Raw genomic sequence first — 62827 nt, forward strand, 5'->3', positions numbered from 1 at the left:
CGGGCATTGTATTTATCAACCTAAAATCGATCACGATCCAAAAGCTTTACTGTCCGTAATAGTCGATTTCTGTGCATATCGGCTTTTAGGTCGATTTTCTCGTTTGGCTGCTCCCGAAGCGGCACACTTAGAACTGTCTAGGCAAAGACCGGCATGTTCCACCTTAAATTAGTGATAAACTTTCTCTCCTTGTCAATTACATGTCAAATTGACTGGCACACCTCGAGAGGAATTCACAGGATCGGTTAACCCTACGTTGAAGCCAAGCAGATCTCCAGGCTCATCCTAAGCAGATCCTTCCGGCTTGTTGTGTGCTGACACATTTTCGTGCTGACACTATGTGAACAAAATATACTAGCAGATAGATCAAAATTTTAGGAACCTAACAAAATTAGTATCACAATTTTTATCAACTACACAAATTTTCATTGAATTTACAAGTTTGCCTTAGAAATTAAATTAGAAAATGCTTACGGAAAAGGGAAAAAACAGCGGCAGCCAATTCAGCCCAGCAGCTCCCTGGCCCAGCGCGAGTGCGGCTGCGCGTGCAGCAGGCCAGCCCAACAAGCGGCCCACGGCGAAAGCGCTTCGCGTGCGCGGCGTTTATGCGAAAGAGACCCTGTATTTCTAGTAAATCCACCTGAAGTCCAAACCCTATTTATACCTCTCTCTGACATTCGCGCTTAACTCACTGGGTTTATCCTAATTCGAGCGTGTGTGCCCCTAGCGGCCGAACGCACGACGCGCGCGACGTCTGCTGGCACGCGATGACCACGTCGACACTGGGAGCCCCTGATGACTCCACAAAGAAGCCGACCGCCACCTAGGGTTCCCATGGCCACACTAGGAGATGGTTGGGAACTCAGAGAGGATCTAAGCCCAACCAACCACAGCGGTGCCGGGGCAACACGTTTTGTGACTACGACGTGGCCATTCTAGTGATCTAGCGCGGCTAACGGACTAAAGGGCGGGCAAATGGGCAATAGTAACTTACAGGGATCATGGTTGACACAGTGGTTTCATCTAGGATGGCCCAATCAGAGCTGGCCACGTACGAGCCGATGGGGCGGCGGTGCTTCGAGACGGACACCGACACGTCACCTCATCGCCGATGAAAATTTTGACCAAAATAAGGCGAGCACTAATACGAGAGGGTCAACTCGAGCCCCGAAACACCATCAATTGAATCCTCACCCTAGGATTGGGACTTACCCCTAATCCACTGGTCGCGGCGGCACCCATGGCCAACAGCAAACAAAACACCCAATTTCCGGTCGGTAGTGCTCGGGCGGGCTTGAGGAGGAGGGGATGCCTAATTAACTTCTTTTACTACTTTATGGCACGAGGGATTGGACTGGGAGCCTGAGCTGGGGATTTAGAAGGGGATGGTGCACTACCGCTGCTATGTCGTGGCCCGCGGCCTCGACCTAACGCGGACCGGCCAAGACATAACAAGGGCACAACTGCGTGGGAACATGGCCGTGCGAGCGTAATAGAGGGGTGTTAGTTAGTGAGGGGATAAGGACAGAAACAGGACAAGCAAGAGCGCCAGGCATAGCGTGCCAAGGCGATGATGGCGCGTGGGCGGCAGGGTAGCGGTGGTGAGATAGTAGCGCTATGAGGAAGCCAAGACAAGCGGTGACATGGCGGGTAGGTAGAACGAGTGGCGAGACGGGTGCCACGATGATCAGACGACGACTGCAGTGGCGTCGGCATGGCCCTGCATATGGCCTGGCCAGTAGCGCGCACGTGGTAGCTACACAGCAGCAGCACCGCCTGAACCCACGAAAGAAAGCTAGGGTTGACATAGCCCGACGTGTGTCGACAGCCAACGAGGTCGGCCAGTGGAGCAGTGCCATGGCCAGGAGCGGCTTGGCAACGGCGGTGTGCTCGCGTGGTGACTGTGGGGCTCAGGGCGAGAGACTAGGAACGACGCCATGCACGCTTTTCAAAGCAGACCAAAATCTACTTAATAATTTGACGAAAGCTCAACCAAGTCCACGAACCCAAAACCAGCACTAACGTCTAGCTAACGAAGCAATTCCTACCACCAGAGGATGACCAAAGAGGAAGTTGGAGAGACGCCAAGATAGGTCCGTCGTGCTGAACGCTAGTTCACGAACAGAGCGCCAACAGCATAGTTACATCACGTTTCAACAAAATTTGGGCAATTTTTAAGAGGGCCACGTGACATCCAACACAACTACAACCTACACCATGCTCAAGTGCTTGCTTAGAGGCAACTAACCGTACAAGAACATGAAGTTAGTGTTTAAACAATTTTATTAGCATTTAAATGTCAAAACGGCATTGTCTACTATTATTTTCAGACTTAGAAAAGGGCAAGGTCCGGTTAGAATTAACAACCATTAGCGCTTTCGTCACAATTTTTAACATGTCTAAACCTTATTAATTTCAACCAATAAGCATTTCACACAATAGTCCATACTTCATACTAACCCAAAGGAGCAAAACATTTAAGCACTATTTAGCTATTTTTGTTCAATATTATTCTCTAAAAATGACACTTTAACCACAATTTCAACTTCTTGCTAATTTAACGAAAAGTCCTAGTCTAAATTTCGGATTCGATTTCTGAGCTCCCAAAAGCACTAGTTAACAATGTTCACTTTCCAAAATTAAAGTTGCATTTCCATCTACACTATTTGCTCATCATTTTTACATAAGCACTATACATATGTTATATTTTGTTTTTGTTTACAGAAATTGTTTTTCGTTTCCAGTGTGTTTTAACTTGTTAAAATTCGAAAACTCGTTCGGCTAGATTCTTTGAGGCCTTAACCTAAGCAAGCTCGTAACACCAGAGGTGTTACAGGTAGCTGATAAAATAGTCAGGAAATCACAAACAGCCTTTATGCCAGGGAGGAATATTCCGGAGGGGGCTGTGGTCTTGCATGAAACAATTCACGAGTTGCATAAGAAGAAGAAGAATGAGGTAATCTTAAAACTGGACTTAAAAAAGGCTTATGATAAAGTCAATTGGTCCTTTGTGAAACAAACTCTCAGGATGAAAGGCTTCTCACCGACATGGTGTAAGTGGATTGAGGAGGTAGTCAGTCGAGGAAGTGTGAGGATTAAAATAAATAAGGAGATCGGGCATAATTTTCAGACAAGAAAAGGACTTAGACATGGGGATCCTCTCTCACCTATCCTATTCAATCTGGTTGTTTATATGTTAGCTATTCTGGTTTCGAGAGCAAAAAATAATGGACAGTTTAGGGGGCTGCTTCAAAATCTGGTAGACGACGGGTTATCCATCCTACAGTATGCAGACGATACGGTCTTGTTTCTGGAGGACGATCTAGAGGAGTCTAGGAATCTAAAACTTGTTTTGGTAGCTTTTGAGAAGCTTTCGGGATTGAAAATTAATTTTCACAAAAGCGAAATATTTTTTTCGGTGCTGACAAGAACCGAAGGCAAGAGTACACAGGGAAGCTTTCCCTTTAGATACCTAGGGATTCCAATGCATTTCAGGAGGCTTTCTAATAAACACTAGAGCGCAGTAGAAGAGCGATTCTAGAAAAAACTCAGTAGTTGGAAGGGGAAACTTCTTTCGTCGGGAGGTAGATTAGTATTGATTAATTCGGTTCTTTCTAGCTTATCAATGTTCATGATGTCATTTTTTGTTATCCCTAAAGGGCTGCTAAAAAGATTGGACTACTATCGGTCCAGATTTTTTTGGCAGTGTGAGGAACATAGTAAAAAATATAGGCTGGCAAACCGGCAAAGTGGAGTATCCTTTGCAAGCCAAGGTGTAGGGGGGGGATTTTAAATTTGGAAACTCAGAACACATGTCTACTTAGTAAATGGATCTTCAAGCTTATTAACGAGGATGGCATGTGGCAAAATATGCTTAAAATGAAGTATGTCAAAGACAAATGTCTAACTCAAGTTGAAAGAAGACCAGGGGATTCGCATTTCTGGTCAGGATTGATGGAGGTGAAGAATGTATCACTTCAGTATGGAAGATTCAAGGTGAACAATGGTCACCAAACTAGATTCTGGGAAGATGTGTAGGTGGGTTATCAATCGCTAAAGCGGAGGTTCCCTAACCTGTACAGTTTAGTGGGGAAAAAGAATGCTTCTGTAGCCAACGTACTGAGCTCAACCCCGCTGAATATTTCCTTTAGGTGGGCAATAGTGGGGGAGAGGCTGGAAGAGTGGCTTAGGCTGGTTGCTCTAGTGCTGCCGGCATCTTTAAACAATGACAAAGATAAATTCATCTGGCTATTAAAGAAAAATGGTTTTCTCAACTCAGTCGTTATATGGAGAGATAATGAAAAAGGATAGAATTGTGGGGAAGGAGATATTCTGGAAAACAAAAATACCTTTGAAAATTAAAATTTTCCTATGGTACTTAAAGAGAGGGGTGGTTTTAACAAAGGATAATTTACTAAAGAGAAGGTGGAAAGGTGATTCTAAGTGTAACTTTTGTGGTTTAGAAGAAACCATTCAACACCTTTTTGGATTGCGGGGTGGCTTGGTTTGTTTGGAATGTGTTGTTCATTACTTTTAATATTCAACCACCAAGAAGCACGACTCATTTGTTTGGATCTTGGGTAACGAGCTTTGCTCTAGGGCTAAGAATTCAAATAATTGTGGGGATAGCGGCAATGTGCTGGGTTTTATGGTTGAATAAAAACGATGTGGTGTTCCAAAGATCAATTGCTAACTCTTACTTGCAGGTAATTTTTAGGGGGGCATATTGGATCAGGCAATGGTCCTAGTTGTCTAAAGAAGAGGAGAGAGGGGCTTTGAATGAAGGATGCATGCGTCTGGAAGGAGTGGCGCTACATTTCTTTGGTGACCATGTTTGGAAGAACCAAAGAAGGATACGAAGGTAGTCCTATGGTGTTGTTTTGTCACATGTTATGTTTAGGGGTTTTGAGCAGAGGACTCGCTGTATTGATGGGGTTTTGAGCAGAGGACTCGTTGTATTGATGCTGTCAGTAGTAAGGTGTATGGTTTTGGGACTCTCTAATGTCCGTGTAGCGGAACTTTGGTCTAAGGACCTCTCTTGTATCGTTGGGCCATAACCATTCACTTGTGAATGTGAAGTCCGGAATGTTTTTATTTCGTAATCTAAAAAAAATTGTTCTTCTATCGATGAAATCAATGTCAACAATGACAATCTCGTTGTGACTACTATCACTGAAGTCATCCCAACCAAGAAATCATCAAGGGCAGCACTGGGTGAACATGTGGCGAGACACGGTGAGATATAGTTGCAGCCTTGCAGTCTTGCAGAGTTGCAGAGGAGAACGGGGTCGTGAGGAAGAAGGAAACGCTGTGGTTGGCCGGGTCGCGATGCGCGGGCGCGGGAGCGAGAGCCGGCAGGTGCGAATGGGATCGGACGACAACAACGAGACGGGCCCGGGGCCGGGCGGTCTCTGTCCGCCACGCCACTGCGAGGCTCCCGGCGGTCGCTCTGGATCGGTGTCCCTCGTCGACACCAAGAAACGGATCGGTGCGGGTCCCTCGTCCTCATCGAATCGTTGATTTGTTGTAGCATGTGGCTCACGTTCCCTGGCTCGCAAAAAGACGGCAAAGCGCCAGCTTTCCGCCTGTTAACTTCACACGCAGCGTTTGCACCGGCGACCCTTTTCCGTGCAAGTGCCGCGCCGGAGCATTATAAATATATATTTTTTCTTCGCTTTAATTCACATCATGCTACATGTAGCACTAGCACTTGATTATGCAATTTGCACGTCAACACGGGCCCCACCTCTAGCTGTAGTAGTAGTTCTAGCGGCAGATAGCTGCATGCACCGTACTAGCCTCAGTGTGCCCATGTTTCCAGTTCACCATAGCATGCGCGCGTCCGTCCGTCCGTCCGTGCCAAAACTTCACCAGTGCGAGGACCCGAGAGTCGTTCTACGTCATGAGCGACGCCAGCCCCAGCAGGGGCACCGCGGCCGGCGGCGGCCTGCTGCGGCATCGGGTCGTACGCGAGCCGGCGGAGCGCGAGGAGCCTGCGCGCCGCGCGGAGGCGGCGCGCGAGCGCGGCGGCCTCGGCCCGAAGCCGCGCGTTCTGGCAGCGCACGGCGAGGTCGTGCCGCGCCAGGGCCTGCAGCCTGGCCTCCAGCTCCTGCTTCTCGGCGCGGAGCCGCGCCGCCGACTCGCGGACCTCCTCCAGCCGCTGCTGCTTCCGCGCGCGCGACCGCTGCGCCGACAGGCGGTTCGACATCTTGCGACGCTGACGCCGGAGCCGCTCCTCCTCCTCCGGGTCCGGGTCCGGGTCAGCGTCCCTCGCCGCCTCGGCCTCCTCGGCTTCCGCGGCCGGCCTCGACGCCATCACCTGCTCCAGGCTGGGGCAGGACTCGGGCCCCCACGGCGTGAACCCGCACGTGATAATGTCCATCGTGCCGCAGCTGGACGACGCAAGGTCAAGGGCTTCCTGCACAGACAGCATCTCCTTCTAGTTCTCCCCCACTGTTTGCCCTACGATCTATGAGAGCAGGGACTACGTATCCGCAATTCCAGAACTAGGTGGGGGGAGTAGAGAATCGGGGAAAAGGGAGGGACGATGATGAAACGCCCGGTATTTATAGAGGAAAAACGGAGACCCCGATCGGGCCTGGCGAGGTAGGCCCCGCCAGTGAAGTGGCCCACCGTTACGTGGGGTGTCTTCCTTCCCTTCCCGGGTGGCTGTTAGCCCTACTTTTTCCACAAGACCCGCTTTACTCGTGGCAACCAAAGATTCATCCGCCCGCCCGCCTGCTTATCCGCCCCGCTACAAGTACGCCCGCGGCCCTCCTGCACTCCATCCGATCCGACGGCAGAGGATGATTTGGGCATCACCAACCGACGGCTCACGGTATGGTCATCGAGAAACGAACACCGGTGCGGTGCGGTCGGGCGCGCCGCGCTTTTCTCGTGTGCCCGTTAAGGCTGGCTGGTGTGGTAGTGGTGCGACGTGAGGAGGACACCACGAACGAACGCCCCGGGCGCGCGTTGTAGCTTAGCCACGAAGGAATCAATGGTCCGGCGATGCGTGCACACGTGCCGGGCTGCCGGCTCTCCCGTCCGGCGCCGCGGCGCAGGCACCATCTCCGGATGGAGCTAGCAGTAGGCTGTCGACTGGGGCCGCGAGGTTGCCCGCGTGGCGGCTCGCCGGAAGCTCGCGGCGCGCGCGGCACAGTGAGGTGCAGTGCAGTGGCGGATCGGAGGCCGCGTACGTGTGTGCGATGGCTGATGAGCTGCTGGCTGCTGCGGATCAATTGCGAGGCCGCGGAGGGGCACACGTCGTCACTCATGTGACGAATTTCTCCTGCTGCACCTTCGTCGTCCATTGCATGCGGCTAGGCAGCGCCGCAGGTCCAAAGCATCGAGCAACGACGTACCTCAAAGCTGACACCACCCCCAATTGTTCTAAGGCCGCGTTTGGAACAAAGGATTTTCGTAGGAAAATCAAAGGAAACAAAAACGCAGAAACGGGAGGACGGTAGAGCGTTTGGAACACAGGAAAGTAATATTTCCTTTCCTACGGAACACTGTAGCTTCTACGCAGTTTCACGGGAAAGTAAAACTCCACTCCAGTCTCTCGTTTCTGATTCATTCGCGGAAGCCCGAGGTGACGACGGCAATAATTCATCAGATGCATGGTTGTCTGCTGCTAAAAGCTGGTGGATGAGTAAGTGCATGGGTCCCACAATAGTAAAAAGAGCATGGTAACTACTGATGTGTTTTTATAAAGATCATCATTATGTGTTAAGTAACGTTTATCTACCATATGCTTTGCAATTCCTATGTTATAAATTCCTGTGTTCCAAACCGCCTAAATTTTCTGTTCTTTTGTTTTAAAATCCCGTAGTTTTTCACTTTTCATCATACCTTATTCCTGTGTTTTTTCTATTCCTGTGTTTTGAATTCCTTCGTTACAAACATGCCCTAAGTTGACGGGGACTGGTGCCTACGTGCGACCGTGCGTGAGTGACTGGCCATCCATGCATTAACAATGGCGGCGATCATCTTCAACACGTGCCGCGACCTGCTGCATGCGAGTACATGCTTCATCGATCCATTAAGATTCACTAGTATAGATTCATTCATGGAATTCACTAGTACAGATCATGGCTGGCTCATCGATGATGATGATCTTAGAGATGATAAGCTAGCGTTGGTTAACGGTCAAAACCTAGCTAGCAGCCTGTCTCTCTCCGTTGGCGGTCAGAGCGAGCTGTCTGGATCAGGCAGTAATTGGAGGGCACAGTCATTCAAGAACGTCGGCCGGCTAACGACGAAAACCTAAAGCAAGTGAATGCGACGGGGATCGAGCTTCACGAGTATCCTTCTAGCCTGGGCGTGGAACAGTAGTGTCCATTCTTACCGGATCCATCACGAAACATAGGCGCAAGTTTTTTCGGCACGCTTCGTGATGCCTTGCTGCATCGATGCATATCACTTCTTTTTTTTTTGCCTGGCTGCAAGATTTTTTTTTTTTTGAAGGTCACTGGCTGCAAGAAAATTAGGCGCAAGTTTTTGCACATACGCGTCGTCTGCTCGATATGGAAGGATCAGTGCAGTATGTATATGTGTGAAGTGTAAAATTTTACGATGGATGCATGGAGCAGACGACGTATATGCACGGCGGTGGGATTGCTTTATTGAAAGGTTCCGTAAGTTCGAAAGATACATACCAGCCTTCGCCTTTCATCCATCTTTTTATCCTCACCGCGTTCACACACATGCAATAAGGCTCTTAATTATTATAGGAACCAGAGTAGACATGTAACTAATTTGTATTAGGAGTTTCGTTCCTTTTATGTAGCTAGTATGACACTCTCTTCTCCTGTGTGGAGTGACTTGCTTAAAGCAGAGACATATACTTGCAGGGGCCGCATGTTACATGCAAAAGTGGGGATAAAACAAGAACGTGAAAAGATATCCCTAGATTTTTCATGAACCATCTGTGTAGAAAATTTACCTTTTGTTTCAGCTTTGTGAACAACGATATGCTTGTATCCAGCATGTTTTAAATCGCGCGCGCTATGATATTTAGCGGCGGTAGCCTTCTCCAGAAACTATGAAAAGCTATAGCAGAATATAGGAAAAGCTATTTCATTTAGAAGATGTGCAAAAGCTGTGTGAAGGGGCGAGCATGATGCTGCAGATAGCAACAAACCTTCCGAAGAACACCTCCAGCAGCATGACGCCTCTAATGATTCAAGATGCGCTAAGGATGAAGAAGATGGTCACAATGCTTAAGGCCCATTGGTGATTGGATTCGGTTTTTTGAAGCAGCAAACTAAGTTGGTTTCTTGATGTCATGGTGAAGGAGTTGATTCTCTTTTTGGCATGTAGACTGTTTCCTCAAACTTAGTAATTAACTCAGGCCGTTTGGTAGATGTTGAATAATCATGTTGTATGGATATATACTTCTTTGCTATTTCTGCTGAGTCAGTGGTTAGTTCTAGCTTACTTAGCATTCTAGATGTCTCTTATACATCTTCTGTCATATCAGTAAGGCTTCAAATATATGTATTTCCATTATGATATAATCTTTTTTTGCGAGCGTGTCCGTTGACATGTGTTTCATTAAGAGGGGGTTATAAACCATTACAACACATTCAATCATCTCCGTACGCGAGCAACGTTGGAGGTAGATTGTTTGCGCCTGCCACGCTTTGAGACAAGCAGGGTACGGACATAGGAGCTACTTTGTTGACTACTCTCTCTGTCCCATTGAAAGTGTCGTTTTTGACTTTTAAACTTCTTATTTGACCATTCGTCTTATTCAAATTTTTATGCAAATAATAAAATAAATAAAACCTTATAAAAGTATCTTTAATGATAAAATAAGTCATAACAAAATAAATAATATTTATAAAATTTTTGAATAAAACAAACGGTCAAACAAGAAGTCTAAAAGTTAAAACGACATTTTCAATGAGACGGAGGGAGTACATGTTTGCAGATTGCGCGACACATAAATTCGTCTATAACCTGCTAAGCAAAGTTGCAAGACTGGAAAAATGTAGTATGACACTCTCGTTTCATATATTACAATACTTTTCGGTCGAGGTTCAAGTTGATTTATGCACCTAGAATTAATTTCTCTCTTTCACGAGATTCCAACGAAGTTCCAAGTTCCAAAGAAAGTTAAGTGTTGTGTCTTTGCCAATCTAGTACTGTAGCTTTTCGCAAAAAAAGTATTGTACCTTATTAATTAGGTTCCAATGCAACGCAAGCTAAAAAGGAACAGTAAATGAGGAAATTAATCAGGAAGTCTCTGCCGTCCAAACTTCCTCCATTGATCAGTGGTGGTGCTAACAACTTTCCCGCGACCAGTTTTTATATAAAAAGATAACATGCATGCAACCAAGTGATAAAACATACTGTCCGCATTACATTACATTATGCCATATACATATACTACAAGTTAGAGCATTTGTGCATGTACTCCTACTACCAGAGCTGCTGAAAGGATCACAGCACGCTGCACGCCTCATACTATATACAAAAAGGGCTTATTGACGCAAGTTTTTTGCGGTCCTGACCTGATCTTCTCTGTCGACGGAGAAAGCAAGCCACACTAAACCAACGGGTCCAAGCTACTCCTATAGAGCGTACAGGTGTCTTAATGTGGTGCACTAGTTGCCACCGTTCTCGCTTTCGTCGTCGAGTCCACCAAGCTCGCCACCTGGTGGGCAGTGGCGGAGCCAGATTCCAAACTTTGGTATTACTACTTTCACGTCAATAAAAAAAATCAGTTGTTTTTAACTGCAATGAGTGAAAATACTACAAAATATGAGCCAATTTGAGAGGCTGTTTTTTACTGTTTTGGGCTTCAATGAGTGAAAATACTACAAAATATGGCATTATACATATACATATACAAGTATATACACATATATGCATAGAAGTGTGCTAAAATAGTTGGGTATTCCTGGGAATACGGGGAATACCCTTTGTATCCGCCCACGCTGGTGGGCCGTGAGTACATCAGCATGCAGGGACAGAAATCAGAAAGGGGTCGGTCAAGTACTGGCTGAAAACAGTGATGGAGCTACTAGCAGGGACAGCATCTGGAAAAAGAAGTGATAATGAAGGAATACTACAAAAAGCGCGCGTAACTCTTACAAAAGATGCAAATTATTATGAGATTTGAGCGATAGTTGCTCGTGCGCTTTCGAATTATTACATACTCCGTATACCTAATACGGGTGTTTAACGCTTGGCTAGCTAGCTTTGAGCATAAATGCGCTGTCTCTCGCTGTTCAGAATCCATAAGGTAGTCAGCATGGCTGTCAGCTTTGATTTGATCGACAGAAAAACTGCACTTGTTGAATGAAAAATCTTCTCCTTTTCTCTCTCTCTATAAGAGCATCCTTGTAGATATGGCGACGTTTTTTTTTTTATCTTTACTGGCAGTTTAGTAAACTGTTAGTGGGAAAGTCAAGTGTACTGACACCAGTTTAAAAATCGCCAGTGTAACGCTACCGCAAGTGTAAACTCTACTGACAACTGGCTTTAACGTTATCGCTTACACTGGTGGTAGGCTTAAGTCAATTGCCCAATGATTGAAACAAGAAAGAGACATGCATCTTTCTAGAAAAATATATTCACTCAGCTCAACTATTTCAAATATCATTCTATATGAATAAATCATGAAAAAACATCACAATCACTAACGTATAATTTAACATATAGATATGAGTAATTAATTAGTATATTTTACAATAAACGCATTCATCATCTAGATCTAGATCATAAAAATCTTGATCTTCCCTATTCATGGATGATGATGATGGTGCTAGGAACATGTGAAGCTACCTAAAACAATATTAGGACATAATATAAACTATAGTTAATACGGTATTATACCCAAACAATATACATTTTCCCTCCGTACACAAACCTAGGTCTAATTAGCCATAAGCTATGGACAATTCATCAAAAAGACATAGTAGGATAGATATTAACTAACCTTATTAAGAAACCCCCTTCAATAAAAAAAAATCAAAACCTCTCTACTTGCGTTTTGTAATTTTTGAACCTCAAAGGATGCCAACAATAAAAGAGGGCATAGTCTGAATAGTGCTTCTCGGGGAATAAGGGGGTATTTATGGAAATATTTATACTAATCGTAGCTTAAAAAATCATCAGCGTAAATGGTTTTGCACATACGTTTTTCTTAAACTGCCGCCAATACAAATCCTATACTCTTATAAAGCTAAACTCCACTAGAGGTTTCTCTCAACATACAAGCTATCCACATCAATAATCCACTAGAACATGTAATTATAGCCAACTAGTACATGTAATTATGATAGTTATCTCTTCATCCACTAACATGCGTTTAGTTGTCCACATCGATGTGTCAAACCATTCACCAAAATTAATTTAAGATAGTTTCATTCAGATAACTATAAATATAAATAGTCTAATTTTTTTTAAATTATTTGGAATCCCCGCAGCAACACGCATGGTATTCTCCTAGTATATTTTTATTGAACACCCCTATTTATATCTATTTATAGTGGCCGTAAGTTAGGTGAGCCGCCAATATGTAATATCATTTTACAAATCGCCAATGGAGACATGTCTACACTAGTAATTAATAGCCAGAGGCCCACGCTTCAGTTTTTAGTGGCACATGTTCTTTATGAACTGCTAGGGGGAAAATCAGAGGTAAACAAAAAATGTTTTTTTTTGTACTTAGGTCTGTTTTGGCACGGCTCCTGCTCTAGCAACATGTACTGCATAGGAGCCAAACAAAATACTTTAGGAGGAGGAGCTATTTTTTAGTGAATAGTAGAGGAGTCGGAGCTGTTTTGGGCTAGAACTGAAGCTAAAAAAATAGGTTCACCTTCAAGTGCTCCAGTTCTTCTGGAGGAGCATTTGAGGAGGAACCGTGCCAAATGGGACTTAATGTCTCATGTAGAATAAGTCTCTAGTGCAAAAATATTTAGGTATCCCGGACAATGTGCTATCACACACGGGGCTCAACGTCCGTCAGTTGCAAATTAGGTTAAGGGACCGATCCTACGCGGAATGCAGAGTTTCCCTTCACTAATCACTACTCCCTCCATTCCAAATTATAAATCGTTTTGACTTTTTTCATCTATTTTGTTATATATCTATACATATTATTATATCTAGATGTATAGCAAAATGAATATAAAAAAAGATCAAAACAACATATAATTTAGAATGAAGAAAGTAATAATAAAGCACAACCGCTCAATGCGTCAACCCCGCCGCCCCTCTCTCCACAGTACAAGATCGAAATAATGTTACTAGTCACTACTATTCCTGTATTCCATTGAGAAAATGCTTCTAATTCACACAAACCAGACGCAACTAAATTAAAGCCGCCAGTGTGCTTAATAAAGTACTTCTAAATTAACGTTCGTGGCCAATTTTCACACGACGTTCATCTTATCCGCTCCAAATTTTTATTCCAGCATTTCGAGGTGCACAGCACAACACATAAAGCGTTGACACTGCCACTACGCTCATCACTCATCACTCATCAGCAGTCCTCGGCAGACTCCAGGAAGTACTATATAAACCCCTCTTTAATCTATCACCGGATAAGAACTCCGGCGTTAAAGAAATTATTAAGAGAGGGAGGAGGAGAGAAGAAGACCGATTCCGATTCCTTAATCTTTTCCAGGCGAATTCTATCAATACAACCACGCTGAAAACCAACCAGCTGCCGCAAAGCACTCTTTCGTGCAGCGACTTAAAGCGGTTTAGTGGACGGAGCATGGACGATGGAAACTCACACATGGGGGTGTTCCTGTTCCCTCGGCAGCAATGCCAAGGTGTTCGGCTGGCTGGCCGGCCAGCCCGCTCACGAAACTACTGTTTATCTGAACAGTGTTTTTAAGAATAATATTTTTTTCTCCCAACAATTATCTGCAACAGTATCTTAGCTTATTTTTCAGTCCTGTCGAACAGGCTATAGCTAGAGCAAAGGGAGCTTTGGACCAGGAGCAGAAAAGGCTGCTTTTTTCTCCTTTCAGCATGTTCGCTGGTCGGTTTCCAGACTGATAAGTTCGGCGGGTGCTGATTTGTTGTGGGAGCTGATAAGCTCCGGCCGAAACCAAACCAGCGAACAACTGTTTGTTTCTTTTACATGTAGCGTCTGGATAGGCAGGCCAAAGGTTTGATTGGAACCATCGGCAAAAGCAAAGATTTCAGCTGGCGCGGATCTCGTGCGACCCGCCCGGCTTTCGTTTTCAAGGTTCTTCTTTGCTTTATATTTGCGCTCTGCCAGTGCTGCCACCTCCTTTTTCCAGGCCCCCAGCTGCCCAGCAGCGATCGGCGTGCGAGATAAGGAAGCAAGCTGCGGGAGTGGCCAAATTAAGGCGACGCGCGCGAGATAGAGAGAGAAGAAAGGCCAGCTAGCGCGAGGTCGCGGGCAGGCAGTGGCGGATGAGCATATGGCGGAGGCGCATTGGGCGCGGCGGTTGCGGGCTTGCGGCGCCGGGAGTCTACCTATCGTTGCGGGGTGAGGTGAGCAATGCAGTGCAAGGCCGGGGCCGGCGGCCAAGCGGATCACGGCAGGTATAATTCTGGGATCCCGCGGCGTCACCGCACCGGGTGGTGTGCTGGTGTGACAACGGAAGCTGCGCAGATACAGATAGATAGGGTGCTCGCGGCAGTGGCGCGGCGTGCTTTGCCCCCGGCCCCCGGCGGCGACGTGTGTCTGCGCTGCATCCGTGTCATCGGGCCGGCCGCTCGTTAGAACGAAGGTCCTCGCTTCTCGCCTCTCAGAGGCTACTGGCGCCACCACTGCTGGAGCGGAGCAGAGATTGGGAGGATGAGCGAGCAAGCGACCTGTGGCCCAAACAAGAGCTGTCGTAGTGATGGACACAAGGATGGATGTCACGGCCTATACGAATTTTAAAATACGGTTTGTATCATACGCTGATCGTAAAAGAAAAAGGTTTGATGACCTTGTTGTTTATTGTAGTCTGGTAGACCACTACTTAGCCGGCCACGTATTCATCAAATTTAGATGTCAACTAATTTCTTCACACCTCTATTACAAGATATAACAAATTTTAGTTTTTTTTTCCTAGGTCAAATTTCTCTAATAACTTATTAGAAATGAATCACTACACATCAGATTAGTCTCATTAAATCTATCAATTAAGGCACCTTGATAATGTGTTTGATTGGTATTACAGATACTAATATATATTTTCACTACTTCAATAAAAGTTTTAGAAGTTTGACGTAGGATATCTAAATATCTTACATTTATAACTAATGGATTACTACTTCCCACATCTTGCCATGTGTAAGATGTTTCTTATTCCAACATCTGCTTTTGTTGACTCCAAATTCTCTCTTGATTTACCATATTTTTGCTGATTCAATATTTTTAAAAAGAAGAAGGTGGATACAACATTTTCTCGTTGACTCAACTTCTTTTTAGTCGTTCAACATTTTTAACGTGAGACATGTTGCTTCAACAATTACAATGGTTTAGCATTTTCTTGTAGAATCAACATCTTGTTATAAATTTGTTGACTAACAATTCTAATGACATAACATTTCGTAGCTTTAAAAAAAGAAAATTATAATTTTTGGATGACCAGTGTATTTTGGCTTTGTTTGTAGGCCGGGATACAGATCTGAGAATCTACTAACAAAATATCAATCCCACACCCACCCAAACATGATAGATTCCAGACTAGACAATGGCCCCGTTCGCTGGTCTGAATTTTGGCTGAAACTGGCTGAAAAACACTGTTCCGGCTGAATTGTTGTGAGAGAAAAATACTGTTCCGACTGAAAAAACAAGCCGAACAAGCCAAATTTAAGACAAGCGAACGGGGCCAATGAAAATCCAACACACAAATTCTTAGGGTCCATTTGGGATAGAGATTCCTCACAAGAATCGTCTATAAACTTTACATGAATTAATTTAATTTTATAAAATAAATATAAGAACGGAGAAAATTTTCCACGTCCAATCAGAGCTTTAGATCCCATAATCCAATTGAACCTAGCTTGTTTTGCAGCCATTGGTGCTGTTGCTGCCCCTCACAGATCACTGTGTTAACAGTCGGCAGCCGTTCGCTTGAACTTATCAGCCGGCTTATCAGCTAGAATCTACAGTATTTTTCTCTCATAATAAAACAGCTTCAGCTGATTTATCAGCCGACTTTAATACCAGCCGAACAAAAATACTGAGGTTGCTTCTCTAAATACTGACGGCGCTTTCTATGAGCATTGGAAGGCAGCATCAGGTGCTGTGCTTCGGAATGAAAATGGTGACTTCGTCAGAGGCAGCGCCAAGTGGTATGGAAACTGTCTGGACGCCTTAACCATTGAGGCTTTGTTCGCTTGGCTTATCAGCTGTACTTTTTCAGCAACGAAACAGTATTTTTCTCTCACAATAAATCAACGAATAATACTTTTTAGCCTGGCTTTTCAGCAAAGCGAACAGGGCCTTAGCCAGTCACGACGGACTGGTGTTGGCGCAACAGGTGGGTGTCCAGCGGGTATGGCTGGAAACTGACTGTCAGGAGCTTTTGAAGCTGTGGTCAGTGGGTGAGAAACAACGCTCCAGCGTGGTGACGATTATGAAGGAAATCCGGGAGTTGAGCTCTTTGTTTTATGACTTTAAGTTTTCTTTCATCGGTAGAACTTGTAACAAAGTAGCTCATGTTCTTGCGAAACAGGTCACGAGTGAAACACAGGTCGTGTGCTGGCAATTTGCACCGGTGTGTGTCTTGGCCTTGATGGCTGCTGATTGTAATTCAGATATTGATCAATGAATACAGCCCATTGTCGCAAAAACAAAAACTCGGATCGGAAAAGGAAAACATACAGCAACTCTCACACAAGGTAGTATACCGAAAGGCCAAAGCTAACTCTCACACGAGGTACAACAAATGTTGGTGTTCACTGTTCACCCGCTCACGGTGTCTTCGATAAGTCAGTGTCGATGCTGGAGGCCTAAAGTTTCTGATCAGAACAGGGCCCCATTGTCTTTTTGGAGGCCCATTTCCAAGCACACCCTAAAAATAACTTTCTGGTCAGAACAGGGCCCCATTGCCTTTATGGAGGCCCATTTTAAAACATGCCCTAAAAATATCTGCAATGGATGGCCTGGAATTAAGCCTGGCCCGAGGCTGCTTTTGCCTTGGCCCCCGCCACCAAAACCTCCGTATCTATTTGGCCCATCCCCGCAGATGTAGTTGTCTAGGGGACCCAGGAAAAATTGCAGACGTGGTAGCCCGGTAAAGATGCACAGTGAAACAGAAACATGTTCAATTAAGCAAGCTAATAACTGGCATTCAAAATTCAAAGTGACGTCCCAAGACGGATGAGCTCAGACCGAATATAAATTAATAACTTTTAACGTTTGGAACACACTTGCATATCAACACAACCAGACCACCAATTTATACATTGCCAGATCATACCATAAAACATGACACTAATTTTAGTTATGGCATTTATCTAAGCCTAAAAGGTTCCAAGCTTTTGCGGGAAAAACAGGAAATGTTCTGGCGAAGTATGAAGCGTGAACAGTTGCAGAAGACATCTGGATCTACCACCAGATCGTCAAATTCCATATCAACAAGAGAAAACAGTAGCTTATGTTTACTTATAGGGGAAATTGGCTGGCGGACACTCAAAGTGGAGCTGTATGCTAGAAGACACTCTGGTTTGTTGTAATTATGCCAGAGGACACCGCGGCCTGGTTTCCACCGGTTGAGGAGAGAGAAAAATTCAGTTTGGACATCTGGCGCCCCTGAGCCATGTTTGGGTCTGGTTGGACCAGCTAATAAACGACCTGAGTCTGGTCTGGTTAACCGGCCCGTCCCGCCTGTTAGGGTTTTAGCGGCCGTCACTTTCCCCAATCCCACTCCCACCGCCACCCACTCCACTCCGGTGCCCGCCGCGACGCCGTCCACTCCACTCCGGTGCTCGCCGCGACACCGTCCACTCTGGTGCCCGCCGCTGACACCTCCAGCCTCGGCCGTCATCGACCATGGGGGGCTGAGAATCTGCAGCACCCCCGCGACCCGAAGATGAAGTCCCCCAATAGGAAGAACGCGCAGTGCACTGGTTGTCCGCCTAGGGTGCCTAATTTGAAATGGATTCCAAAAGGGTGAGATTTCTTGAACCCGTACTCTTTCGATTTGTATGACTGCGGATGCGTTAGAAAGGTTGCGGTTTGAAATCGTTTAGTTTGGATGTGGTCTTTTTTTTTAATTAGGATGGATCCGACGTCTGCCTGTAGATTGGCAATTAGAGTACCTGCCTATGTAGAGCAAAGACCAGATGGGCTCGATGATTATCATATAACTGGTAACTTCATGCGTGTGGTGGACAAGGATATCTTCAGTTGGATGGGTTTTTATGATTGCCTTGCTGAGGACATAGTTCATGGTAAAGATCAAGCACTGGAGGTTACTTTCTTTGACAAAACCAAGGATGAGACAGTGCGCATAGATTCTGATTTTGCTCTGCTACATGCATTTGATGTGTAATGAGACAGTAGAAGGGTGCCACTGACTGTAGAGCTTGTTGACACTGATCCTCATTTATTACAGTCTCAAGTTTGTAATGTCAATGCATCTGGTGATACTCAGTCTATTGTTAGCACAGAACAGAGTTAGGTCATTTGTTTGCCATTAGCTATGATTCTGCCTGATGAAAATCCAGTAGTTGTTCATACTGCTGAAGCTGTTCATAATCCAGAAGCTGTTGATAATCCAGAAGCTGTTGATAATCCAGAAGGTGATGATAATCCTAAGGTTCATGATAATCCTGAGGTTGATGCTAATGCTGAGGTTGATGATAATCCTAAGGTACATGCTAATCCTGAGGTTGATGATAATCCTAAAGGTGATGATAATGTTGAGGTTGATGATGACTGGGGAGAGTCTGATGAAGTTGAGTATGTAGGAGTAGATGATGAGAAAGAGAAGTACAAGGATGTGCTCATTGATGATGCTGAGGACAATGATTATTATCCTGACACTGACCCAGAAGATGATGACCCACTAGGTGTGGATGATGAGAAGGGCTGTGAGGGTGTGGTGCATGTGACTGACATAGAGAACCCTAAGATAGCTATTGGTGTTACTTTTGAAGATGGTTTATGTTTTAAGAGGTGTATTAGGCAATATGCTGTGCTTAATGAAGTTGAACTTGCGGGTCCTTATAGTGAGTCACGGCGGTATAGAGCACATTGTAAGGCCAAGAGGTGTAGGTGGAGGATTCATGCATCTCAATGTGAAGATGGCAGGACATGGCAGGTATTGATTCAGTTATTGATTGAGTTATTGATTGAGTTATTGATTCAGTGTTATTAACTCTTCACTTTGTTTCCTTGTTTTATTGATGGGTGGAGATTAAGAAGTTACCACACAAGTATAACTGTGCCAGCACAGGCAAAGTGCAAAGGAGTATTGCACTGAACTTGGTATTGTATTCTAGTCAACTTAGTATGGTTGCTGTGCTACATACCTTTTAATGGTAATGTTGCTTGCTATATTCAAGTTGGCAATGATTAAAATGTATTAAACTTGGCAACAAAGCTTAGAACTCCTACAAAGCACATGGCAACATTCACAAATATTACAAAGCAAAGTAAAGTTCATGCATTGTTCATCCACATGGCAACAAAGCAAAGTAAAGTTCATGCATTGTTCAGTCAGATAACTGCATTCCATTCATTTCACAAACATTACAAAGCAAAGTTCATGCATTGTTCATCCACGTGGCAACAAAGCTCAGAACTCCTACAAATACACTGGCCACATTCATCCACCTATTCACTATCTGCTCTCCAGCTATTCTACTCATAGCAGCCCTCTGACCAGAAACAACATTGGTCAGGTTCAATAGAGACTTCTCCAAAGCCTTCAAGCCTGACATCACTGTCGTAGCATCCACGCCATCTCCTGCGCTCGGTGGCTTCCACATGAAGAAACCGCACTGGCTGTTGCCCTGTTCACGCTGAAGAACACAAGATTGGGATGAACCCTAGATCAGGATTTCAAAAGGCCAAAATGGACCACAAAGAAATGAAATGAAAATAACTCACCCAGTCTCGATTCCTGCAAGTATAGAACTGCTTGTCTGGGTTGTTTTGGGTTCTCGACGTCCGCTCCACAACAGTCACCATCATGTAGAAAGGGCACAGTGGCTGTGCCTCTCTCACTCCACGCGAACCTATCGAGGACGAAGCGCCCGAGCCTGTCGCCATCTTGCACCGGCCTCTGCTTGCCCTTTCCTGTCGACAACGCCTGCCCGCCGCCGCCGCGCCCGCCCGCAGCCGCTGCCGCCGCCGCCGCCGCTTCCTTTGTCGTGGAGACGAGGGAGACTGAGACAGATGGAGACGAGCCGGTTAACCAGACCAGGGTCGGGTCGGTTATTAGCTGGTCTAACCAGACCCAAACGTGGCTCAGGGGCACCGGATGTCCAAACTGAATTTTTCTCTCTCCTCAACCGGTGGAAACCAGCCCGCGGTGTTGAAAGCTCTAGTTTGGTTTTGGTTAATTGATGAAACCCTAAGTGCTAACCTAGTTTATCAAAGTGATTATGAGATAGGTAGCACTACTCCAAGTGATGAAGCAATGATGAAGATCATGACAATGGTGATAGCATGGTGATGATCAAATGCTTGAACTTGGAAAAGAAGAAAGAGAAAAACAAAAGGCTCAGGGCAAAGGTATAAAATGTAGGAGCCATTTTGTTTTAGTGATCAAGACACTTAGTGAGTGTGATCACATTTAGGATAGATAGCCGTACTATTAAGAGGAGTGAAACTCGTATCGGAATACGGTTATCAAAGTGCCACTAGATGCTCTAACTCATTGCATATGCATTTAGGATCTAGTGGAGTGCTAACACCCTTGAAAATATTTGTGAAAAAAGGCTAACACATGTGCGCAAGGTGTTTGCAGGGTTGAGATGGGTTTGGGTCCCTCTCTCCCTCCCGCCGAGCAAGCTCGGCGGGATTCGGCGCTTTCGGGAAAATGAAATATCTATTTTCTATTGCGCCAGATGCAAAATTCTTGGTGGTTGGCACACTTGAGCAAGGGTGAAGAAGTTAGAGTTGAAATGGAGTTGGTCGAAATGATGCTGGCGTCGGTCTACTGACCGGACGCTGGGTCACTCAGCGACCGGACGCTGAAAGGCTGCGTCCGGTCGAGCTGGCAGAGAGGTCGCCAGTTTCGGTGTTGCACCGGACGCTGGACCTGAGATGCACCGGACGCTGGTTTCTGCGTCCGGTCAAACTGACGGGTCTGCACAGTGGCTAAGGGTTGAGCACCGGACGCTGGCTGTGTCCGGTCAAGGTGGACCGGACGCGTCCGGTCGAAAAAACATGCCTCGGGAAGCTTACTGGAAACGACCGGACGCTGGGGCTTCAGCGTCCGGTCAGTTTTGACCGGAGCGTCCGGTCAACTTCGTAGCCGTTGAAATCTGACGAACAGCGTTTGAAGCTGGTGACGCGTGGTGTCCATCGGGCGACCGGACGCTGAGGGCCAGCGTCCGGTTAGTATGACCGGAGCGTCCGGTCAGAGCGCGTTTTGCCCAGTGAAGGGGTATAACGGCTCTATTTGATGGGGGCTCTATTTATAGCCCCATGGCCGGCTCAAGGGATAACTCTTGCACATTTTCATTGACATAGCAACCTTGTGAGCTGAGCCAAAGCCCTCCCACTCATCTCCATCATTGATCCATCATCATTGTGAGATTGGGAGAGAATCCAAGTGCATTGCTTGAGTGATTGCATCTAGAGGCACTTGGTATTCGTGTTGCGCTGCGGATTTCGCTTGTTTCTCTTGGTGGTTGCCACCACCTAGACGGTTGGAGCAGCGGTGAAGGATCGGCACGAGTTGGTGATTGTTCGTGGCCGCCTTCGGTGATTGTGAGGGGAGTTGTACCTTCCCCGGCGGAGCGCCGAAAGGTAACTCTAGTAAATTGCTCGTGTCATTGAGTTACCTCACTTGTGGGTCGGTTCTTGCGGTGTCCAATCGTGTGGACGAGGTTTGTGAAACACCTCTTAACCGCCGAACCACCAAGTGTTGGTCGACACAATGGGGACGTAGCGTGTTGGCAAGCACGTGAACCTCGGGAGAAAATCGATTGTCTCTCTTCTTTGTCATTCTCCCGGTGATTGGCTATATATTCATCTTATGATTGGTTCATCCCCTACACGTCGGTATAATCATTCTACTCACTCATTTACATTCTTGCAAACTAGTTGATACAAGCTCTTTAGTGTAATTAGAATTGAGAGCTTGCTTTATTATTTACATTCATCTAGTTGAGCTCTTTAGAGTAGCAAGGTTGAGAGCTCTTAGTGAGTAATTACATAGCTAGTTTGTGTGCCTAAGTATTCATTGCAACTAGAATTGTTGGATAGGTGGCCTGCAACCCTTGTAGAGCTAGAGCAAGTTTGCATTACGCTATTTGTCATACTAATCAAATTGCTCTAGTTGATTTGTAGATTTTTTAAATAGGCTATTCACCCCCCCCCTCTAGCCATATTAGGACCTTTCAGGTGTCCTCTGGCATAATTACAACAAATCATAGTGTCTTTTAGCATATAGCTCCACTTTGAGTGTCCGTCAGCAAACGACCACCACTCTAGGTGTCCGTCAGCCAATTTCCCCTTACTTATATTAAGCAAATTAAAGGCACCAAGAAACCAAAGTACCAAGTCTGAATATAAGCTCAAGTGAGCGACACTATCATACTAACTGATTACCGTCCATCTGAAACAAACACAAACTAACGGTATGGGATACCCTGTAAACAGATCACGGAGAAAAACAGCCGAACCAAACAGCATCTAAGATGGAGGAACGAGGTCCAACAAATTACACCATCTCTGGAATACACATGTAGAGCAAGTCAGATCAGATTCAACAAGAAGTCACCAGAGCCTAGATTGGTATATCCCACCATATAAATGATGACTTAGGTGACAAAGATTTAGGAATGTTGCAAAGTTAAGATCAAGACGAATAACAGGCAAAGGAACGAGCAGTGCTCCTGCTTCCCTTATAAAGAAGAAAAATACAGAGATGAATATCAAGTTGGTATGACTAGGATTTATGAATATTTCAAAAAGTCAAGATCAAGATAATAAGATACCAGTTCATTGATCAACACACAACATAAATCCTATATTGAGCAAATAACTCAAATCATAGAAAACAAAATTGAGATCTGACATAATTCAATAATCGCGTGAGAAAGCAAGCTCTGCTTTACATCATCGTTGACACAGATACATTTAGTTGATCAGCTCGACCCCAACAATATCAGTAATGCTATACTGATAAAAATTCTTCAATGACAGCAGCCCGGGGATAGGGTTAGTTGGGGAGGCCGCGTGGAATGTTACGGCGGTGAGGGGATATTTAACTTTTTACCATTACATCGGATGGCACTATTTTTAGAATTGACACTATCACTTTTACTCATGTGGCACGCCAACACATCACACCAGCGCAGATCCGAGTCAGCAGCCCCATACGAAATGACGGCCCTGCCCCTGGCGCGTTTATACTCATAGACAGTCGGGCCCCACTTGTCAGACATCTCTCCCAGCCTCTCCTCCCATTGACGGGTGGACCCGGCCGTCAAGGTCATCCCCTACCTCCAGCACCGATCCCTTAGGCAGAGCGGAGGACAACGACGGGGGTGGGGTGGAGCTGGCGGGAGGGGCCGACACCGGTGACGCCGGCGGCAGCGGCGTGCTCGGAGCCTGCGCACCACCGCCGGTGCCGTTGCTACGGGCGGTGAGAACCATGATGACGAGCTTCTCGTCGGCGGGATGGCGCTGTGGGCACGATTCGACGCTGAGAAGCGGTGCAACAGGGGCGATGTATCCTTGCTAGGCCAACGGAGGAAGCGGGGAGGCGAATGGTGGTGTTTGTATGGAGATCCGGAGCTCGAACCGAAACTCGGCAATGGCAGTGGCTGCGGTGATTGGCGGCGCTGGAGAAGAAGAGAGGACAGAGGGAGGAGCGGGACGTCTGCGGCGTGGAGAGGGGCCCGAGGGGCGATGGAGATGGGGAGGAACGAGCAGTGGGCACCCCTGGTAGTGGGAAGCTCGGTCGTATGCTGCCCATGGCGGCTTGACTCGGTGCGCACGGTGGAGGGATTGCGACTACGGTGGTGTGGTGGATGTGGCGGAGGGACCGGGTCCGTGCGGGATGCTGAGGACGCGGGAGGGGTGCGGACGGGGCGCGGTCGCGTGGTCGCCCGGCTATGGCCAGCGAAGGGGATTAGTGGCTAGAGGTAAGGGATGACCCTGACTGGTGGGGTCCACCCCATCAGCGAGAGGAGAGGTGGGGAGAGATGGCTGACAGGTGGGGTCCGACTGTCTCTGAGTATAAACAGACCAGGGGCAGGGGCGTCATTTCGCATGAGGCTGCTGACTCAGATCCGCGCTGGAGTGATGTGTTGGCGTGCCACGTGAGCAAAAGTGATAATTTCGTATCAAATTTGTCTCCCTGCTGATAAAACCGTAGTATCAATTCTAAAAACGCTATCTCAGGAGGTGCCATCCGTTATAATGGTAAAAAGATAAATATCCCGGCAGTGAGCGTAGCGTGTCGGGTTGTTTTTTTTGTTGTGGGAGCGCGTGGCAGCGGCGGTTGTGCTCCGGGCTCCGCCCGGTGTGAACTGTAAATACGTGTCGGATGAGTCCAGGACTTTTCGGCTTCTCTTATAATCCGTACTTTTCGGCTTATATTTTTAGCCGGAACAATGTTTTTCTCTCACAACAAATCAGCTGAAACCGTGTTTCAGCTTGTTTTTTCAGCGATGTGAACTAGTGTGTGCCACGTTTTTCAGTCTACGTCTCCTATCCACATGATGACTAGGTTTTGAATGATTTGAGATAAAAAAAATTGAAATACACAAGTTCGAATAAATCTGAAGAGACGAAATATTATCAACCAGGGACCAAAACCATGGTGAACATTTATCAACGTTGTTGCACCTGATTTGGTGAGGTCGGACTCCTACTTCCTCTCTTGCTTCTCGAAAATTCGAACTTTTTTAATTTTAATCAAATATATATAAGAAAATATTAATATTTATAGTACATAATTAGTATCGTTAAAAATATTGATGAATCTATTTTCGTAATAAACTCATTTGGAGATACAAATATTATTAATATTTTCTACAAACCTAGTAAAATTTAAAAAGGTTTGACCGGCATGAGTACCATAGCGAAACTTAGGCGTTGTTTGGCACAGCTTCATGGGTTGTTGTGAGCTGTTTTTTTTTTGCCATACAGTCTTTTTTCAAAACAGTTTCATAAGTTATTTGTGTTTTCTTGATTTGATCTTATTACTTTTCTAAGAATTTTGCCTAGTTAATCACCTATCATTAGTTTGTGTATATCATGGAGACCAGCGAGATTACTTATCATTATTTGTATATATCGCCAAAAGATAGTATCAGATATTCATATCATGCATATTTAATTACCTCATGTGATTCTATTGACTATCATCCCGATCGCATGTGATTTGCATTGCTTTTTTTAAATTGTCCGGATATGAAGAAAAGTGAAGACATTACTTCTATTTTTTTCTATAATCGAGACAATCATATTCGATATCTGAAAGCGTCAACTTAAAAAGTTAGACAAATACCATTGTAAGTTTTTATTCTCTTTCATGCCTCATTTTAAATTATCAGCATGTTTTTAAACTTTTTATATTGTAGTATGTGGAAGCTTCCAACTTAATCTTTAAATTTAAGACTTATCATATTATTTAGTACATGTATACTATTATTTAGTGCATGTACATGGAATTATGCTGCAAATTTTGTGATCTTTTACCGAATTGGTAAATGAGTTTATCAAATTGTGTATGAATATTTTTGTGTGGTATACCCTTAGATAAGATTCCAGATCCACCACTGACGAAGATGCCACACGATGGCCGGACCCTTGATGCGGAGCTAGCGAGGCGGCCGTCACCTCTCGCACCATGCGAGGGCAACATCTTTGCCGTGCAGCAGCGCGCGGCGCGATGGGCTGAGACTCTTTCTCGTTGCTGACGCAGGGCCTCATCGACACCAACATTTCTGCTCTCAATCTGCCGGCACAGGCCATCTTCCACCTCTTCCTCCTTCAATTTGACTTGATCCATCCTTGTTCAAATCCATTACTATTTAGATGGATCAGATTGGTCTGAATGGTTTGCTTGGCTTCGTTCTTTGATGTCCATGGAAATATGATTTGCTCAAATTTGTTTCGATTAATACTATGGCAATCCTGAATTAGGTGCATAACTATGTGAGTGTAGCATCTCCTTTACGCAATCAGTCTATCTTGACGTCTCAGTCTCACCGGCCTCCATCTGTGCCTCACAAGTCACGATCACAAGCACCGCGCTGCCGCAGACCCGCGCCGCTTCGCCTGCCCTGCCTCGCGACTTGCGAGTCGCGATCCCATCCAAGCCGCCAAGCGCCACACCCGTGCCTACTGCTGCTGTCCTCGTCGTCCTGTCGTTAGCATGGTAACAAAACCAGTCGCCCAGCAGGCCAACACCCACCGAAAGCCTCAGATTTGGCCATGCTGGCAGCGGAGGCGGAGTCCGATCCGAGTCACTCCAAGCTTTACAATACAGAGGCTAATTGGTGTTGATTAGGTCTGGATAAGGATTTGGGTAGAAGACACTACTATTTAATGGACAACTAGAACAAAAAGCTGAAATAATTCTACTGCTAGTACTCCGGCAAGCATATGTTTGCAAATCTAACAGGTAACAACTTTGTGTTTTCTTAATTTGTTCTTATTACTTTTCTAAGATTTGCCTAATTAATTACCTATCATTAGTTTGTGTATATGATGAAGACCAACGAGATTACTTATCATTATTTGTGTATATCACCAAACATCTGTATCAGATATTTATATTATGTATGTTTTATAATAGCAGACCACATCATGTGATTCTATCTTGATCGCATGTGATTTACATTGCTTTTTTTAGAATTGTTCACTTACGAAGAGAAGCGAAGACATTGCTTCTATGAACTATGATTCTATCATCGCGATCGCATGTGGTTTACATTGATTTTTTTAAGAATTGTCTACTTATGAAGAGAAGCGAAGACATGGCTTATATTTTTTTTTATAATCGAGGCAATCATATTTAATATTTATTAGAAAAAATCTGGCTTAAAAAGTTAGACAAATACCATGGTAAGTTTTTTATTCTCTTTCATGACTCATTTTAAATTATCAGCATGGTGTTAAACAATTTATATTATAATATGTGGAAGCCTCCAACTTAACCTTTAAATTTAATATTTATCATATTATTTAGTGCATGTATATCGAATTATGCTGTAAATTTTGTAAGCTTCTACCGAATTGTATATGAATATTTTTGTGCAGCAAATGCTAGATGAGCCACCTGTTTACGGCATTGGACATCACCATGTAGGTGATATCTATCTGCGACTAAACTCTAAATTGATGGCGCGAGGCATCTCCTTTCAGTAGTTTGCGTCAATCCCATCTTTTCTTTATGCATCACCTGTGAGGGCGTGGCGTGGCGTGGGTGGCAACTTGGATGTCCAACCTACCGGTACCCAAGATGCATTTCCCTAAAACAGTCAGCTCCAAATGTACCATTCCCTATTTACCCAAGAATTGCGTGATTGCTTGATGTGAACACTCACACGGATCAATAGTACGAGAGACAGAGCTGTTCGGACTAATGGTTTTTGCGGCTGATAAATTGACTGATGTTATTTATTGTGAGAGAAAAATATTGTACCATAGCTGATAAGTTGAAGCGAGAATTTAGTCATGTATGAATCGCTACTGCTAAGTGAGAAAACACTGTACTAGGTGATTCCTTGCATAGTTGCGAGAATTTAGGAGATAACTGTATGAATCGCTATTGCTAAGCTAGTTTGCTCGAACGTTCATTTGATTTTAGTCATGTACCTGATTGAGAGTTGGCCATGTCATTTTTGGTTAGCCTTGTTACTCCTTGGTCTAGAAGGCCTGAGAGAAGAACTACCACAACCTTTTCGTGTTCTCCACAATCCTTTTTCTGTATTTTTTTATTGCTTTTTTTTCACGAACAAGCCTTAGCATGTGTTTCATTAAGAAGAAGGGAATTACACGACACCAAATCTGTGGTAAGTGACCTAGAATAAAACAAAGCAACAACAGGAAGTTCATTTCTGTCATTTGTTAAGAAGGTTTCCTTGAACAGATCGGTGACTACTTTCTCATCAAATTTTGTAACCTCAATTATAGTTTCTTGATACGGTGAGGGTGGCTACTCTGAAATTCTCCTGTGGGCAGGGTGTCCTTAGTTTTCTCCTTGGAACATTCTTCTCCATCTGTAATGCGTATGATGATTATCTTGAGGACATCAGAGGCACTAACCCACTCATAGATGTCAAAATGAGATATGGTTTACCTACTGCCGTACAATTTACTCACCAGCTTTGTTCTGCTGTCTCCACTTTCCCCAATCATGGTAATCACGTAGCGCAAGGGGTGACTTTGGTATTTCAACTTGACCACTCTGCCATCCGGACAATGTGTAGCAATCAGTTAGCTATCGCGGGGAGTTTCCGGAGGGGCAGTTGAGTGTACAACAGTGCTGGGTGCGAGTTGACATGTCTATGGCGCATGGTAAGTTCCCGTTCCAACCGGCCTTTGTCGTTAGCTTGTTTCAGTTGTTTGGTCACTTCAGGTGTGTTGTTGTTGTTGTTGTTAGACCCTTCAGGGTCATTATTGTTTCGTTGTACTGTACATCTAGATTTTTTCTTTTTAATATAATCGGAAGTTGTTTCCAAAAAGCCAATACTTCAGCTTGCGCGCTAGTTCCTCTCATCCCACCAGTGAAAGCAAATTGACAACAAGGAGTACCCTAACGAATGAAAGTTGTGTATGTCCATTTTCAGGCCAAATTTAACAATCTACCCATTTTTTTAGCAAAAGAACATGCCATTTTTTTTTTGAAAGACCCGGAACAAAGCCGGCATATATTAATAAGGAGAGAAAAGAATTACATGCGCAAGCAACGCAAACGACTTCCCAGTTTAACAGACTGTCAATCTGGGCGAAAAAAACTTAATGGACTACTCACAATCTACGGATACAACAAGAGGCCATAACAACTTGGCCTCCACAATCAACCCATATGCATCTTCTAACTCCCTAAAACGACTCCCAAACATTTTCTCCCGACATCCAGAACATCTCTGCCTACAACCTGCTTGCAGAAAGCTCCATCCGATTCTCCAAGGCACTACCTTAGCCACTGTCTTGGACCGACTGTTGCTCGAAAAAATCTACATGAGCACAATCATCAGACCTCCATCTCGGCCATCCCTGACTCTGCTGCTATTGCAGCTAGGGCCCATTTTTGTTACTGCACTTAATGTGCAATGCAAACGACGACGGTTAACTGGGGTCCAATTCGCTTCGCTTATAGGCCGTACTTTTTCAGCCAACGAATAGTATTTTTCTCTCACAACGAATCAGCCAACGGTACTTTCAGTCAAGCAAACAGGGCATATAGTTTTGTATAATTTCAGACTATCAGTAAAGAAGAGTGATTATCCCACCTCTGGCGGTCTGGCCGTGGCCGGCTCCACCCAACTCCCCTGTCTCTTGAGCGCAAAGCTCGGTCCGGACGTTCGAGTGCAAGCGATCAAGTGCTATTCGTAAACGCGAGGCGCCAAATATTGCCAAAATTAAAGGCCCAAAAGAGACCAGGTGAAACTGCTGCTTGGTGCATGAATTGCTGGGGAATCCAAGTTTTCGAGTATTGACATGATCAAAGACAGCGCATGACACGATCGCGCACACTGTGTGTCTCTGACGGCGGCCGGGCAGCAGCAGCAGCAGCAGCTCCGTCAGACCAAGGCCACCACCTTCCGGTGCCCGCGGTGGGCATGGGCCCTCCTCCCCGCGGCGTCGCCGACGCAGCTCTGGCTCCTCGGGTACAGCGCTCCGGGGCCGTCGCCGGCGGCCGCCCCGAACTCGCACGGAGCGTCCTCGTCAATCCGCGCCATGGAGAGCGAGGCGGCCATGCTCTGGCTCCTGGCCACGGCCTGCAGCTCGGCGCGCCTCTGCTCCACGCGGCGCTGCGACGCGGCGCGGACCAGCTCGCGCAGGTCCTCGTCGGCGCCGGACCCGGCGCCCCGCCAGTCGACGCTGTGGCTCCTCGACAGCGGCGCCGGCACGAACACGGGGTACCCGAACGCGGCGTCGGAGGGGACGTAGCGCGCGCACCCCGTCAGCCCCCGCACGTACAGGTCCCGCGCCCGCCCCAGCGCCCGCGCCGGCGCACGCCACAGCCACCGCAGCTTGCTCCCCCGGCTCATCCCCACCACCACCACCACCAAGCGCCTCGAATGGAAACTCCCGTCGAGGAGAAAACAAAGCGCGCGGCGGGAGTGTCGTGCGAACTCGGAACTAGTGATGTATGATGCAGATGTTTGCTTTGGAGAATTATTGGGTGCGGAGCTTCTCCTGGAGTGGCTCTGAGGTTTAGCGATTCTGGTGAGCACCTGTGCTTTATTTATATCATTGCTGGTGCCTGGTGGTGGTGGGATCGGGGACCCGCGGCGGTCGGAGCCGGTTAGGTGGCGAGGACCGGAGAGGAAGACGTGACCGACGCCGGCGCGCCACGCCCGCGCTAGGCACTCCCTACTGCTACTGGCATGGGGGGCAGGAAACTGCGGGTTTTGCTTGGGCAAAGCTGTGGTCTGGTTCAGCTGCGTCTGCGTGCTCGCGCCCACCACAAGCGGGTCGCCCAGCAAATTCGGCGTCTCGCGGGTTTTTTTCCCCCAAGTGGTTGGGCTTCTAGACGAAGAGCGTGACGTGGCAGCTGCAGTGGAGTGTAGTCTATCGTGCTGACTCGGAAACTTCAGTTTTCCTTTTTGTCCTATTCGCTTGGCTGGTAAGCCATGACTGAAAGTACTGTTGACTGATTTGTTGTAAAAGAAAAACATTATTCGTTGGCTAAAAAAATACGGTTTATAAGCCAAACGAACAAGACGTTTATGTTTTTGACTTGTACGTAGACCGGAGATAGTATTATAGGAAGATAGCCACATTCCAACGTAGGAGTAAGTGTTTGCGGATTTCAACTGCTGATAAGCACGTGCTCAACCATGTGCCTTAACATGCTGAAATTATGACCCGATTGCATGTTCTTTAATAAGGTGATTGATTGGTGAAATAAAATAGTCCATCGTCATCTCACTTTTTAGTTTTTATTTGGTTTGTGAAACAGGATAAATTGATCCATCATACCATCACTATCTTCATTCTCACATTCTAATAATTAGTACTAGTATAGAGAATGGAGGCATCCCACTAAATTTAAGGAATAGAGTCATGATGCATTATTCTATCTAAAATGGGTTGACCCTCTAGACCAAACACTTCATGAGTGTCTTCTCTTGCCATTGCGGAGCTAGGAATTTGACGTTGCGAGCAAATTTTCATATACATATATAAAAAAAATGGCGAACATGGAGTATACAAATATGTAAAAGTATGATAATGTCATAAGTCCAAAATTAAGTTCAACTTTTATGAAGAAATGTAATCGGAATAGTCTGTATATAAAATATGGAGTTGGTATATTTTAAGTGTCTAAATTTTCAGACAACAGACTTACATAGCTAACTAGTATAATTAAAAAGACAAATCACAAGAGATAATATATTATTTTTTAATTACATCTTACCTGTACCGCAAAAAAAATCAAACACCTAATATGTAGGAGAAGTATATAAACAAGGTGTACTAGTCAAAGAGCAACGCACGGCAACTGAACCACACATGACGTATGTACCAACTTAACATGTTGTATATTGCAAATTTCTCAAGTAAACAGCCTGTTCGGCAGGCCGTAAACGATCGTATACGATCGTGGATTATAAGTTAGAATAGTATTTTTCTCTCACACCAAACCAGCCAAACCAGCCAGCAGTAAATAATCCACGATCCAGCCCAGCCAGCCGAACAGGTTGAAAATACATGTATGATGTAAACGTGTCCTATAGAAAGGCTTCAGTATCCATATGAAATGTATGATATCCAAATCAGTAGATTTAGCATTTGTATTGTATCCGTATCAGATACTCAAATTTAGACATATATGATGACATTATCCATTTATATTTTATTCAAGAATATATGTGATCGGATTATTGTAACTATCCATATTCGTATCCGTAAGTATCTCACCGTATCTATTTACATGCTTAGATTCTTAGCTCACTTGTGCATGTGAAGTTTAGGTTTTATGGGACCTCGTCTTTTCTAGCTCTTTGTTATACTTTTTTCTAGTTGCAGTTATTTGTTGGGTTGTGCTTGGAAGGTGTTATGCGGCATGTTTCCTTGAGGTACCAGTCCTTTTCGATATGTTCTAGGTGGTTTTGGTTGTTATCTTCTTAGGTTTTAAGTTGTCGCTACTAGTTATTCTTGTCGCTTTGTTGTTTGTCCATTTTAGATGTATTCTTCTTTTTAATATAATCATCGGCTCTCTTGCTTGATTCGTAGAGACAAGGCATAAGATCTTGCGGTGTGTGATCTACATAGTCGTGCCACACAAGCCCTTAGTGACACCCCACCATTTTTGACAGTCTTTGTTGGAGCTTGCCTAGCCTTGCCTGGTAAGAATTAGAACATGTTTGGACGTTTTACTAGCATTTGTTTTGATTCTTGTGCAATCAAGCTTTCACCTCACTTTCTTGGGCGAGCCAATCCGACTCTCTTGGATCAGTAGGACTAGCTTTTCCAGGCGAGACGATGCTAGAAATGTGAGAAAGAAAACTAAACGTGCCCTAGATGATTAAGACAATTCCAATGCAACCACAGAATACTAGTAGTTCCTTGAAATGATGAGAATTTGTATTTGGGCTAGGTGCTAAAGTTGTGAGACCACTAGACACCCAATTCAAGTAATATGAAATTTCTTTGTGGAAAAAGTCCAAATACTCCCCAAGTAAGCCTATGTGTCCAAATAACCCCCTAGAATAATATTTTGTGTCCAAATAATATTTTCTTTCTCTAAATCACCTCCAACTATTTTAGCTGGTTTAATTCACCCGTTAATAAGATTTATCTTTTTTGTTTCTCCATGTGTAAACTGAATTTTAAACAAAAAGTTATAATGTGATAATGAACATAAAAATTATGTTAAAAATATCAACTATGATTTTTTTTTATTATCTTGAGCGGTGAGGACATATAATAACAAATTAACCAATATTAAAAAATACAAAAAATGCTAAAAATCAAATGTAATTCTTAGGAATCGATCTAACAAATTTTAACTTAAAACTCAACTTATACATGGAGAAACATAAATGAAATTTCCTATATGACTGGTCTTACTAGACCAAAATTTAGTTTAGAGGGTTACTCAGACATAAGTCAAATTTGTGGGGCTGGCCGGGTGAGGGTGGGGTTAATCTGGTGCCTTTTCTTTTCTTATTTACTATATGACACTCTTGACAAGTTCCTTTCATCACTCACTTTTCCTTTCTCACAAAAGCCACTGCATATGCGGACACGCGTGTAGCGCAGTGGCAGAGCTCCGGTGGTGGAAGCTGGCCGGCCGGGGTTCGAACCCCGGTTCTGCACCGCTTGCTAAGCAAAATAATTTTCAGGTGTCTGCCTCTCTCCCATGATGCCACAATGGAATCGTGACGTGCCCGTCACCTACGGAATCAGTGGATTTCGGTGATCTCAAGAAGGACGCGATCTTCAGATCTGAGTGTAGTTGTAGGTTTATTGGTACACGACTGGTGTGTGTAGTGGGCGTGCGTGTGTACGAACAGATACTACAGCTGTACCCAGATGAGAGGCAACAAAAAAAAAAAACACTGCATATGCTTTTGCAGCCAAGCCTCCCGTGTGCATTCTTTCCGTACTTTCCTTGCATCGTTCAAATGGTTCGATGTGGCTACATGATTTTTGCGATAGCTAGAGCTTAGAAAGCTAACTAGCTCTTTCACTGACAAAATTTAGACTCTCATTCATCCCACCTAATCAGCCCTGCACCTAATTAACATTCGGTCCACCACATATTAGGATACAAGAGTTATATGTTTATGAGATGCACAAATGGTGTTTGGTCTTAAGGCAATCTGGGCCCTTTACCTGAAAATTAAACTATTCCATCCGTTTCACAATATTTGTCTTTCTAGCTAATCTTATACTCCCTCCATTTCAAATTATAAGTCGTTCTAAGAATTTTGGAGGTTTAAAGCATCTTAAGTTTGACCAAGATTATAGAAAGAATTACAAAGATTTATGACATCAAATAGAGATATTATGAAAATATAATTAACGAAGAATCTAATAATATTTAGTTAGTATCATAAATGTTATTATCTTATCATATAAATTTGGTCTTGAGATGCTTTGACTCTTCGAAATTTTCGGAATGACTTTTGGAGGGGTACAAAACAAGAAGCATTAAATAAAAGGATATAAAATATCCCCACATATTAAGTACTACACTACAATCTTTGGTGGCTTGTACGTACCCCCATTGCCGGCCGGTGCATTTGGTTAGGGGATGTGATTGGTTGTGACGGTTGCATTAGTGAAGGATTTCGGCCGGGAGTGAATGATACTTTGTAATGTGACAATGACAATTAGCTTGAGAAAACAAATCTAGAATGGTAAATATTATGAAAACGGTTGGAGTATATATATTAGCATAATGTAACGGAGACAGGCACCATACTGTAATATATATTTTCGTTAGATAAGTACGTGGTGCGGCCTAGTGGGGTGCTCCCACTGAAAACTGAAAATGGTTTTTTTTTCTCGCAAAGCTTTAACTTGTGTGAGTGACAGGGTTTGAGGTATGGTGCGTGAATGCGTCGAACAGCCACCACTTAGACTCGAGACGAACGTCGATGGGTGTAATCTGACACGGTCGTGCGGCGATGCAATCACAAATAGTCTGTTTGGTTGCGTGATTCTTGTCCGGCCAGGCACCCCAAATGCAATTGCTCGTAGCAGACTGGCAGCAGTAATAAACAAACAACAATTCATTCATTCACGCGAGCCCGGCCGGTGCGCATGCGCGATTCTCTGTAGGCTTTCGGTGCGACGTCTCACTCAGCTCAGGAACCTAGCGGTACACTGGCGGGCGGCTTCTTCCAAAACAAAAGGAGCGACGGAGCGAGCACGTACAAAACAAAACAGCGGCCAGTAGAAGAGGCCCAAGGGAGCTGCACCCGTGCACCGTCGTCCCCACCCCACTCGTACGCCCACGGCCGCCGTCTCGCTTCGAGCAGATCCGTCCATCGCGCCACGGGCAACCGACGTGGATGCCCGTCATCTGCCCCGACCACCAAAGTCACCTGATTCTAGGGTGTTAATCCGGTGACTAAAGTTTAGGAGGTGTCATGTCGGTGTTATATGTGGTGTTTAGATATTAATAAAAAAATAAATTACAGAATCCGTCAGTACTCTACGAAACGAATTTATTATGTCTAATTAATTCATCATTAGCACATGTTTACGGTAGCACTGCATTGTTAAATCATGAACTAATTAGACTTAAAAGATTTGTCTCGCAAATTAGTCGCAAGCTGTGTAATTAGTTTCGTAATTAGTCTATATTTAATACTCTATACATGTGTCAAATATGTGATGGGAGATCAACTAAAGTTTAACCATACAGTACACCCCTTACTCGCTGCTAGCTGCTCACCTGTCGATGACTCGACTCGACCCGTGACGGCGAAGGTCCAACCTGACATGGACCGCCCGCTGTAAATTCTAGAAGCCATGCGTACGTACGAAGGTTCCAATCAAAGGGTTGGTGTTGATGGGACATGGGAGGGATGTTCCTTTTTGTTAGTGCGTGCACCGTGGGTTCATATGCTGTGGCTGTGACCAATGCAGCCGGTCACGCGGGTCGACGTGCTTATCTTCCTGGCCTCGTGGGGCCGACACGTCTCCAAATTCTGTTTCTGGAACTGGAGTTTTCTGATTCCCTGAGTCCTAAAACTTCGGGGCGTAAAATGATAGATGGACTACTGTCCTCGTGCAGCCCATGAACCCCAAGACTTTCCACGTACGCGCCTTAGACTGTCTTCGACAAGGAAGACCTAAATATGGCACCTATTTCAGCTTTTGGGTCTCCCACAGGAAAGGGTCATGTACCCGTAAATTCGCCCTCTCCAACAGCTACCGCGGGAGTCTGCACTCGGCCGCGCTGCAGCCATCTCCGTCAGCGAGGGAGCTCCAGCCATCTCCGTCAGCTCCGGCCATCTCCGTCGTCGTCCATCTCCCTTGGCTCCGGCCACCACCCGCTGCGGCTCCGGCCAAGATCCGCGTCCTTCGCCGCGGTGTAGGGGCACGGACGCGGCGGACGCAGCCCAGATCCCGTGCGGGCGCGGTGGAGCAGAAGAGATGCGGCCAAGATCCGGTGCGGGCACGACGGAGGGCAAGGGGCGGACGGGTGCAAGTGGACGGGCAGGTGGCAACGGGCGCGGTGGAGAGGTAGCATCTCCCTGAGCTCCGGCGAAGATCCAGGTGGGCACGAACGCGACATAGACAAGAGGCGCGTCGGCGGAGGTGGAGGTGGCCACAGGCGCGATGGCCGTCCATCTACGGGCACGACGGTGTAGGGGCAGGCCGTCGGCATGGCCGCGCGGCTTGCTGGGAGGGCGGTAGCAGGGCTCTCCTTCTCGGTGGTAGCTGCGGCGTACTCGGGCGCGGCAAGGCCGCTGTGCACCGCCACCGCCGGCTGCGGCGGACCGGGGCTCCTTCCTTCCTCCTCTGCTTCCTCCTTTCCTCCTCAACCTTGGCAGAGGCGGCGATTTGCATAGCCAGGAGAGAGGGGATGCTTTTTTGCGTAGCGTTTCAGCTGATAGCCAAAATGCGTCGTGGGTTTGGGTCCTCCGTTGGATGGTGTTTCTGGTAGGCAAAGGCACTGTAAGTGACGCATTTTGGGTATAGGTCTCTTTATTGGAGACAGTCTTACACTTGTTCGAAAAATACCTATTTGATGAATTATTGCCATGATTTGGGCCTTGTCCGTTTCGCTGAAATTTAGCTAAAACTGTTGTCGATGCTGATTTCTTATGAGAGAAAAACACTGAAAAATATTGCTGAATAATAGGGGCGTTGATCTTTACGTCATCCTTAACTCTTAAAACTGTTTAAATTGTATCCCTCAAACTTAGAAGTGGTTTTCAAGAATGTTTCATCATTTTTTCTAGTTTTGAAAGTATAATAAATACCCAATAAGGTTTAACACGAAAAATATTTTTTATCTTCTAGGAATCTTAAGAAAAATCCTAGAAATAGATTGGGACATAGCAATCTTAACTAAAATATCTAGAGCTCACGAAAGGATATCTAAAATCTTCTAAAAATAGATTTAGCTCTAGAAAAATGAGAAAACTATATAAAATAACTTAACATCTCAAAAAATTAAAATTAATGTCTAAACACATTTTGAGAACCTTTCACGATAAAAGTCAAGATGCATCCAGTGTGAATGTATTGAACATTATTTTTTGTTGCATTATTGCTAGTTGGATCTCATATTTTTATTGTGGAAAGTTTCTAAAATGCATTACAACATCAATTAGAATGTTTTGGGTATTATATATATTTGGGTATTTTGTCATTTTCATAGAGATAGATATATTTTTTTGAATCTCCTATATATACTTTCTCGAGTCCTAAATGTTTTATGTGTTTTTTGTCCTGTAGTTTTAGAACCCTAAAAATATTTTTCCTTGGTTTAAAGAACCTTACCAGGTACTTATTAGTGTTTTTATGTATGTAATACTAAAAAAGATGAAACCGTTCAAAGAGTTATGAGAGTTATTATAATAAGGAGATAAAATGTCGAACTTTAGAGTTTGATTGTGAGCAGAAGCAACTCCATAACGGCTGAGGCACCCTGGCATATCGGATCTGCAACAGCCTCAACAGCTCGCGCGCACTTCACGCGCACGCCGCGCCCTTGCATGCGCGCTCGCCGCACCAGTGACTCGCTCACCACGCTCTCGCGTGCCCGGTCCTTGCGCTGCCTGCATGTCCGCTAGGCGCGCTCGCCCGTTCTCAGTGTACAGCACGGCCAAAGGCCCCGGATGCAATCCTATATATGTATACTGTAAATGATCAATGAAAGCTGTCCAGTTGTGCAATCTGATTCTACATGGTATCAGCCGCCTCCGATCCTACTCTCTCTCCGGCACATTCAGCTTCCGCTCCCATGGCTCCCTCTTCTCATGCCTCTGATTCTTCTTCCGACGACAGCTATCTCTTTGGCCCGGGGAATCCCAAACAAAATGTCGTCGGCGTATCGCGCATAGTAGATCCTGAGTGACCATTAGCAGCCAGCCAGTGCCATACCAACTCTGCCTCACCAGCCAGCGAGCGTAAGAATGGGCCTTTCGAATAAAACATCAACAATCGGAACTTAAGTTTCGATTGTTGTTTCTTAAATTCTGGTTGGAGTTTCTTAAGTTTCGATTGGAATTGAACTTTTGTGTTAATTGAGGAATATGTCTATTTTTTCTGTGTCTAGGACCAGTAATTATTGAAATTGCCTGGGCTTGAAATTGCTTCTCATTCTCATAGTTACGAAATGGTAAGAAAGATAAAATACGAGCTTGTTTTATAGCAAGAGTAATTAATCGTTGTTGTTTCAAGGTTAATCTATTTATTCGTCTGGATAATATTTTTCCTTGTTCACTAATAAATCGATTAATTAAACTTCTCCGTCGCACCAGCCACCTCGTCTCAGATCCAAGGGATCTCTATTCGCCACCATGTTCCCGTCATTCTTGACATGGACGACGGCAACTCCGGCCAGTGGCGCTATTTCTTCGAGTCCGCCCTTGGCAAGTTCGGGCTGGAGGATCACGTCCGCACCACTACGCCGAACGACGTCTGCGATCGCGAGTGGCGCCGGATCGATTCTTGCGTCGTCAACTGGATCCTCGCGACGGTCTCCAAGGGCGTCTACGACGTCGTGCGCCGTGACAACCACGACGCGTTCTCCCTCTGGCACGCCGTCGAGGCGCTCTTCCACGACAATGAACTGCAACGTGTCGTCTTCCTCGAAACCGAACTGCGCTCTCTCCAACAAGGCGACATGTCGATGAACGACTACTGCACCAAGTTGAAGCGCATCGTCAGCCAGCTGCGTGACATCGGCCACACCATCTCCGAGCCGAGCCAGGTGCTGAACCTCCTCCGCGGCCTCAATCCTCGGTACCGCTACGTCAAGCCGGTGATCACCTCCAAGTTCCCGCCGCACACCTTCCAAAGCGCCCGCTCTTTCCTCATCCTCGAGGAGCTCAGCTTCCAGCACGACTCCAACACTGAGGCTGGACAGGCTCTCACTACTGCCCATGGTGACCACAGCGGCGGCTCCAACAGCTCGGCTTCCTCCGGCGCCAAGGACGGCTCCTCCGCTCTCTCCGCGCCGCGATCCAACAACGGCCGATCCGGCAACGGCAACAACGGCGGCAACGGGCGCTCCAACAACCGGTCTGTTCGGCGTCGCGGCCGTGGCAACGGCGGTGGCGGCAGTGGCTCGTCCCAGAACAGCGCCAACACCTCCACCAACCAGTCCGCGCCATGGGCCGCGGGCTACAACCCATGGCAGGGCATGGTGCAGGCTTGGCCCATGCCCTTCTGTGCCCTCGGCGCCGGTGTTTTGGGCCCCCGCCCACTGTTCCAGCCACAACAGGCGATGGCGGCCGCTGCCCACCCCTCCAACGTCTTTGACAACAGTGCCCTCTACGCGGCGCTGAACGCATCTGGCGTTCCTCACCATCCACCCAGCGCCGCTGACTGGTACTTCGACACTAGAGACACTTCGCACATGTCATCCTCTCCCGGTAACCTCCTTCCCTCCACCCTACAACCATCATCTTCCATCATCACAGTGGGCAATGGTGCTCGTGTTCCAGTCACACACCAAGCACAAATATTCATTCCCACTGTCACCAAATCTCTCCGTTTAAATGATGTTCTTGTTTCTCCAAATCTTATTAAGAACTTGATCTCAGTTCGTTGTTTAACACGTGACAACAATGTTTCTATTGAATTTGACCCTTTTGGCTTTTCCATAAAGGATCTTCCTACCAAGGTGGAGATGCTCCGATGTGAGAGCAGCGGTGATCTCTACCCTCTCCGGCCTCCACGCCACCAAGCTCTTCACATGTCCTCGGCGACGTCCCTATGGCATCAGCGGCTGGGACACCTAGGACATCCAGCTACCTCTCAAATTCTACATAATTTTGCTTTTCGTTGTAATAAGGCTGATGCTCGTTCCTGTTCGTCATGTCGGCTAGGCAAACACACTCGCCTGCCATTTGATGCATCTACATCACAGTCCTTCTTCCCATTTCAGCTAGTGCATTCCGACGTTTGGACCTCGCCTGTGTTCAGCTACTCAGGTTATAAATATTATGTTGTGTTCCTCGATGATTACACTCACTATCTATGGACAATTCCATTACCCAATAAGTCTGATGTCCTTTCAACCATCCGTGTGTTCATATCATATGTACATACTCAATTCCGTCTGCCAATCCTCGCTTTTCAGACCGACAATGGCAGGGAGTATGACTCCACTGCTATGCGCCTTCTGCTCTCTTCTCTTGGCACTCAGCTATGGCTTTCGTGCCCTTACACATCGCAACAAAACGGGAAGGCTGAGCGCGTGCTACGCACTGTTAACGATTGTCTGTGAACTCTGTTGATTCACAGTGCAGCTCCCTTGGAGTTTTGGGCCGAGGCGCTCGCCACGGCGACACACCTGATCAACCGCCGTTCGTGCCGAGCCACCGGAACCACGACACTGTACGAGCTGCTGTTCGGTACACCTCTGTCCTACGACGCGCTTCGTGTTTTTGGCTGCCGCTGCTTCCCCAACACCATCGCCACGTCGAGTCACAAACTCACCGCGCGTTCTACGCCATGCGTCTTCATTGGCTATCCGGCGGATCACCGTGGCTATCGCTGCTACGAGATCGCGACGGGATGCGTCATCACCTCGAGGCATGTCGTGTTCGACGAAGCATGCTTTCCCTTCCGCGCCACTGCATCTCCACGCGACGTGCCGGCGCAGGTGGACAATGATCCTCCACCAAGCCCTCGTGACGCCCAGGGCGCCGCACACGCCACGTCGCGACCGTGGACTCCTCCACCATCGCCACCTCCAACAGTGCATCACCCACCTCGACGGTCTACGCGTGGACGCATTGCACCGCAGCAGTCGCCCTCACCGATCGTCGACGACGCTGCACCATCAACACCGTCTACTACCAATCCAGTGGTGTCTAGCTCCAATACATCATCTACGGCCAGTGATCCAGCGACAACGCCCACGACGCTCGGTGCCTCGTCTCCACCACGCGACGTCGAGCCACCCGGACACCCGATGATCACTCGTGCTCGTGCCGGGATCCACAAACCCAACCCCAAATACGCCATGACGGTGTCCACCGACGTCTCACCCATCCCTCGGAGTGTCCGCAGCGCTGTCAAGGACCCCCATTGGTATGCTGCTATGAAATTGGAGTTCGATGCATTGCAGACAAACAAAACCTGGACACTCGTTCCATGGCCGCCAGGTGCTCGTGTCATCACGGGCAAATGGGTGTTCAAGCATAAGATGAATCCGGACGGGTCACTTGAGCGCTACAAAGCTCGGTGGGTCGTTCGTGGCTTCAACCAGCGGCCCGGCATCGACTTCGGCGAAACGTTCTCGCCGGTGGTCAAGCCGGCCACGATCCGCACTGTACTGACGATCGTGGCGACGAACAACTGGCCTACACACCAGCTCGATGTCTTCAATGCATTCCTCCACGGTAACTTGCAGGAACAGGTGTATAGCCAGCAGCCCACTAGGTTCGTCGATCCACAACGACCCGACGACGTCTGCCTCCTCTCACGCTCGCTCTGCGGCCTACGTCAAGCACTGCGGGCATGGTTCGACCGCTTTGTCGGCCATGTCACGAGCCTGGGCTTTGTTCAGTCGAAGGCGGATTCCTCACTCTTCGTCTACCATCGCAATGGCGCGACGGCATATCTTCTTTTGTACATCGACGACATGATACTCTCGGCGTCGACGACAGCACTCCTCCGCCACATCATCGCTAGGCTACATGACGTCTTTGCAGTGAAGGACATGGGGCCGGTACGGCATTTTCTGGGCATCAACATCAGGCGAACCACGACAGGCTTCTTCCTCTCGCAAGCTTCATACGCTGAGGAGCTGCTGGAGCGAGCGGGAATGGCGAACTATAAAAACCAGTCGCCACACCTGCAGACACCAAGTCCAAAGCCTCGTCGGCCGACGGCAAGCTGATCGCCGACGCCACGGCCTACTGCAGCGTCGCTGGCGCGTTGCAGTACCTGACGATCACGCGACCGGACATCGCCTACGCCGTGCAACAAGTATGTTTGCACATGCATGCGCCGCGCGGCGTTCACCAAACGATGCTGAAACGCATTCTCCGCTACATCAAGGGCACGATGGCTCTCGGCATCCAGCTGCGCACCGCACTGACACCGACGATCACCGCCTACTCCGACGCGGATTGGGCCAGCTGCCTAGACACGCGTCGTTCTACGTCCGGGTTTTGCATCTTCTTCGGCACCTCGCTCATCTCGTGGTCCTCAAAGCGACAAAACACCGTGTGTCGCGTTCGAGTGCTGAAGCTGAGTACCACGCCATCGCCAACGCCGTCTCCGAGTGCTCGTGGCTACGCCATCTTCTCGGCGAGCTCCTTGTCAAGGTTCCCTCCGCGACATTGGCCTTCTGCGACAACATCTCTTCGGTGTACATGTCCCGGAACCCCGTCCATCATCGGCGAACCAAACACATAGAGCTCGACATCCACTTCGTCCGAGAGAAGGTCGCCATTGGAGAACTTCGTGTCACGCACGTTCCTAGTGCGCGTCAACTCGCCGACGTGTTCACGAAGGGACTACCATCAGCGTTATTCCTCGACTTCTGGGACAGCCTCTCCGTCACCGCCGGCGACGTCCAGACTGCGGGGGGGGGGGGGGGGTCAGCAGAAGCAACTCCATAACGGCTGAGGCACCCTGGCATATCGGATCTGCAACCGCCTCAACAGCTCGCGCGCCCTTCACGCGCACGCCGCGCCCTTGCATGCGCGCTCGCCGCGCCAGTGACTCGCTCACCACGCTCTCGCGTGCCCGGTCCTCGCGCTGCCTGCATATCCGCTAGGCGCGCTTGCCCGTTCTCAGTGTACAGCACGACCAAAGGCCCCGGATGTAATCCTATATACGTATACTGTAAATGATCAATGAAAGTTGTCCAGTTGTGCAATCTTATTCTACATTGATGAGTAAAAATAGATCATGGCAACTGGCAATACTAGTTCATGGATTAGATAACCAAAAAGTAACTATTACATGGAATCGGACACCGTCGGTGAACTCGAGCCGCAGCTCGTCACCATCAAAGCCGGCGCGTACGAAGACGAGTTCTACTTTGCTACCTCTCTTTCTCTTAAACAGAATCAGCTGTTTCCAACAGCACGCTTCCCAGACGCAGCTGGTTGGGCTTCGTTTACTTCTTTCAGTTTGGGCCGGTGAACTTTGGATCGGGTTTCCTGGCCCGCTTGCCTTTCATGCCTTCTGGGCTTCCTGCTATCTTGCGTACTGTAACACTCTACTGGAAAGAAGTAAACGATGCCCAGCCCAGCCCAGTCGACCGGGAAAAATCCCGTCTCGCGCTCCCCACTTCACTTGTGTGCAACGCGCGCGACACGACGCGCCTTATCCACATCACGCTCCTCTCCTCTTTTTCCACGGGAGAGAGGGATGACGAAGCCTGCGCGCGACGCCGCATTACTCCCTCGCCGCTCGCGCGCCCGGTCTCCTTCCCGACACGCCCACGACGATGCCGTCCCCGACGTCCTACCTCCTCCTGAACCCCTCCAAACCCTCCTCCTTCCGCCGACTCTCGGCCCCGGCCCCGCACCGCCACGCCCGCCGGTTCCATGTCTCCTGCGACGCGCCGCGGGGCAGCGGCAGGAGTGGCGGCGGGAGGCGCGAGGCCATCCCCGCTGGTGCCAGCAAGGCCAAGAAGCAGATCGTCTTCTTCGACGCCGCCCCTCCGGTGTCGCAGGAAGGCGGGGCCGCCGTGGAGAAGGCGGGGGGTGAGAAGCCGACGACCAAGGTGGGCAGCGGCAACGCGGCGCTGGCGTTGGTGAGGAGGGCGACCAAGAGGACGCTCGCGGTGCTGTCCAACCTCCCGCTCGCCATCTCCGAGATGTTTGCCATTGCCGCCCTCATGGCTCTAGGTACCGACTGCCGATTTGACTAAAATTTGATCCTTTGTTGACGCTTCATGAATTCCTTCCTGCTCATTTTCCTGTGCTGGCATTGCGAATCGGGCAACCGCAGGAACGGTCATTGACCAGGGAGAGGCGCCGAGCTACTACTTCGAGAAGTTCCCCGAGGACAACCCTGTCTTCGGCTTCATCACGTGGAGGTGGATCCTCACCCCCGGGTTCGACCACATGTTCTCCTCGCCGGTCTTCCTCGGCCTCCTCGCGCTCCTCGCGACGTCCCTCATGGCGTGCACCTACACGACCCAGCTCCCCATGGTCAAGGTCGCAAGAAGGTACGGCCACTCTCTTGTATATCAGTATATGCCACTTCTTGGTAGGCCCATCAGTGAACCATGGGGTGAGAGTGAGACATCAAGTGCCGGTGTGTCATTGCAGATGGTCGTTCACACATTCCGGAGAAAGAATACGGAAGCAGGAATTTGCAGACTCTCTTCCTCGAGCATCCATTCAGGATTTGGGAGTCATCTTGATGGGTGCTGGATATGAGGTGATTGACACCCACAATGATCTCTATCCAGCTCCAACCTCTGGGCAGTTGCATTATGCTTGTATGATCTGTTGCTGCAGGTATTCACCAAGGGGCCATCTTTGTATGCTTTCAAAGGGCTGGCTGGTCGGTATGCGCCTATCGGCGTGCACTTGGCGATGCTCTTCATCATGGCTGGCGCCACGCTAAGTGCGACAGGAAGCTTCAAAGGCTCCGTGGATGTGCCTCAAGGGCTGAACTTTGTTATAGGAGATGTGATGAAACCTAGAGGGGTCCTCTCTGTTGCACCGGATGTTTTCAATACTGAAGTCCATGTCAACCGGTTCTACATGGAGTACTATGACAGTGGAGAGGTGATCTCCTTGCTCAGTGTTTTCAAACCTTTTTGTGCAGTTATATACTCTAGACTGATTGGCAACTTGCCGGGGGGGGGGGGGGGGGGGGGGGACCCTGATTGGCAACTAATATTGTTGGATTGCCAGGTCTCACAATTTTACAGTGATCTCTCTCTATTCAACCTTGATGGTAAAGAAGTGATGAGAAAGACTATCAAAGTAAACGATCCCCTGAGATATGGAGGGATCACCATCTACCAGACAGATTGGGGATTTTCAGCATTGCAAGTGAAGAAAAATGGTGAAGGCCCTTTCAATTTGGCAATGGCCCCCTTGAAATTGAATGGGGATAAGAAACTCTTTGGGACATTCTTGCCACTTGAAGATGTGGACTCGTCGAATCCAAATGTCAAAGGAATGTATGTTTAGTAATTTTTCATCTCATTTTGATTTAAAAAAGTTAACTAAATATGAGTAATGATATGTTGTTTGCCTACTTGGTGACTTGTAGATCAATGCTTGCTCGAGATTTGCAGTCTATCGTGTTGTATGATCAAGAGGGTAAGTTTGTAGGGGTCCGTCGGCCAAGCTCGAAACTGCCTATTGAGATCAATGGCAATGAAATACTCATTGAAGATGCTATTGGCAGTACTGGACTGGATCTTAAGGTATCCTATTGATTCATTCTTTTTCATTTTTATTTTTGAAGACATTTGTGCTTTTCCTTTAATAGAAGTGTCTTATTTTTTCCCCTTTCCATCAGACTGACCCAGGAGTTCCTATTGTTTACGCTGGTTTTGGTGCGCTTATGTTAACGACCTGCATTAGCTATCTTTCACATTCTCAGGTATGTGTGATTGTTTTTCATGGTTCTTATTGCCGACAGAATTGCAATTGGCTTGCCGATACACATTTATGGTTTGGTTCCTGCTGCACTAGATATGGGCATTGCAAGATGGAAGTACAGTAGTCGTTGGAGGGAAGACAAATCGAGCCAAACTTGAATTTTCTGAAGAGATGAACCGGCTACTTGATAAAGTACCAGAGCTGATCAGTGCCGATGAGAATGTACTAGATACCAAATCGACTGCCACATGAAACATTTTTTGTGTTTTTGTTTGGGATTGCTGAAGATGCAGTAGCTCTGTTCAGGAGAGAACAGATGTTCGAATTCGCAAAACATGGCCTTCAAGAATAGAAAAACTCTTACAGTCTTTCAGTAGAATGTAGATCACGCTTCAATTGAACTCTCTGTACATCTTTGAATGAGAAGATTGCTAGAAACTAAACTGGTAGCTTGTTATGTTACCAATTTACCATACTTTAGATCAAAATAAAACTGTAACCTTTGGTTCTGTTACTGAAATTTTTGGGGAGCGTGTTTCAAGGAAATCATACGGCTTCACCCAAAACCTCATCAGATACTTAATCATATATTGTTCTTGAGATCTGTGCATGGGCGAATTCCTCCATTGCAATTTGCAAAGGATGCAGATTCCATACCATTCATTCACGCCCGTATTGTTGTGGTCGGTGTGCTGAACTTGGGGTGTCAACTGTTTGTCAGTCCATCGGTCCATCGTAGGGGGTAGCATCCAATGTTTTCTTCATTCTGGTCAAATACAAGGATGTACAGTTCAAAAAAAAATATGAACAAACAGTGTCAGGAAAGACGCTGCTGCCGGCCATCTTAGATGCCCGAACCCAATTATGAGTTTCAGGTGGGTGATTTATCAGTAAGTAAACAGCCAGTAGCGTCTACTTCCATGTGGTGATGCCACGAAAACATGTGCCATAGGCAATCCCAATGTTCGAGTTGTTGGTAACCTCCATGAGAGTCACATGGAAGCTCTGCATTTGAAAATCTTGTACTTGTTCTCGAGCGGTATCGAAATTGCAGATTTCGTTTGCTCCCTCAGACGTGATCAGATCTCTCTTGAAATCTCAATCTCCACTGCAAATCTGAACTTGGCATTCGAAGGATACAATCATTAGTGCTCACTGATCTCAAGTTCTCAACTGATACTGTCATTGCTACTCATCGAAAAAACTCTCATTGCTACTAGATAGTTTCAGATCCCTTTATTCCCTGTCTCTGATGAAATCGTTTCATATGAGAGGACTGCATTCTTCAAAGATGACTGTCTCTCTGCATCACTTGTCCTGTCAACAGCTTCTGAAATCTGAATGCCTTCAAACAGTGATTTTTTCAGTCAGTGAAGTAAAAGTCCGATCCATGACTTGTCAATTTGTCATGTCACAAGGCGCCCCAAACCGCAAATTCAATTTTGAACCACTGTATCTCGAAGCCCATAACTAAATCACGGATTCCGAGATATCGTTGTTCGGTGGGCGGCGGCGCGGGGATCGTGAGCACATGATCACGTTGTCTGATGGGAGTTAGATAATGCCAAACTGACAGTATCTGATGAGGGAGGTAGTTGCGACGCAGGCTCAACCAACTTCTCATCACGACCGGTCAAACCCCACACAAAGATGCATGGCATGGGCGGCGGCTTCTTCTTCGGATCGCAGCAACCACCAGCTGAGCTGCGCGGCTATAAAAGGAGCTCCCGGCACTTGGTTCTTGTATACTACCTGCAAACTGCAGCGCACAAGCGAAGTGACACAAGCTAAGCGAACACAGAAATGGCGAAGCGCACGTCGAGCAAACGGAGCTTCAGGTTGCCGTTCATGTGCGGGCAGTCGGACGTGGCCAGCCCGAGGGGCGCGGCTGTCACGAGGCTGTCGTCGTCGTCGTTCGGCAGGGGGTCCAGGTCCGGGTCTAGCTCCAGCTCCAGCAGCAGGCACGGCGAGCTGCAGCGGATCTTCCAGCACTTCGACCGGGACAATGACGGCAAGATCTCCGGCGCCGAGCTGCGCGCCTTCTTCGTGTCCATGGGCGACGACATGCCGTCGTCGTACGGCGACGGTGGCTACATGCTGGACTTCGCCGGGTTCGTGGCGCTGATGGAGAGGGAGGGCGGCCAGGAGGAGGACCTGCGGAGGGCGTTCGAGGTGTTCAACGCCGTGGAGTCCGCGGGCAGGATCACGGCCAGGGGCCTGCAGAGGGTGCTCGCTCAGCTCGGAGACAAGCGTTCTGTCGCCGACTGCGAAGCCATGATTCGGGCCTACGACGTCGACGGCGACGGTGGCCTCGATTTCCACGAGTTCCAGAGGATGATGAGCTAACTGATTCCGGCTTAAATAGTGAGTCTTCACTTTCAGAGCCCTGAAGAATGAAAGGGTTGTTCATAGGTCTGCATCCAGATGAGCCAATGCAAGTTGCTACGGGGCAAATGTGTCATCTACGTACTTGGATGCTGCTGCTTGCCTGAAGCAATTTGTTGCTTCATCTTGTGTTGTTTGGTGGGCCACACCAGTGTATCAGTTAAATTACAATTGATTTTTTCTTCTAAATACAGCTCTTTTGTTCATAAGTGGGATTTTTTTTTCCTTTCAAGATTTTCACCTAAAGAAGGTAGAAAAAATATTTTAAATTTTCCAGGTGTTTTTTTTACTGTGATATATCACTTGGACTCAAATAGGTCATCAGTTTCGAGGTTTCTTATGTGGAAATGATCAAGAATTTGGGCTCAACAGGAAAGTGGCATGGTACATAACCATTTCAAACTGGGCAATCATCCAAACAACACACATGGAAACCGATATATCTTCACTTTAGAAGAACACATTCTGCAAAATCTTTACAGTTGCATCGAAGGCATCGAGTTTTTACATAAGAGATCCTTAGCACAGTAGAATTAACATCGTGCAACGTTGTAAGAAGCAGAACAGAGCAGCAAACAGATGCCTGATGATATACAGACAAGAGAACAAATTCTGTACCCAGAATTCAGAGATCTTCACATACATATGAAGCATCACAAGCACAATGCACACTTTCTCAAGCCTCACAAGTCAAGAGTACTAATCCCCATTGCTTCCACATACTCGGGATCTCCCAAACAGCCTACCATGTAAGAAATTACCACTCTAATTTCTCATCAATATACTACACTAGGAAACAAGGCTATTTTCTCCTGCAACCAATTGATATCTCAACTCCGACCTGATTGCGATCGATTACCTTGTTGCTCAGCATAAGGCCTTATGAAAGTTCTCCTCCACCAAACCTCAAAGGCCTTCTGGAGATTGGGGCAGCTGTCCCCAACCTTCAAGAAGCTCCCAAGCCACGAGAGCAAGATTGTCTGCTGATCCTCCAGTGGGAGCGTCAAGATGGTCCGCCCAATACCTTCACCACTTTCCGGTCAAATGACCTGCAACCGTGCTGTAACCAATTGTAGTCATCCATGAGAGGCTGCAGCCAGACGTCCAAGAGAAGCCGCCTTGTGTCCTTTGAAGGAAGCATCTCTCCTTTCCCAATTGCCACAAATAGCCTCGCGGTGACACAACTGACAAGGTGGCGAGACTTTACTGGCAACTTGGAGTGGAGCCCAGCCAGCTCACGTTGGCTAGCCCATATGACCGCAAACTCATCAGCAGCATTCCTGTCAGCTAAAATCTCAGCTAACCAAAGCAGATTATCTGCTTCTAGAACAATTTGTCGGAAAACTGGTTCTTTAATATTAAGAGCTTGCTCAGCAAAATCACTGTCAGTTGCTTGCTGAAACAAGATTAACAAGGAATCCAGGCAGTTTCGGCATGATCTGTAGAGGGTCTCAGAACACAAGTCAGAAGATCCACTTATACAGCTAGTGCTATTCTCCTTCAGAAGCTTCTGTACCAAAGATTTCATCTCACGCCGCCCCCTATCCTCATTGCTTCTCAAAACCAATTCAATGATATGTGAAAATGTGTCATTTGGTGGGGTCGTTAGATCAGACGCTACCCTCTTCAGTACAGGACTAACACCATAGTTCTCACTCTGCAGATTCCGAACAGATGAGACCACATTTTCTTCTTCTTCCCCAACCCAAGGGACCGCTTCCAAGTAATCTAAGCATGACATGACACATGCTGAGAAACCTAACAGCTCTGCAACCTGCACAACCAAAAAAAAAAATCTAAGGGAACAACAAAACCCAAGTAAAAGAAAAGCTCCATTTTTATGATTTCTGAAGAGTCCAGATTGGTCTATCGCAATTAAGGCCCCACGTTAGCATGGTATGGCCAGGGTCCATGTAGTCATGGGCCTGATTGGTGCAATTATCCTTCTGTGCCATTTGCTCCATAAAGCAATAACATAATTCATGACAGCCTGCCTAGCTTGAAATTTGTCCCAAACCCCACCAACTGGTATGCGCGAAATATATAGGACAAGGCAGTGTTTGTCAGCATCCATAGAATAAGTGGCATGTTGTAGTATTGTGGGTATAGCAGACAATATCCCTTTGATGTAACAACATGAACCAGCAGCCTGTTCGTTTGGCTGGGCTTGTTCGTCACTTATTACGATCGTTTACGAGGGAATAATCCCAGCCGAACAGGCTGCAGACATGCAGGCACCATTCAGTTGCACCGAATAATGGGTTCTTTTTTATATACTTAAGGATTATTAGTTTAATAATACTAACGGCCAGTCAGACTGCAATAAGAATACTGCCTCCAGTAATAAGTGACCTAATTTGAACCCTAAATTCTGGTGTGATCCTATGGTACTGAATAATGAAACTAATTCCACTAAGTGTGCCATTCTAGTCAGCAGTAGTGTTACAAAAGAGAATTTAACTAGGGCAAACCTTCAAGACTTGAAGAACACGAGGAACAGTTTGCTTGATCAGCCTCTGCTTGACATCACTGCAGTACATCAACCCAACAGTCTCAACATAAATCTCCACATCCTCACAATCAGGCACTTCTATACTGGACACTGGAGATTGCCTGGAGAGCTTATCAGCAAAGAAGGTACTGTTTTCAGCTAGGATGTTCTTGTGAACGCTCATCTTTACCGCAACACCATCCTTGCCATACAGCACCACCTTCAAGTCACTCATCTCGAGCTTGCCAAATCCAACAGATATCTTGTGCTGCTTCTGTGGCCTTTCATTCACTGCCTTTGGTGGATTAGTCGCAGCATCCTCTGCCGGCAAGCACCTCTGCTCCTCTGAATTGATTTTAGCCCTTGTCGGAGTCGAGTGTGTCCTTCTCTCGGATGAGATTGTTGGTGCCCTCTGATTTGATAAGGCCTTTGATGCAAGAGGCGAGGCACCCCCTTTGGTCTTCGTTTTCGCCTGCTGGTTTTGGTTCTTCGCCGTCTTCTGGAGCACGGCCTGCGACGGGCAGCACCAGAACCCTTCTGGGGTTACAGCAATAGGGACATTTCTGATCTTCGTCGTCCGGGCATCAACACTTGCAACCTTCCATTCTGCCATGTTTCCTTCGGAAGATTATGACCAGTTCTAATACCAGCTCATAGACCTGAGTAGTGATGGACAAGAGTTAAATTGATGAACTGAAGTTGCCATTTGGAATCATGAGAATGTATTGCTCACAAAATCAACTAAGAAAAGAACTTTAAATTATCATGACTCTGAGCACTGAGCGCGACCGCTAGAATACGGTCTTCGTAATTCCCAAGTAATAATATGATTTCCCCATTTGACAAGAACTTCAGAGTTCAGAGCCATCTTTTCCATCAAGAATTTTGCTTGAAAGTAGCAGACAAATACTAGGCAAATTCTGAATGAACTAGACATGTCTTCAAATCAAACATGAACAACCACACCAAATCAGCCACGATCCTACAGCAAATTGCTATGTAATCATAGAACATAGACCATCCCCCCTATACCTCCAGAATCCAAGAACGGCAAAAAAAACTCAGTCACTGCCGAGTCCAGAAACACCGTTTGGAAGAACAACCAACAAGGCCACACGAACCTCACCAAAAACAACCCTCTCATACCTCTCGAGATTCCAGAACCAGAAACAAAATTGATTGATTTTTTTTTTTTTTGAAGGCAATCGCGAAACCAACCGAGAGGCCAGCGCACAAAAGCCTCCCCTCCCCACCGTCCGCCGCAGCCCAGCCCAGCGACAGCCGTAATAAAGAGGGGCAGCATCTAGCAATCCAGCCTGGCGTGAGTGATGGGAACCTCACATCACCTCTTTCCCCAAAGCCGGCCGGAGAAAGACGAAGAAGGAGTAGGGCAGGGAAGGGGGAAAAACCAACCAACGGAAAGAAAAGAGCGCAAAGGGAGAGCAGCTTCTTTCGAGAGCTTTTTACCGGACGACGACGACGAGCGGGCGCCCTCGCTTTAACCACCTACGACGCCACACCACCTGCCATCATAGCCCTCCCTCCCTCTCTGAATTTCTTCTCGGATTCTCCTCCTTTTCCCTCCCTGCTCGTCTTCTTCCTCCCGCTCCACCTCTACCACAAGCTCGAGGCAGTACTGCGACCGCCGCTGTAGCGCCTGCTTCGTGTGCTCCGGACACCTCACTCCCAACAGTATCCTGACTGGGCATGAGATTCTACTCTACCAATATCGAGGAGACTTTTGTCTGTGTGACTATAAAACATCGTGGCAAAATAGCCGAATTCGTCCCTGAACTATCGTGCTGGGCTCAATTTCGTCCTTCAACTACGAAAACGTCCGATTCAGTCCCTGAACTATTGTACTGGGCTCAATTTCGTCCCTCAACTACGAAAACATCCGATTCAGTCCCTGAACTATCGTGCTGGACTCAATTTCGTCCCTCAACTATAAAACCGTCCGATTCAGTCCCTGAACTATCGTGCTGGGCTCAATTTCAAATTTAACACAGTTGCTTTTTTATTTTTAAATCTAACCAGGTTAATATACTGCTAAAACTTAGTTTGTTTTTTTTTTCTGAGCATCTTAAAGACCTCAAATTAAAAAAAAACTTAAAACTAGAACGTTATAGATCTCATCGAGAACTACAATTTTCATATATAAAGTATCTCCATTTGACCACATATATGAGAGATACGATTTTATCGCGTACACGTGCTTATCGCATTGGAAAAATCGTATCTCTCGTATATGGGGTCAAATGGAGATACTTTATAAATAAAAATTGTAGTTCTCGATGAGATCTACAACGTTCTAGTTTTGAGTTTTTTTTTTAATTTGAGGTCTTTAAGATGCTCAGAAAAAAAACAAACCAAATTTTAGCAGTATATTAACCGGTTAGATTTAAAAATAAAAAAGCAACTGTGTTGAATTTGAAATTGAGCCCAGCACAATAGTTCAGGGACTGAATCGGACGGTTTTATAGTTGGGGGACGAAATTGAGCCCAGCGCGATAGTTCAGGGACTGAATCGGACGTTTTCGTAGTTGAGGGATGAAATTGAGCCCAGTACGATAGTTCAGGGACTGAATCGAACGTTTTCGTAGTTGAGGGACGAAATTGAGCCCAGCACGATAGTTCAGGGACGAATTCGGCTATTTTGCCAAACATCGTAATCATTTGTGTTCCTAATAAAAATTAAGCGGTCTTCAACGGTTATTATTCTAACTTTTCCGTGTCCTCCGTGTCACTTCTGTCAGTTTGGGCTCTAATGTCGTCAAACTACAGGTATGAAAAGACGAAAATACCCTTAAGTGTTATTAATTTTTTTTAAACATCTTAACGACTTCAAATGAAAAAACTCAAAACTAGAAAGTTGTACTCGTCGAGATCTATAATTTTCATATAAAATTTATTTTCATTTAATTCCAAAAAAATATGATTTGATATGATTAATATATCTTAGAAAAATCATTATTTTTTGCGGAATTAAATAAAAATAAATTTTATATGAAAATTATAGATCTCGGTGAGATTTACAACTTTCTAGTTTTGAGTTTTTTTCATTTGAAGTTGTTAAGATGCTTAAAAAAATTAATAACATATTTAGATTTAAGGGTAATTTTTGTCTTTTCACACCTACAGTTTAACGGTATTAGAGTCTAAACTGATGGAAGTGGCATGGAGGATACGAAAAAAATTAAAGTAGTAACACTGAAGACCATATAATTTTTCCAAAGGCTAGTAGAGAATTACGATATTTAATAATGGGAAAAAGTCTCAGCCCTCGCACCCCTGTGCTGTGACCCTGTCTGTCCCCGTCGGTTCTTGCGAGGAGTTCTCTTCTGCCTAGCCCGTACCGCGGGGCCCACAGGCAGGTCACGTCCTGCCAGTCCTGTCTGATTGGGCCTGCGATTTAACTCCACCCCTCGATGCTTTATTTATTACTGTTGTCAGTAGTAGTAGTACTGTTTTGTTTGTTTTTACCAGCCTTGGCGCTGCAGTACTCCTACGCAGCTTTACACCTCGCTGGAATGGTAATGGGCCTCGTTTGGTTGGCGAAATTCCGTGGGAAATGGTACTGTAGTTTTTTTTTGGTTATTTGGTAACTAGTGTCCAATCATAGTCTAATTATGCTTAAAAGATTCGTCTCGTGAATTTCGTCTAAACTATATAATTAGTTTTATTTTTTATTTATATTTAATACTTCATACATGCGTCTAAAGATTCGATGTGATGAAGAATCTTAAAAAAATTTGGTAAACTAAACAGGCACTTGGCATCCGGTCTCAGCGTGGTTTGCCCCCAAAAAAAACCTTTTTTTGATCACGTGAATGCTATGATCAGCTCTGCTACAAATGATGGATGGATTAGGCACTTGGATTTTACTGCTACTGGATAGTAGTTAAGACGAGTTTTACTGCTACCCAGGCGTTCATTTCTCGATTGAAAATGAAGGCAGGCCAGGTGTGCATTACACGATCTGCATCAGATTAATCGGAGAGAGATTCTTCTTTCTTTGCGGCAACTTTGAAGCATGTCGGCATGTTGCGTGAGCGGAAACTCATCATCAGCTGGGCAAACACGCTCGGCTCGTTTCAAATAATCTATCATTGTCCTAGGGCTCAGGCGTGTTCCTACTTCATTCCAAGTGCAATCTGCGGCGTGGAGGAGTACGCTAAGTTAATGTCGTTTTTTTAGTAAAGCCCACTCATCTTGCCAATTAAGTACACTTGGCGTGTCAGTGACCAAGGGTTACAAGACAGGCCACAGGTTTGAATCCAGCCGGCCTTGGCAACGGTGGCAACGGACACGGACTACTACCTCCGTTCCTAAAAAAATAGAGTCTGTCATAGAAAACGTGTTGGGCAATTTTTTTTAATTTTGACTAAGTTACAGAACATATGCACAATATTTATATCTCTAAATAAGTTTATTATAAAAATATATTTAATAATCTACCTAATGATACTAATTATATACCATAAATATTAATATTTTGTTAAATATATTTAATCAAAGTTAAAAATTATTAACTTTTTGGAAAGCCAGAATGACTCTTTTTTAGGCCTTGTTTAGTTGTGTGAAATTTAGGAATTTGGCTACTGTAGCACTTTCGTTTTTATTTAGCAATTAATGTTCAATCATGGACTAATTAGGCTCAAAACGTTCGTCTCGCGATTTCTAACCAAACTGTGCGATTAGTTTTTTTTCGTCTACATTTAATGCTTCGTGCACATATCGCAAGATTCGATGTGATGGCTACTGTAGCACTTTTTGAAAAAACTTTTTAAAACTAAACAAGGCTTTAGAACATCTCCAAGAGTTCTCTAAATTCTCTCCTAATCCTTAGTTTTTAAAAAAATTAGAAAAAAAACCCTCTACTTTACGCGGACGCGACCTCGCGTGGATACGGCTTCCCGCTCCACGGCGAGCCTCCCACTCCGGCGAAGCTCCCCGCCGTCCGCCAGCAGCAGGACCACGCGCCCGGCCCACTCCTCGCCGTAGACGAGGTCCACCGCGCACATCTGCGTCATGAACGCGGCCGCAGCCACGCCGGCGGCCCGCGACACGCAGCGCCCCCCACGGCAGGTGCGAGTCGTACACCAGCACCCGGACGGGCCGCCCCGCGCGGGCCTCGGCGTCTAGGAGCGCCGCCAGCGTGTCCGACCCCGCGGCCTCCATCCGCCGCACGTACTTCGTGACGTCCAGGCATGACGAGATCCCGCCGGCGTCGAAGCCGTCCGAGATGGCGGCCACGGGGAACGGGCATGACCTGGAGGTGGAGGTGGTGGAGAGGACGTGGCGGGAGACCACCAGGGTCGGGCGCAGGCCGTGGAAGGCTAGCCGCCGGCCGAGCTGGAGCATCGGGTTCGCGTGGCCCTGCATCCCAGGGAACGGTAGGAGCAGGACGTGCGCGCCGCAGCCGTCGCCGTCGCCACCTTGGACGAGGACGTGCGCGCCGCAGCCGTCGCCGTCGCCGCCTTGGACGAACGTGGTGGCTGCGCCGTCGTCCATGGCTCCGTATTCGTGGCGTTGCAACGGCTACATGGCTTGTCACTCGCTGATCTGACTGCATTAGTAATGGTCCAGTGGAGTAGCGCGCAAGCTTCTTGGATTGGGAACGGAGGGAGAGCTAGAAGACGTGCATCAGCTCAGCTCTACGGCGAGCCTCCCACTCCGGCGAGCCTCCTCATTTTTTAGATGTTATTTATTGCAAACTGTTGGAGATGCTTTTCTTTTTTTCTCTTAATACCATTTTAGAAGTTTGGAAACTACATATTTTTAGGAGGAAAAAATAAAAAACTCTTGCAGATGCATACCCTTGTTTAGTTCGCGAAATTTGGAATTTAGGGCTAGTGTAGCACCTTCGTTTTTTATTTGGCAAATAGTGTCCAAACATTGACTAATTAGGCTTAAAACGTTCGTCTCGTAATTTCCCACCAAACTGTGCAATTAGTTTTTCTTTTCGTCTACATTTAATGCTCCATGTACGGGCCGCAAACATTCGATGTGACAGGTACTGTAGCAACTTTTTGGACTTTGGGATCCAACTAAGGCCCCGTTTAGTTCCAAGCCAAAAACAAAAAAAATTCAAGATTCCCCGTCACATCAAATCTTACGGCACATGCATGGAGTACTAAATGTAGACGAAAAAAAACTAATTACACAGTTAGCCGAGAAATCGTGAGACGAATCTTTTAATCCTAAATAGTCTATAATTGGACAATTTTTACTAAATAAAACAAAATGCTACAGTAGTCAAAAACCAAAAAAATTTTGGAACTAAACGGGGCCTTGGACTTAGACGGTGGGAGTAATCCTAGTACTACACTGTATCACGGGCAGCAACACCAAGGACTGAACCGAATTGTCGTGTCCTCGTGGCAGAACAAGACTAGGGCGTTGTTTAGATGCCACCAAAATTCTAAGTTTTTTCACTCTCTCTTCATTACATCAATTTTTAGCCGCTTGTATGGAGTATTAAATGTAGGTAAAAAAATAACTAATTACACAGTTTAGTTGGAAATCACGAGATGAATCTTTTGAGCCTAGTTGGTCCACAATTGAACAATATTTGTCAAATAAAACGAAAATGGTACTATTCATCGAGTTGAAATTTTTTCAGCATCTAAACGAGGCCTAGGGGACATTGGCAAGGGGAAAACGGCAAGAACCAGCAGGAAATCCAAGGGGCTACAGCCATCGTGGCAAAGCTGCCGATTGGTAATGATGAGCAAAGAGGACCAGAGGACCGAGGACGCAGTCACCGTCACCGCCGTGTGCTAGAAGCCACTGGCACTCGAGTAGTGGGATCTGGGAGTACTAGGGTCATTTTAGCCGTGGTTTCATCGGATATTTGACATATATATATATATAGTATTAAATATAGACTAATTACGAAACTAATTATATAATTTACGACTAATTTACGAAACGGATCTTTTGAACCTAATTAATTCATGATTTGACAATGTTTTACTACAGTAAATATGTGCTAATGACAGATTAATTAGGTTTAAGAAATTCGTCTAGTAGAGTACCGACGGATTATGTAATTTATTTTTTTATTAATATTCAAACACCCCATACAATATCCCCGATACATCTCCTAAATTTTAGTAGCCGCATTCAAACACCCTTTGCCAGAGAGCAGGGACGAAAAAAAAAAAGGCCCGAATGTCCGTATCTGTATGCATGCTTCTGGCTACTTTCACTGTATCTGTATAGGCGCTGGCATTTGGAGCCTGGCTACCATAGTGCCAAGCCCTCGGAATCTCGGATCCTCGATCCCTACCAGCATAGACGAATTCGAGACACGTTTGTGTCTCAAGTACTAAATAAATAATTTTTAAGGTTGCAATTTATTTTCAAAAGATAACGTTCTATACAAAATGGAACACTGCCTTCTAATACGGAAGCTAATTATGGATGCATGTAAATGATAGCGGCTAAATTCGAGAAATGATAACATGCATCTTTTGCCAACATCTTTAACCTGTTTAAAAAAATTTAGAAACTTATTTATTATATGTGATGGATTGTCCTGTAGTATAATGCATTTTACAGATTTTAGATCAAATTAAGAGAACACAAAATACACAGGTATCCTTACTTTATTTTCAAATCAAATGCTATCATCAACATGATTAGTGATAATTGATTGATAAATACTCCTAGAATCCCTATATACTCCTAGAATCCCTAAACTACCTACAGATATTGTTAGTTGCTACATGATTAGTAGCAACTAACAATATAATACCTACCAAATTTATCCAACTATTTAATGCTAATTATTCTGTCCCATAGAATCCCTTATATTTGAATTACATGATGGGGGGATTACGTTACTACTCAAGTACTCTTGCAATCCTGCTAAACTTGAGGATTTGCTGAGGTGAGAACAGTTGAACTAGAGCATGGTTGTTGGCAAGCACGTCACTGACATAAAAAAAAGCAGCACGTTTGACGTGCCCCAACGGTCCAACCAATGCGTTTCTACTTGACCAAAATTTGTCATACCCTGTTCAAATTTAAGCACGGCCAGTCTCCTTTCGTAATGTATATACACCTATGGCATGCTTCGCGGCATCGCAAGTCAAACAACACGATCTTTCATGTCACGGAACACGGGGTTTTAACTTTTGGATTAACGTGAGAAGTGGCCGTTGATTCTCGCGCCCAAGTTTGTAACTCGCTCCCTCCAATTGCCCTTGGTTTCCAGCCAAGGTAACTTCAGATGGTACTGGTGAAAAAATGGTGCCAGCCTGAGTGTTTGCCTTTAGAATAGTTCGAACCGAACTTGAAACCTTTTTCATGTCTTTGAACTTTGATCGTTTTCACAGCCAATGACCGTGAGAACGGAATCATTCAGCACACCGATGACCGCCATTGTTCTTTGGATTTGAAATTTGAAAGTCGAAACCGTATGGTTCCAGTCCAGCTCGGCTAGCGACTTGGCCTTCGGTTGCCACCATTATTAATTCGCCATTCCCTTTCGCTTTTCGAAAAGTAAGATCAATTAGTTAGGTGCAAAATCAGTTTTCTTTTTGTCGGTGCACAAAGTGATCAACACGTAAATATTTGTAGTTTTATCGTATGTTGTGATCGGAGGTGGCCTAACACTCAATGACACGTGGTTTATACTGGTTCAGACAACGTGCCCTACGTCCAGTTTGAGTCGGTCGGTGATTTTATTCCTGAGCTCAGATGCTCGAAGTTTGCAGTGGGTTACAAACGAGAAGTAGAAAATTGGGGGTACAAGAGGTATAGTCGGACCCCGGTCGGAAGGGCCGAGAGCAACGAGAGCTCCGCTATAAGCTAAGTGTTCGAGCGTGTGCTTGTGGTTTGAACCTAATGGTTCTGCTATTGTGTACTAGTGAACTTGATCGATCTGATCAATCTATCTCTGTTGGGAGAGAGTGCATCCCCTTTTATAGATGAATGAGATGGCCTTACAAGTGAGAGGGAGATAATACGTATGCTACTTAAGTCTTGTTGCCCACGCCGATGGGTACAGGACGATAGTAGGCGCCCACAATACTATTGAATATCAGATGCACGTGGGAGGTTGTGTTGTCTTCTTCGGACATGGCAGACGTCGGCGTCTGCCACACTGTTGATATCTGAAGACATGAAAGGGGTTTTACCATGTTCGCTTGGTACAGTTAATGCCGGGGCCCACAACACTGTTGATGCCCAGAGGCATGTGGGGAGAGGCTTACCGTATGGGAGTTAATGGCGCCCACACTACTGTAGGAGAAAATATCGGCGCCTACAACACTGCTTGGATTCTGTCGTGCCAGGAGAGTCGCAGGGTACTGCCTGACAGGTGCGCAGTGTACGGTCCCTGGTATTACGGTTTGACTTATGCGTCCTGTCTTACTTTCTCTGTCCGTTCCTTGGTCCTTACCGAGCAGGCGTCCCCGGTCGGTTAGTTCTAGTCGACTCTGAATGCGCCAGTTGGAGAAGAGCAGTGAGCAGGGGTTTGGTGCATCCTCAGTCGGAGATGCGGGTCGGAGTCGAAAGTAGTGCTTTGGCCAGGCCTTCCGGTCGGAAAGGTCGTCCGAAGGCGGGCTGGAGACCGAAGCGAGCGCTCCGGTCGGAGAGGCGGACCGGAGTCGGAAGCGGGCGCCGTTCCTTCTCGGCCAGGCCTTCCGGTCGGAGATTTGGACCGCCCTTCTAGCATGTTGTTTAGGTACTTGGGCCGGGCCAAGAGCTGCGCGTTGCTCGCAGCGTTTGTCTGCTGGACCGAGCCTTTGCTGGAAAACCGGTCCATAAAGGACCCCGAATTTATGAACCCGACACTTTTGTTAAAGGAGAAAAGAAATTAAAAGCATAGGGATATAGGTCGGGTGGAAGATTGATGAAGCATTCTGCCTTTATCTTAGGCCTAAAACCGATTGGAAACAAAAAAAAAAGATGGAATATGAAGACAAAAAAACTATTGAGCTTTCTGCCATCCCGTCCCGGTTCCCGCGCGCATGAAAATAGGGAGAGCAGGACTCTAAAACCGGCACCGTTCGTGAGTTTATCTGCTCGGGCAAAGATCGGCAATCAGGTTTTTGGGGAGTCTCTTCTACGCGACTGCTCGATCAATACACAACTTCCTCTACTTTCCGACGACGGCGATTTGCGTGGTGATTGGCACTGCAACTCATGTGCACAGCATCCAGCGGGACGACTACATCGACAACGCTATATCAACTAGCGTTGGCTCTGGTGCCGCTAGGTATGCTGTTGCAACCCGTCCTTTGTTTTCTGTGATTAAAATCATGATTATTAGTATCATGTGCATGTTGTCTGGGCTTAGATCATACATGCACATGGTTGATGTCATAGACATATTGGTCCCGTTCGGCTTACCCTATATCCGGCATGTTTGGCTTCTTTTTCAGTCGGAACCGTATTTTTCTCTCACAATATTTCACTCAGAACAATGTTTTCAGCCAAGATTCAGCAAACCGAATAAGCCATTATTAATAATTTTTTTGGATTAAATTGATACTGAATTTGGCTAAATTTACAACACCGACCACAGAGCACGGCGCCGGTGCGGGCCCGTGCAGGGGGGCATCATTTCGCGGCGCGCCCGTGCTCCCGTCCTCGATCACTGCCTGCGCGTGCCGGTGCCGTGGCCGCTCCCCCTCGCTCGGGATCTCTCGCGCGCGTGCAGGCGCTCGCCCTCGAGCTGCCGTGCGGCTTCTGTGACCGCAGAGCCCGGCACGTAACAAAAGCTAGGCCAGACAGGCACACCGCACACCTTGCCTTTGTTGTTTGCGTGCTGCCGACTGCCATGCCGCCCATGCCCATGCGCCGTCTTGTGTTCTTGCGCACTTGGCAGCTTCCTGCTGGTACTGGTTGTGTGTTTTTGTGAACGGTGATGGGCGGGCGTGGATATGGATACGTTCATTTGGAGAGTGTGGCACGCAGCCGATCTAAACTAATCATCCTTGAATCCCGAATCGGGGTGTACTCTATCCACCCTAAAGAATGCGATTCTCGTTTTCTTAGAAATCGTATGACTTGAACTTTGATTGAAATTATTTTTAAAAATACCAACATTTATAATACAAAGTAAGTATTATTAAATTAATTATAAAACATGTTTGTATAACAAATTTATTAAAATCCTAGAAAGAATATAATTCTCGCTTTTTAAGGAATCAAATGATTTGAACTTTAACCACAATTATATAAAAGTACTAACATTTATAATACAAAATAAGTATCATTACATTAAGTACATAATATATTTTTTATAATAAATTATAAGATATATTTTGATTTTGGTAGCTATTGCTATGCACATATACACTATGTCTAGATACATAATAAAATTATAAAAGTAATGTATCTATAAAAAGTCAAAACGTCTTATAATTTGAAATGAATGAACATAAATTTAATTAAATTTGAGCTACTTTGACTAGCCCGAATTCTATAATTACATTATTTTTTAGATGGAAGGAGTAGTTTTTTTCCCTGGCGTGCACAGGTAATCAACAGGCATGATTGGGCTAGAGAATGGGAGACAGCAGCGCTGTATTATCTTAGTTAAAATACTTACACAAATCAATTGTCCTTTTGTCTGATGCAGTGTTGTTTTGTTCAGTCTGACTAAAGGACGATTTTTGTGTAGCTTCCATCTCCTTGCTCCTTTTCGCAACACACGAAACAGGTGTAGCCACTGGCCAGTGGCCTCATAAATGAAGCGAAGGCACTTGTGCCTATTATTTTTGAGATGTTTCCTACTCATTGATTCTAAATTATAAGTTTGAACCAATTGCTAGTTTAGAGAATTATCTGGACATAGGTTAAATTTTAAGGGAGCAATTTGTATTTTTTTAATGTATACCTTTTACTATTTATAGAGTATAGACATAGCCTATATCTAAGTACACAACAAAAGTT

At 46.1% G+C, this 62827-nt stretch overlaps 4 protein-coding genes and 3 pseudogenes across 4 annotated transcripts; 3 read left to right on the forward strand and 4 right to left on the reverse strand.

The window, feature by feature from the left end:
• Nucleotides 1-5895: 5895 nt before the first annotated feature.
• On the reverse strand, nucleotides 5896-6520 carry LOC136477290 (ocs element-binding factor 1-like; annotated as a pseudogene).
• A 23233-nt stretch (nucleotides 6521-29753) lies between these two features.
• Nucleotides 29754-30767, reverse strand: LOC136477300 (uncharacterized). Its single transcript, XM_066475426.1, has one exon. It carries the CDS (start codon nucleotides 30349-30351, stop codon nucleotides 29881-29883), a length of 471 nt encoding a protein of 156 aa, XP_066331523.1. The 5' UTR covers nucleotides 30352-30767; the 3' UTR covers nucleotides 29754-29880.
• Nucleotides 30768-38819: 8052 nt separating this feature from the next.
• On the forward strand, nucleotides 38820-40147 carry LOC136453895 (uncharacterized). The gene is made up of 2 exons (XM_066454448.1): nucleotides 38820-39876; nucleotides 40113-40147. Exons 1-2 carry the CDS (start codon nucleotides 38820-38822, stop codon nucleotides 40145-40147), a joined length of 1092 nt encoding a protein of 363 aa, XP_066310545.1.
• Nucleotides 40148-43604: 3457 nt separating this feature from the next.
• LOC136477306 (cytochrome c biogenesis protein CCS1, chloroplastic-like) lies at nucleotides 43605-46609 on the forward strand. The gene is made up of 8 exons (XM_066475435.1): nucleotides 43605-44319; nucleotides 44423-44642; nucleotides 44746-44857; nucleotides 44938-45210; nucleotides 45340-45611; nucleotides 45704-45860; nucleotides 45956-46039; nucleotides 46132-46609. The coding sequence occupies exons 1-8, from the start codon at nucleotides 43917-43919 to the stop codon at nucleotides 46288-46290; spliced, it is 1680 nt and encodes a 559-aa protein (XP_066331532.1). The 5' UTR covers nucleotides 43605-43916; the 3' UTR covers nucleotides 46291-46609.
• Nucleotides 46610-47713: 1104 nt separating this feature from the next.
• On the forward strand, nucleotides 47714-48618 carry LOC136477320 (probable calcium-binding protein CML41). Its single transcript, XM_066475451.1, has one exon. It carries the CDS (start codon nucleotides 47842-47844, stop codon nucleotides 48382-48384), a length of 543 nt encoding a protein of 180 aa, XP_066331548.1. The 5' UTR covers nucleotides 47714-47841; the 3' UTR covers nucleotides 48385-48618.
• Nucleotides 48619-48835: 217 nt separating this feature from the next.
• LOC136477311 (BTB/POZ domain-containing protein At3g50780-like) lies at nucleotides 48836-52627 on the reverse strand (annotated as a pseudogene).
• A 3164-nt stretch (nucleotides 52628-55791) lies between these two features.
• LOC136453913 (UDP-glucosyltransferase UGT13248-like) lies at nucleotides 55792-56428 on the reverse strand (annotated as a pseudogene).
• Nucleotides 56429-62827: the final 6399 nt, after the last annotated feature.

Source organism: Miscanthus floridulus, chromosome 1 (assembly GCF_019320115.1).
Source record: "Miscanthus floridulus cultivar M001 chromosome 1, ASM1932011v1, whole genome shotgun sequence".
Lineage (NCBI taxonomy): Eukaryota > Viridiplantae > Streptophyta > Magnoliopsida > Poales > Poaceae > Miscanthus > Miscanthus floridulus.

Bases quoted from the DNA above. Each gene is read 5' to 3' on its own strand.
- LOC136477300 (XM_066475426.1), bottom strand. From the start codon at position 30,351: ATGAGCCGGGGGAGCAAGCTGCGGTGGCTGTGGCGTGCGCCGGCGCGG.
- LOC136453895 (XM_066454448.1), top strand. From the start codon at position 38,820: ATGGACGACGGCAACTCCGGCCAGTGGCGCTATTTCTTCGAGTCCGCC. The intron at 39,877-40,112 runs GTAACCTCCTTC...TTTTCCATAAAG, and splicing joins GCACATGTCATCCTCTCCCG to GATCTTCCTACCAAGGTGGA.
- LOC136477306 (XM_066475435.1), top strand. From the start codon at position 43,917: ATGCCGTCCCCGACGTCCTACCTCCTCCTGAACCCCTCCAAACCCTCC. The intron at 44,320-44,422 runs GTACCGACTGCC...GGGCAACCGCAG, and splicing joins TGCCGCCCTCATGGCTCTAG to GAACGGTCATTGACCAGGGA. The intron at 45,211-45,339 runs GTGATCTCCTTG...TTGGATTGCCAG, and splicing joins AGTACTATGACAGTGGAGAG to GTCTCACAATTTTACAGTGA.
- LOC136477320 (XM_066475451.1), top strand. From the start codon at position 47,842: ATGGCGAAGCGCACGTCGAGCAAACGGAGCTTCAGGTTGCCGTTCATG.